This window comes from Pectinophora gossypiella, chromosome 11, assembly GCF_024362695.1.
Source record: "Pectinophora gossypiella chromosome 11, ilPecGoss1.1, whole genome shotgun sequence".
Taxonomy (NCBI): Eukaryota; Metazoa; Arthropoda; class Insecta; order Lepidoptera; family Gelechiidae; genus Pectinophora; species Pectinophora gossypiella.
Genome location: NC_065414.1, coordinates 29,001 through 101,089, shown reverse-complemented (window position 1 = coordinate 101,089; position 72,089 = coordinate 29,001). Strand labels below are relative to the sequence as shown.

At 41.7% G+C, this 72,089-nt stretch overlaps 3 protein-coding genes and 1 long non-coding RNA gene across 9 annotated transcripts in view; 2 read left to right on the top strand and 2 right to left on the bottom strand.

Annotated features, from left to right (window-relative positions):
- Window positions 1–16,109: 16,109 nt before the first annotated feature.
- On the bottom strand, window positions 16,110–18,125 carry LOC126370712 (mucin-2-like). Of its 2 annotated transcripts, XM_050015735.1 has the most exons (4): window positions 17,432–18,125; window positions 17,149–17,350; window positions 16,298–16,876; window positions 16,110–16,193 (listed from the first exon to the last, which is right to left on the bottom strand). In XM_050015735.1, the coding sequence occupies exons 1-4, from the start codon at window positions 17,612–17,614 to the stop codon at window positions 16,174–16,176; spliced, it is 984 nt and encodes a 327-aa protein (XP_049871692.1). In that variant the 5' UTR covers window positions 17,615–18,125; the 3' UTR covers window positions 16,110–16,173. The 2 variants fall into 2 exon arrangements, with proteins under 2 accessions (XP_049871692.1, XP_049871691.1); XM_050015734.1 differs by having other exon boundaries at window positions 16,166–16,876.
- A 3,835-nt stretch (window positions 18,126–21,960) lies between these two features.
- On the top strand, window positions 21,961–25,611 carry LOC126370768 (uncharacterized). Its single transcript, XR_007566913.1, has 3 exons — window positions 21,961–22,104; window positions 23,353–24,714; window positions 25,120–25,611. It is a non-coding gene; the product is annotated as an uncharacterized LOC126370768 (long non-coding RNA).
- Window positions 25,612–59,129: 33,518 nt separating this feature from the next.
- On the bottom strand, window positions 59,130–61,581 carry LOC126370779 (obscurin-like). The gene is made up of 5 exons (XM_050015803.1): window positions 61,501–61,581; window positions 60,247–60,454; window positions 59,765–59,982; window positions 59,511–59,658; window positions 59,130–59,350 (listed from the first exon to the last, which is right to left on the bottom strand). Exons 1-5 carry the CDS (start codon window positions 61,579–61,581, stop codon window positions 59,220–59,222), a joined length of 786 nt encoding a protein of 261 aa, XP_049871760.1. The 3' UTR covers window positions 59,130–59,219.
- A 5,351-nt stretch (window positions 61,582–66,932) lies between these two features.
- Window positions 66,933–72,089, top strand: part of LOC126370673 (poly(U)-binding-splicing factor half pint) — an 8,245-nt gene continuing 3,088 nt past the window's right edge. The window contains exons 1-6 of one of the 5 annotated variants that reach the window (XM_050015666.1): window positions 66,933–67,057; window positions 69,304–69,394; window positions 70,229–70,282; window positions 70,841–71,060; window positions 71,407–71,751; window positions 71,832–72,089. The exon at window positions 71,832–72,089 is cut by the window's right edge and continues 280 nt beyond it. In XM_050015666.1, the coding sequence (XP_049871623.1) occupies window positions 67,049–67,057; window positions 69,304–69,394; window positions 70,229–70,282; window positions 70,841–71,060; window positions 71,407–71,751; window positions 71,832–72,089 (977 nt within the window). In that variant the 5' untranslated portion in view covers window positions 66,933–67,048. Of the gene's footprint in view, window positions 67,058–69,303; window positions 69,395–69,425; window positions 70,283–70,825; window positions 71,061–71,406; window positions 71,752–71,831 lie in introns of those variants that run through there. The other 4 variants (XM_050015667.1, XM_050015668.1, XM_050015664.1 and 1 more) reach the window with 4 other exon arrangements.

Genomic DNA, 72,089 nt, shown 5'->3' with positions numbered 1-72,089 from the left:
ATTGTATAGGGAAAAGCGGTCATACTTCGAACATTATATCAACTCCACAGAAAATGACTCGCGCACTCTGTGGAAGCATATTAAAAAAAATGTTAGAATAAAAAGTAGACCAGAATTTCCAGCAAATGTTTTTAAAGACCCAGACGAGATAAATAATTATTTTTTAAATGTTCCCGGCAACATAAATGTCAAGATCTCACAGTTAACTTTCTTTGAATGTCATCGGTGTATATCCAACACATTTACTTTAAGCAGGGTCTCAGAAAGTGATATTATGAAGATAGTTCGCACCATTAAAACAAAAGCTGTCGGAGTTGATGGTATTTCGCTTGACATGCTTCTGCTTGTCCTGCCTGAAACCCTGCCTATAATTACTGATATAATCAATTGCTCCATTCGTACAAATACTTATCCAGCTATGTGGCAGAAAGCATTGGTTAGGCCAATACCAAAAACTTTAAATGCTACCGAACTGAAAGACTTGCGCCCGATTAGCATCCTACCCTGTATATCCAAAATATTAGAAAAAGCTGTTGCCTCACAGCTTATAACATTCTTAGAAAAAAATGACATACTGCCGGGTGTGCAATCAGGTTTCAGGAAGGGGTACAGCACCACAACTGCCTTGCTGCAGGTTGTTGATGACATACTGGCTGCGCGTGACGATGGCCAAGGGACTTTATTAGCATTACTAGACTTCTCCAGGGCTTTTGATTGCATAAATGTGCCAATACTACTATCAAAGTTACATTATTACGGATTTAGCGTGGATAGCATAAACTGGTTTAGCAGCTATTTTGATCATCGAGCGCAGTTTGTTGAACTATGCAACGAGGACGGTTCCTCAGTTAGGTCTATCACTAAAACCGTTAGTAGGGGAGTTCCTCAAGGGTCAATATTGGGTCCTCTTCTGTTCATCATCTACAGCGCCGATGTGATGAAAGAAATAAAAAATTGCAAATTTCACGTTTACGCCGACGATATACAGGTTTATACTTCGTGTAAGCCATGTGATACCCGTCTGGCAGTAAAGCGACTAGAAGAGGACTTGGACCGTGTAGCAGCTTGGGCAGAAGCGAACACCCTAATGCTTAACGGAAATAAAACAAAGTATATGGTCTTGGGTTCTAGACAACAGATAGAGAGTATTACACGTCAAGGGTTGAACATTAGTATTCGAGGCGAGGTAGTACAGCGAGTGTCTGAATCGCGAAACCTAGGGTTGCTAATGGACGAGGAGTTACTTTTTGAAAAACACATTACGAACACTGCTAGCAACTGTTTTTATAGATTAAAAGTAATGTACCAAATTCGAGAACATTTAAGCACGCCCATTCGAATTAAACTATGCGACTCTTTAGTTCTCTCTAAGTTCAATTATATGGACGCAGTGTATGGGCCTCGGCTGCTGGCGCGCTCACAAAAACTAGTTCAAAGAATACAGAATGCTTGCGCTAGATTCTGCTTCAAAATACCTCCCCGCACACACGTAACACCTTACATAAACAAGGCTAAAATATTAAAAATGAAATATCGCAGACAGTATCATTTTGCAACGCTGATGTTCGGAGTAGTTAAATTTAAATTACCGCCATATCTTGCGGACAAACTAGTATGGTCCCGCGACGTGACTGCTGCCAGGACCCGTGCGTCGTACTACTCACTCGCAATCCCTCGTCACCGCACCACCGCTTTTCGTGGCAGTTTCAGTTTCGCCGCATCCAAGTGCTGGAACGATTTGCCGCCGCCGTTTCGTAGTCTGAAAACAATTCACAGCTTTAAATCAAAGTACAAATGCTATCTCCTAGATATGCAACTACTAAACTAATAAAAAAATCATCAAATACCAATAAAGTTTGTTTACCTCATTGGTTTCAACACGGTAGCGCGGCGGAGTCCTCCCAGCGGGCTGGATGCGGCGCCGAAACCATTGTCATAATATGTAATAATTATGCTTTCCGTCGGGTGATATTTGCGTGATCTGGAAAATAATCGCACACATAGGCTTCATTATACTGTACCTCAACAAACAAAAAAAAAAAGTAGGTAGGTACGTATACCCATACAAGTTAGGTAATGTTGTGGGTAGGTACTTTAAGGAGAAAACACTTACCTCGTGGAAGGTTTATCGGGGTTTTCAATTTAACCTTGAATGCGATGACGGCTCGTTACTTATACCCGTTGCACTTTTTGTTTTGTATAATGTTTATGGGCTGTTGTTCAGCATTTGACGAAATTTGTTGTCTCCTATTTAAATAATATATGTATTTTTGCTTTACTACTATTCACTATTATTTGATTTAATGTGCAATTTTATTACAATTTATTATAATTTCGTTTTTTTTTTCTTTAGAATGCGTCGTGCCTGTTCGGAGGCGCGACGGTCGAATGGGAAAAATATCATATCAATGAGTATTATACTGGCAGAAATTGGACTAGGTACTTTGCCGACCGAGCTGACTCGAGGAGCTGCGCGCGCGATAGATACTAACACAAACAGACTACACAATACACATACTTACACAATATAATTCCTATATATTATGTTCTATGCATTCGTATTTGTTTATATCAGGTGCGTACTATGTCCGCTTGCATTAATTATTATTATAATACTAACATTAAGTATTTATGTATACGTTTTTGTGATAAATATGTAAAATATATTATATGTACACCTACATTCTATTTTAAGTAATTTCATATTTAATCTATGTATGTACGAATATTAACGTATATTTATGAAGCACGACGTTCGTGCCTCACCCAACAGGGTCCACATAATACCAGCGTCGTGGTTCACGCCGCGACTTGTGCTGAGTGAGGCCCTTTTATCTCAGGACGTCCACCACCACCTTATGATCATTGTAATGAACATCCTTCTATGCTTTTTGTAATTGTTTTGTAAAAAAAAATGATGTTATTGTCTCGTATTTGTGTGTGGCGTCCTTTTATAATAAACAATTTCTATTCTATTCTATTCTATATTCGCTTGCGACGTAAAGTGGCGAATATGTTTTTGTGAATAACGCTGTTCCATTATTGTGGGGATATGAACGTGGCACGCATCGCGGGTTGTCTCCGCCTCCGCGTCGATCGTGGCGCGCCTATCGTAATGGGATCACGGGACTTGACCGAGAAGTTTGCACGGTACATTTGCCGGGACATTACTGCAGCCGTGCCGGAATACTCACCACACAACGACCAGCTTCTGGGGCTGGAAAATGTAAAACTAAATAAACTTTTTTATTATTATTATTGTATGTCTTTTTCATATCTCGGGCCTATGGAGGCCCGGACTTTTGGAAGGCGTGCGTGGGGCCGAAGCCAACACGTAGAGGCCCCTTAAGACAGTTTAATCTAAATGTGGTGTGACACCAACCGGCGATTATCCCTGTATGCACTATGGGAGTGCACCCAAAGACAATCCCCGGTTCGTGTAGGACTATTGCAAATTTTGGGAACAAAGGGAACTGGGCTATTGGGTTGGGTGTTAGTGGACCGGGATACTGGAGCTATGAGGACTATGGCGCCTGCTCGACCAATGTTGGTAAACATGGATAAATGAGCAGGCGGTGACTCGCCACTCACTGGATGGGCCACCTATCTAGCCGACGCGACTGGACGGCAAGGCAGCAACATGGTTGTGAGCAGCTCAGGGTGTCGAGAGGTGTACACCGCTTTCTGCGAGGCGGTTTACCCGCCTCACCAACTCGCGACTTATGCATCTTTCACTTCCACCCTGCGAGCGTATAGCTCTAACGCCCCACTCTGGCCGGCCAATGAAGGCAAGCCAGAGGTGAGAGTCCTGCGGCCCCCGCTGGTGTCCACTCCGGCCGGCCAGTGAAGGCAAGCCGGAGACGGAGGGCCTGACCGACTCTCGGGGGATCTCAGCTCCGTGGTGTCGTCACTCACCAACAGCTCGCCACAAACTGGCCTGCGGAGACTGACTGCACTGTTGAATTCACCAGGTTCGCTGATGAATTCACCAGGGGGCGATGGGGTCGTCACATCCCGACGCCTTATTATTATTATTATTATTAAAATATTACGAATTATAAGTAAACGGTACAATCAAACCTGGTCATTGAAATACCACTAATTATTCAGACTGAGCGATCAGGATTAAATCTCAGTTATGATAATTATGTTTAGGTTTCTCAAGTAATCTAGGCACCTTTTAGGGTAATCAATATTTTCACGTATTTAAGACATTATTGTTAACCACAAATCTAACGTATACTACACAGTAGGTAACACACGTCACTCCCCGCCGCCGCCGCCGCCGCCCCGCGTGTCACCGCGCCGTCATTCCAATCCTCTCTGACGTTAGCGAAAATGACACCTATATTTTTTCATAATATCCCTTTTTTCGCTTGAATATCATTTTGGTTTGTTTATGGATCGCGTTTGTACTCGATCGACTTATTTCGAGCTTGAGTTGTCAACGTTTCATACCCGATCGACCGCCAGTCGCTTAGCAGGTTGTGATAGTGGATTGCTCGCTGCGACACATGCCTGTAACTTTTGTGTTACAACACTTCTTCACAGACAACCGGAATTTTGAAAAAACAATATTGATGAGATTGTAGTTATTATAATTCTATTTCAACTACGACATCTATAATACTCTACAAACTGGCAACAAGAAACTAAAATCGTTTAAGTACCTATTCGCGGATGACGCTGCCATTTATTCTTCGTGTCGCGGTCGAGTTATGATGACCGGAATTCTCCAACGCCTCCAAGACGACGCCCTTAGCCGAGGTTCGCGCCCAACTGGGCACCCTCAGGCCTGTTGTCTTAAAGTCACGTAAAAAAATATAAATCTGTACGATTAAGTAGCAGACGCTCCAGAAGGGCAAGATACGAGCGTTATAAGCGTATGTACAAACGCTTATAAAAAGCAAATGTCTACAAATACCTTTAGCCCTTATCCAATCCCAAGATGTGCAGAACGGCATATCGATACGTTTATTTATTTGTAATGTGTGATCGCGAATCAATTTACAGCAAGTTGGTTCACTGCGGGGCTACAGTGCCGCGGGGCGGGGGGTTGATCTCGTTGATTTGGCTGAGAGTTGAGACGCCATAGGGCTACAACACTTCTCAGGGGTGCCTACTCGCCGAGGGGAAGGGAAAGAATGCCAAATAACTTTTTAAACCATTTAAGCGACAACTCAGCTGGATTGCGCGCACGTCTGCCGAGATTCGCGGAAACTATCGCAATCCGCTGCTTTATTCTTATTTACTTATCAATAACAGTTCGGATCTCGAATGCCATGTCGCGTATCTGTAGGCTCTTCGAAACTTTGGCAACTGACGTTACAACAAAACTATTACTTCATGACGTAAGTACTTACCTACGTTCGTCAAATCTCCATGGACACAGTTCAATGTTATCTGGTGGGCTTGTGGTCCAAAACGCCTTTAAATAAAAAGTCTCAAGGTAAATCAATCAAAGTCGCCATTTTATAATGCGAGCCAAATGCCAAAGGATATCGACGCGACATGCGAGTTCCTTCTGTCGCCAACACCCAGTGGGCCGGCATATACCGCGACGCGAGCCATATCGCGCGCACGCAGCGGCAATTACCCGCTGAGTTATCGCACTAGCCGTAATGAGATCAGCTCCAAATTAGCTGTTTTGGTTTCACACTGAATTATTGTACGCACACCCATTAGGAATAATGAGCGGGAATTAACGAGCCGCCGATATCCGCACTCGCCGCCGATGCCGGGAACGACCCGGAACAACCGGGAACAACGCTAATGTACTCACGCGAGCCAATCGCGGCTGTTACTGTGTCCACACTCCAATGCTGGCAATGTTGATCAAACTCCGCAAGTTATGAGGTTTGCTTTGCTGTTCAATTGTCATAATTACGATAATATACTTCGCATCTGTATTGTGTACTAATTTATATATCGCAACAATAAGCAAGATTTATACAAATCTTCATTTCCAAGGGTTTAAAAAAACTGAACTTGTATTGTGAAACTTCACTATTATTGTCTTAGTGTATTATTTTATTATTACAAGCTTTTATTTAACTTGCAATGTATGTATGTATGTATGTATGTTTGTGTGTTCGGGTGGAATTTTATAACTCAATTTTAAGGCACTTGCCCTCAACCGATTGAGCTGAAATTTTGCATGCACGTGTATATCCGATGACAATGCAATATTATTATGACATGGAGCTGATCTGATGATGAAGTCGGAAGATAGCCATAGCAACTCAGTAATTAAATAACATAACCACATCGAGTTTGGGCTCATTTCATTCGACTAGATGAGTACTTTGGTGCTAGATAGTAACCAAGGTCTGATGATGGAGCCGGAAGACAGCCAAAGGAACTCAGTACTTAAACGACACAACCAAATCGAGTTTGGGCTCGTTTGATTCGCCTAGATGAGTACTTAGATGCTAGATGGTAACCAGGGTCTGATGATGGAGCCGGAAGACAGCCAAAGGAACTCAGTACTTAAACGACACAACCCCATCGAGTTTGGGCTCGTTTGATTCGCCTAGATGAGTACTTAGATGCTAGATGGTAACCAGGGTCTGATGATGGAGCCGGAAGACAGCCAAAGGAACTCAGTACTTAAACGACACAACCCCATCGAGTTTGGGCTCGTTTGATTCGCCTAGATGAGTACTTTGGAGCTAGATGGTAACCAGGGTTCGATGGTGGAGCCGGAAGATAGCCAAACGAACTCAGTACTTAAACGACACAACCCCATCGAGTTTGGGCTCGTTTAATTCGACTTGATGAGCACTTTGGTTCTAGATGGTCACCAGGGTCTGATGATGGAGCCGGAAGACAGCCAAACGAACTCAGTATTTAAACAACACAACCCCTTCGAGTATGGGCTCGTTTGATACTTACAAGCTTTTATTTAAATTGCATTGTATGTAGATATGTTTATATGTTCGGGTGAAATCTTACAACTCAATTTTGAGCATTTGCCCTCAACTCATTGAGCTGAAATTTTGTATACACGTTTAGTTTGGATGACAATGCATGATTAACTGTATAATGTCATTCTAAATCCAACATGGCGACGTACCCTAGATGGCGGACCAATTATTTTTAATGCGCTCCTACAATATGGATATCTAATAAAAAGACTAGCCAAGAATAACTAGAAATAATGTGACGTCACTCTTAATCCAATATGGCGGAACACCGAAAATGGCGGATAATTTTGCTTGCTGGCTTTTGGAGTGGTGGAGCTATTACACAGTGTAACAAAAAATGGATTTTTTTTTTCACTAGCAAGTGGTACATGGTTTCCCGTAGATTTTTCAACGCTGAAACCGAATCCGGCCAGAATTTCAGCGTTAAAAAGTCTACGGGAAACCATATATCACTTGCTTGTGAAAAAATCTTGTTGTGCTGTGTTATCAAATGGGCTAGCTCGACCGGGGAAGTACCACCCTCTCACAGAATATCGACGTTAAGCAGCAATGTGTTTCGATCGGTGAGTGAGAGATCCGGAAGCCCAACTCCTTTCCTATCCCACTTTTCCCTTCCTTCCTTCCCTTCCTTCAACCTTGGTAGACAACATGTCTAACTCAAAGGCGGGCAACGGCTCAGTAACTCTCCTGTTGTCTCTGTAGTCCATGGGCGGCGGTGATCACTTACCATCAGGGGACCCGCTTGCTCGTTTGCCAACCTCTTACATAAAAAATAATATTAATAATAATTTTCTTTTATTCGTACCTACAATATGGGTATGATGTGTGTATGTATGTATGTATGTATGTATGTACATGTTGGTTTAGTTAGGGTTGTAGCATGAACCGGTTGATATTCTTTTGGCGAGATAGGCGTCAGCAGCATTGGTTTGCAACCTGTCTAGGAGAAGGACAACTCCAAAATTAAACCCGGAACGGCGTTTCGTCAGGCACAAGTAAGCTTCTAGCTGAAATAAGTGGCGCATTACTTTAAACACCCAAGTCAAGGTGAGGCTGTGCCGAGGACTGAGTGGCATCAGGGTGTAATATGATGTCGTGAACGTACCACCTCAGGGCACCGGGGCGAACCCTGTTGTATATTAGCTCTTACTCTTCTACACGGAGCTCTGGAAGGGTCGACGAATATTTCTTCGATACTCGTGGGAACAATATGGGAAAATCTGAAACATCAACACAAAGAAAGAGAAGGCTAGAGAAAAAGAAATTAAAACGGCAACAAAAACTTGCCAATGAAAGTGATGAAGAGAAACGCCAACGATTGAGCAAAAGGCGTGAGCAGGACAAAAACGAAATACTTACTCAACGGCAGTTAAAACTTGATAAGGCCAAGGAACGCATGCAACGGTTAAGAGCATCAGAATCAAAGAAAGAACACGATGCACGTATTGCTAAAAATCGGCAACATACATCCGAGGTTCGAGCTACAGAATCAGTTGAACAACGTGAGATTCGATTAAGCTCTTCACGAGAGTATGAATCTCAAGTAAGAGCAAATGAAACACCTTATCAGCGAGAGGATCGCTTGAGCGCTTTACGTGAGCATAGCGCTCAAGTTAGAGCATGCGAAACTCCTGATCAGCGAGAGGTTCGCTTGAGCGCTTTACGTGAACATAGCGCTCAAGTTAGAGCATGCGAAACTCCTGATCAGCGAGTGGTTCGCTTGAGTGTTTTACGTGAGCATAGCGCTCAAGTTAGAGCATGCGAAACTCCTGATCAGCGAGAGGTTCGTTTGACGGCTTTACGAGAGCATAGCTCTCAAGTACGAACAGCAGAAAAGGCACAAATGGAAACTTTTAACAAAACTATAAATATATTCTGTGATCGGGTGTGCGAGATTTGTACTAAAAGGTGTTATCCAAATCAAGTCACAAATTACAATGTAAGTGCCTCTTCGTACTTACCTGCAGAATTGACAAATAAAGGAACGATATTGCTGTGTCATCGTTGTAAAAACCACCTAACAAGCAAAAAAACATGCGGCCCAGCTAAAGCTTACTGGAATAATTTAGAGCCTGGTAAAGTGCCTGATATAATTAAGCAACTAACTCAACCCGAACAGCGCTTATTATCAAGAATTATACCATTTGTTAAAATTGTTAAATATGATGGTCTATTTGGGCAATATGGGTTTAGGGGGCAGGCTGTATTATTTGCACAAGACATATTTGAACTTACTGAAACACTGCCTAACATTTTACCTAGATCTACTGACAGGATAGGCATGGTTGTCATTACAGAACATTTAGAAAATTTAAATGTGTCACGAGAGTATAACATATCGCGCCCACGTGTATACGCAGCTTTGAGGTGGCTCGTAAATAACAATCCCCTATATCATGACGTTATAATAGATAACAGTGCACAAATATTACAAGAAGATCTGTTACGAGTAACTCAACATAATGGTGATGAAAATGCTCAAAATAATCAAGAATTGTTGGAGCCTGTGTCTGATATGGCAGAAACAACCAACGCTAATGATGCGTACACCATGATTACGGATTCAATGCGTATCCTACGAGCTTCTTGGAATCAAGATAACAACCAAGTTTTCAATGCAAACTATACAGGCCGCCAATGCTTTGCTATGGTTTTGGCAAATATTACAAGAGCAGCCATACTCTTGCCACATTTATGGACCAACAATATACTTAATACAAATATGCTCGAGGGTGACGCATTATATGCCAAAATCAGACAGCTATCAGTAGATAACCCTCTCGTACCTTCTATTGATGCGACAGGCTATTTAGAAATACGCCACTTTAGAGTCATAAAGGAGAGTTTTATGATGTTTGGACGTTCTTTTAAAATAGAATTTGTCGAGGAAACTGATTTAGTCGGATGTTTGCGGGATTCAGTAAACAATCAAGATTTTGGTTTAACCTTAAAAGAAGCTTTGGCAACAATGTTTACAAGCCACAAAGCCGGAGTTCTAATTGCCTCAAGTAAATCGCTGGGAGTTATGTACTACAACAATAAATATTATTTCACTGATTCACATGCGTGTGGCCCTAAAGGTGCCAAAGCCTCAATAACGCATGGCAAAGCATGTATAATTGAATGTGGTTCTCTAGACGATCTTGTCCAAATTTGCAAACGAGCAACGGGTTCAAGTAACGTTCAGTATACCCTCAATTACATAGATATTTATATGACAGACAGTTTGACAGGCAATGAATGTTTTATAACGGATCATAATATTCAACAATCAAACCAAATTATGTCTTCAATCAGACAAGACCATCAAAATGTAATCACGTCCCCAAATATTATATCCCAATCTCATAATGAAAGATACTGTCAAACTGAAACCATTCCTGTTCATACATCAGTTATGGCTCTTATTGACAGCACACAGCCTTCGGAAGAACAGGTATTAGATGTGTCGAATGATATTAATAAAATTACCAGAAAAACCACAGATAATATTGTAAATGTCGCTCATGAGAAGGAAGCAGAGGAATTCGCATGGTTCTTTCTGCTACCTTACGGGAAAAATGGATTAAACGAGCCGAGAAATGTTAAAATTTCACCCCTAGACTATTTTCAATTTAGAATTCTAGGCAACGATTCTAGGTTTCAACGTAATGACTATTTGTTTTACGCTCTATCGATGTTCGAGTACCATAGAGTAAAATCTACAATTTCTGCTTGTTGTAAAAAAGTCGAAGGTCAAGATGGTAAAGTCGAAGATGTCCATCTTTACCTTAAAAACCTACGAGGCTCAGCTGCATATTGGCGCACTGCATTGAACGAACTTTTGGCTCAAATTCGATGTCTAGGACCACCAACTTACTTTTTAACATTAAGTTGTAATGATTTAAACTGGTTGGATATGCGTAAAGCTCTCCTTATTGCCGATGGAAGACCAACAGATAATCCGCAAGATTTGGACATAACAGCTACACAGCGGTTGATTGAACAGTATCCCGTTGTTGTAAGCAGACATTTTATGTACCGATTTTATGCTCTGATGAAGTTCATGACAAACAATCATGAAGTTTTAAATGGTCCTATAAAAGACTATTGGTGGAGGATTGAGTTCCAGAATCGTGGGAGCCCTCATGTTCACATGGTGGTTTGGGTGGAAGGGCACGCATCCTTTGATACGGAAGAGGGGCTGCATCAATTAAATCAAGTATGTAGTTGTGACCTACCACCTGAGACGTCTGAATTGCATGAACTAGTAAAAAGAAATCAGTTACATAAACACACGCATACCTGCTACAAAAACAATTCAGAATCATCAACATGTAGGTTTGGATTTCCACGAAAAGAATGCGCTGAAACTCATTTAGTGTCTCACTCATCTGAAGAATTTATTCGTAATGGTGGCAGAATCTGCATTCTGAAGCGAAAACCAGAAGATGGATGGGTTAATAATTATAACCCAACTATCTTAAAAATCTGGAATGCTAACATGGACATACAGCCATGTGGTACAAATGAGGCAATAGCATTTTATATAGCCAAATATGTTTCCAAATCTGAGCCGACTCAACTAGATAGTAGCGTAGCGCAAGCAATACGCGATATACAACGAGAGGAAACTGATATATCTCGTAAATTGTTTAAGGTTTGTATGCGTATCTTAAAAGAAAGGCAAGTGTCTGCATGCGAATGTGCTTTTCGCCTTTGTCATTTAAATTTTAGGGATAGTTCGAGAAAATGTACTTTTTTGAATACAAGGAAACCAGAACAGAGATACAGAGTCCTAAAATTTGATTCAAATGGTACAGCTACTGGATACTGCACCAATATATTTGCACGCTACGAAAAACGGCCTACAGAGCATCCAAATTACGATTTTCATAATATGTGCCTTCTGGAATTTGCAATGCTGTTTGAACCTTGTTATGAGAAATCAAACCAGGAACCCGAAGAATGTATTGATATATACGAATCAGAAAACAGACAAACTAGACGGCGACTAATTACACTTACAGATAATAGTAAAATGGTAATCAGGAATATTGCTGCTGTAATACGCGTACCGTATTTTGTGGCTTCTAGTGATCCAGAAAACTATTACTATAGCTTGCTTCTTCAATATGTTCCGTATAGAAATGAGAGTGAATTAATTGTTGACTATGATACAGCCAGAGAAGCGTTTCTGGCAAAAGAATCTGATCTACGCGCAACTAACGCTCGTTTGGAGATATTTAGAGAGCGTGATAGACAGCTGGAAAACGCTTTCAATCAAATTCATGCCTTTGAAGTCTTGAATCAAGAAGCTCAACAGGAAAATATTGAAGAAGAGGTGGAAATGCCAGAACAGCACATGACTGATGACGAATTTCTTAATGCTAGAAGAGCAATGAATGATGGACAAATGGACGCATTTTTATTCATAACTAGGAGTATTTCAGAACAGCTAAATAATCATAGCAATGAACGTCTAAGATTGTTCATAACGGGTAACGCTGGGACTGGAAAGACTTTCCTCTTTAATTTATTAAAAAATCAAGTAAATCGGTGTTACGGCAAGCAAGTTGTTAAAGTTTGTGCGCTTACAGGAGTAGCAGCGCGTTTAGTGAGCGGATCTACATTACATTCTACTCTAAAATTGCCTGTACAAAAGGATGGTAGAATAGTGCAAATGCCTATTCTTACTGGCAACTACTTGCGGTTGATGCGACAACAGTGGCAACACATAGAATTTTTATTTATAGATGAAATCTCTATGGTTCCATATGAAATGCTATGTATGGTAGATTCCCGACTTAGACAACTCAAAAACAACGAATTACTCTTTGGTGGTATAAATATTTGTGTGTTTGGGGACTTAATGCAGTTACCTCCTGTGAGAGGAAATCAAGTGTTTGATCAACCCGCTAGGTTTATCCCAGCAACACACTTATGGCGCTCTTTCTCGTTAATTGAATTAACCGAAAATATGCGACAACAAGGTAGCACAACTTTTAAAGACCTCTTAAACGCCTTAAGGGTTGGTGAACTTCAATCTGAACATTTTGCTATTTTAATGAATCGATTAAACAAAGAACCGACAGGTGAATTTGCAATTGAAAAGGCCCTACGAATTTATCCCACTAACCAACAAGTGTATGACCATAACAAAAGTGTTCTCGAACATTTCCGGGCTCAAGGTATAACTATCAACAAAATAAGAGCACAGGATAGTCTAGTAGATAGTTCTCGAAATAATGACAACGTGGATTTAAATAATATTATACCATCTGATATAAATAAGACTGGAGGGCTCCCTAAGGAGTTAGAAATATTTGTTGGGGCCAAGGTAATGTTACGGTACAATGTAGATATATCCAAGGGTCTTGTGAATGGTGCAATCGGATACATAACGGAAATATTATGGCCTTGCTTCCGGAGAGCTCAAATGTATGATACTGACATACCTTCCGTCCGTATAGACTTCGGTAAAGACGGTGTTCATCTCATTCAACCCAAGACTGTGCAATTTCCAGCAAAATTTAGTCGCGGCACTGCAGAAAGGAGAATGTTACCAATTATATTATGTTGGGCTTGTACGGTACACAAAATGCAGGGTAGTACTGTTGACCATGCCGTTGTATACTTGGGCTCGAAGCTCTTTGCCGCTGGTCAAGCATATGTGGCCTTAAGTAGGGTGAAATCGTTAGAAGGGCTCCTAATTGAAGAGTTGGATTGTTCAAAATTAACTGGCAAACGACCTTGCAATAATGATGCGTTGAATGAGATGAACAGACTTAGGAACTTACAAGGTGAAAACTAAAAAGTATAAAATAAATTAAGGTAAAAAAATCTTTAAAAACAAGCTTTTATTTAAATGCGCTAAAAAGAAAAAAATAAACTTTTACACTATAACTTTACTGTCAACTTATAACATTTCAAATTCAACATATTTGACACAATTTATATGTTTTAAAAGCTTGTCGCGAGATTTAAGTACTCGTATTTACTTTCTTAGTTTAAAATTTTTAATAGGCAGGTATTTTAAAACTTGCTTTTAAAATTACGAGTAGGTACTTAAATCTCGCGACAAGCTTTTTTTTTTTTTCCCAATAACAGCCGAAAATAAACTTTATATTTACTAAGGTATGCATGCATGCTAGATTGAATCAATTGATTGAATTGATTTTTTTTTAATTGATTGTTCATTGAGTTTTAATTTTAATACACACTTCCTCTCTTCCCTTCAACGCTGCTGTGCCCTACAGGGTCCATGTTTTAGTTCTTATGCCTATGTAACACCCCATTGCCCTACATGGAATGCAATAAATAATTTAATTGAATTGAATTGAAAACATCTATCTTACGCGGTTTCGATGTTTTCATACAAATTTTTTTTTTCCCGCTAACTCCCGTTTCCGTGGGAATTTTGCAATATCCTGTTGCAACTAAGCTTTAAGTTTACTAAAGTACCTGCATGCCAAATTTCAAACGTCTAACTTGAGTGGTTTAGATTTTTCATACAAAAGGATTTTCCCGCTAATTCCCGTTCCCGTGGGAATTTCGGGAATTCCTTTCTTAGGCCCGTATTTATAAACCGCTCTTATCTCTGAGATCTATCTTGAGTGAGCTCTTAAGATGACGTCCTTATTAATAAACGGAACTTAAGTGCGCGTTTAGGGTTACGATATCAACTGAGTGACGCCGTATTAATAAACGAAACTCGGCTCTCAAGAGTGCTCTCAAGATGTTACTTAAGATCGTGTTTGCTGAGTGCCGTCAAACCGTGACTTGAGTGCGGGTTTTGTGATCTCGCGATAATGGAATTAGAAAATATTTTACAAGAAATCAATTATTACGACGATTTAGATCATTACGACGATTTGTTATGGCAAGATGCGTATCGTTTGCCAAAAGTTTATATCAGGGACGCCGAAAATCCCTTTGAAATGCGAGCGGATCGGTTCCAGAAAAGATACAGATTCTGCCAAGAATCTGTATTGTTTATAACATCGTTACTGAGAAGTGACTTAGAAAAACAGGACAACAGAGGTCTACCGATTGCTCCGGAAATAGCAGTTTTATTAACTCTGAGATTTTATGCTACAGCGTCATTTCAGGTAAGCTAGAATTTATTCAATACTAATTATTCTACTTTTGTCTTTAAAAAGTGTAAAAATGTGAAATTACTATGTATCTGAACATCTTGAGGTCTGGATACAGTAGAGCAATGCACCATATCCTTCTGAACGAGTAAATGAAAGAAAGCCTGTGTCCAGGACAGGAATAAGTTAGTAATAGGAAGTAATTTAATTTTACATAAATGACTTACACAAACCTTGCCTTTTCAGATAGTCTGTGGAGACTTACTGCACATATCACAGCCTACCGCCTCAAATATTATTACGAAGGTTTCAAAGTTGCTAGCTCAATTGCATACACACTACATAAAGTTTCCCCGAGGAGCAGAGGCTAACAGAAACAGAGAATTGTTTAAAGAGATGGGTAGACATGGACAGTGGCCTGGACTTCCCGGGATCGATGGAGCTATTGACTGTACCCATGTTACAATTGTATCAACACCAGGGTGCCAGCACCATGAAGTCTTTAGAAATAGGAAATCAGATTTTTCTATTAATGTCCAGGTTGTTGCAGGGCCCCGCAGGGAAATATTAGACATAGTAGCCAGATGGGCAGGCAGCATGCACGATTCTAGGATATTTCAAATGTCATCAGTTTACATAAAATACACGCAGGGTATTTTAAATGGAAGACTTGTCGGAGACAATGGGTATCCTACACTACCTTTTGTTCTCACACCTATAAGACCTGCCCCCGAAGATGCTCCCTCAGTACAGTACAATAGAGCTCAAATAAAAACCAGAAATGTTGTGGAAAGAACATTCGGCATTTGGAAGCGGAGGTTTCCCTGTTTATCTAGAGGCCTAGGTAACAAACTGTCAACTGTTTCTCATATAATTGTATCATGTGCGGTATTACACAACTTGTCATTAATTTTAAATGATGTCATGGTTTTTGATGAGAATCAGAATGATGAACAAGAAGAAACAGATAGTTTAATACCAAGCACTAGCACTGGATTTTTAATTAGAAATTCAATTGTTGAAAATTATTACCAATAATCTTTATGAGCAGTGCTTTGTGATTGAATAGTATTTGAAATTATTTAATAAAACATATTTTATATATTGACTTATATGCTTTTATTTAATAAATTAACAATATTCCATTTATTATATTATGCCACATCCCCTCTTCAGGCATCAGTTGCAGTATCTGAAACAAATTAGATGAAAAGTGTTATTAATTATCCCAGGACTTAACAAAGCTATACTAGTTTTTAAAATAGTATGATGAGCAAGTAGATAATACTGATGTACCTGACGAACACTGCTGCTGCAGTTGAAGTTCTGCGAGGTCTGCTCTCGCCTTTGCTTCTCTTATTCTTTCTCTTAACAATAAAACCTCCAACTCATGAATCTCATTAGCCCGTCTCTGTCTGTCTTTATATTCCTTATCCAGAATAGAACTTTTATGCCTTTGAAAAGTTTGGGTAGCTGTATTTGATGGGTTAATAAGAGGTGGAGTAGGAAAACGTGGAGGTGGGGTAGGAAGACGTGGTGGTGGAGTGGATGTAGGAAGAGGTGGTGGTGGAGTGGAAGCAGTAAGAGGTGGTGGTGGTGGAGTGGATGTAGGGAGAGGTGGTGGTGGAGTGGTTGTAGGGAGAGCTGGTGGTGGAGTGGTTGCAGTGAGAGACAGTAGTGGACCTACTCCAGGTGGAGGTGGTGTCAATGTTGTCCGGGTTGGGGCAAGGGCAAGTGGTGCTTGTGTAACAACAGCGCATGGGAATGGTGATGAAGAAAATGCACTGGTGGATGGTATTTGGGAAGAAGTTGAGGGAAGACAAGAGACGGGCTGCAAGTCCATATTTACTTCTTGGACGGCAAGGTCAGCAGTTACTGGAACAAAGTAATTTAAACAGAGAAATATAAAAAAGATCTAATTTACATATTTAAAAATGATAGAATTGATGATAGCTGTTTTTGGAGAATGTGTGGCTTACAACATACTGCCAGGTTTGAATCCCAGCTCTGGCTCTAGACCATTGGCCATAGGCTCACCCCTCAGACTTAAACATAGCTGGCAAGTAGTGATTTTGTATTTACTATATACTTCTGCCTACCCCTTCGGCGATATAGGCGTGATGCTATATTAGAAGAAAATTACTTACCTGGAATTGTATCAGAGTCAACAGCATCATCGATACCAACTATTAGAGCAGGGGCCACCTCAGACACATCTGGGTCTACAACTGCATCACTGGTTGCAGGCCCTCCTCCAGTAGCTAGCCGATGTTGACGTTCTTTTGTCAGTGCTTCCCTTTGCCGCTGCTTGAGGTTCATCCACAATCTCCTAAGTTGTTTATTTGTAACCTAAAATCAAGGATGCAATTATAAAAAACTAGCAAAAAGCTAGAGGAAATCGCGCACCAAAGGTTAAATAACTTTGTTTACCTGATTGGTAGCATGAGGGCTTGCGTTGTATTCTCTGGTTACAATATCCCAAGCTTCATTTTTTGCGCGTAATGAAGCGCCATCGGTATCCTTATTCTCTATCACCGAGGAGTATCTTTTCAATATATCCAAAAAAGTTTTCTTCTCGAGGGGAGTAAAAATATGCTTCTTAATTGTTGACATCGTTATGGACAGTAATTACTTTACGTTTATTATTGATAACTAAAGTCTAAACTATACAAAAACAAAACAAGTGGTTGCGAAGGACGCGTCTTTTTTTTTGAGAATGATGTTTGTTGCGTTTTGTTTTCACTACGCATTGCGTTTTGAAATCATAACAAATTATTTTTAAAACGTTAAATGACCGTTTTTATAATTAATTTAAATAACCTACGTTTGAATTATAATAATTTTAACATTTTAGTAAAGAATTGAACAATTTTTAATATGTTTGAAGCCCTAAACCGAAATATTTTTTTAAAGCAGGAACGAAACGTTGATTCGTTCGGTCTATAGTTCACTCAATTAGGACGTTTACTTGAGATCCTGAACTTGAGATCGATATCATGTGATACGCGCTCAATATTCGTCTATTAATTAACGTCGCACTTAAGACGCTGTTTACATCTTGAGAGTGACTCAGTTGATATCGCTCTTGAGAGCGGTATTGAGATCGGTTTATAAATACGGGCCTTAGTGCACCTCTACGGTATCTAAGGTACCTGCATACCAAATTTCAAACGTCTAACTTGAGTGGTTTAGATTTTTCATACAAAAGGATTTTCCCGCTAATTCCCGTTCCCGTGGGAATTTCGGGAATTCCTTTCTTAGTGCACCTCTACGATATCTAACGTACCTGCGAGCCAAATTTCAAACGTCTAACTTGAGTGGTTTAGATTTTTCATACAAAAGGATTTTCCCGCTAATTCCCGTTCCCGTGAGAATTTTGGGAATTCCTTTCTTAGTGCACCTCTACGGTACCTATGGTACCTGCATGCCAAATTTCAAACGTCTAACTTGAGTGGTTTAGATTTTTCATACAAAAGGATTTTCCCGCTAATTCCCGTTCCCGTGGGAATTTCGGAAATTCCTTTCTTAGTACACCTCTACGGTATTTAAGGTACCTGCATGACAAATTTCAAACATCTACCTTGAATGGTTTAGATTTTTCATACAAAAGGATTTTCCCGCTAATTCCCGTTTCCGTGGGAATTTTGCAATATCCTGTTGCAACTAAGCTTTAAGTTTACTAAAGTACCTGCATGCCAAATTTCAAACGTCTAACTTGAGTGGTTTAGATTTTTCATACAAAAGGATTTTCCCGCTAATTCCCGTTCCCGTGGGAATTTCGGGAATTCCTTTCTTAGTGCACCTCTACGGTATCTAAGGTACCTGCATACCAAATTTCAAACGTCTAACTTGAGTGGTTTAGATTTTTCATACAAAAGGATTTTCCCGCTAATTCCCGTTCCCGTGGGAATTTCGGGAATTCCTTTCTTAGTGCACCTCTACGATATCTAACGTACTTGCGAGCCAAATTTCAAACGTCTAACCTGAGTGGTTTAGATTTTTCATACAAAAGGATTTTCCCGCTAATTCCCGTTCCCGTGAGAATTTTGGGAATTCCTTTCTTAGTGCACCTCTACGGTACCTATGGTACCTGCATGCCAAATTTCAAACGTCTAACTTGAGTGGTTTAGATTTTTCATACAAAAGGATTTTCCCGCTAATTCCCGTTCCCGTGGGAATTTCGGAAATTCCTTTCTTAGTACACCTCTACGGTATTTAAGGTACCTGCATGACAAATTTCAAACATCTACCTTGAATGGTTTAGATTTTTCATACAAAAGGATTTTCCCGCTAATTCCTGTTCTCGTGGGAATTTCGGGAATTCCTTTCTTAATGCACCTCTACGGTACCTAAGATACCTGAATGACAAATTTCAAACGTCTAACTTGAGTAGTTTAGATTTTTCATACAAATGATTTTTCCGGTAATTCCCGTTCCCGTGAGAATTTTGGGAATTCCTTTCTTAGTGCACCTCTATGGTACCTAAGGTATCTGCATGCCAAATTTCAAACGTCTAACTTGAGTGGTTTAGATTTTTCATACAAAAGGATTTTCCCGCTAATTCCCGTTCCCGTGGGAATTTCGGGAATTCCTTTCTTAGTGTACCTCTATGGTATCTAAGGTACCTGCATGCCAAATTTCAAACGTATAACTTGAGTGGTTTAGATTTTTCATACAAAAGGATTTTCGCGCTAATTCCGTTCCCGTGGGAATTTCGGGAATTCCTTTCTTAGTGCACCTCTACGGTATCTAAGGTACCTGCGAGCCAAATTTCAAACATCTAACTTGAATGGTTTAGATTTTTCATACAAAAGGATTTTCCCGTTAATTCCTGTTCTCGTGGGAATTTCGGGAATTCCTTTCTTAATGCACCTCTACGGTACCTAAGATACCTGAATGACAAATTTCAAACGTCTAACTTGAGTGGTTTAGATTTTTCATACAAAATGATTTTCCCGCTAATTCCCGTTCCCGTGGGAATTTTGGGAATTCCTTTCTTAGTGCACCTCTACGGTACCTAAGGTATCTGCATGCCAAATTTCAAACGTCTAACTTGAGTGGTTTAGATTTTTCATACAAAAGGATTTTCCCGCTAATTCCCGTTCCCGTAGGAATTTCGGGAATTCCTTTCTTAGTGTACCTCTACGGTATCTAAGGTACCTGCATGCCAAATTTCAAACGTCTAACTTGAGTGGTTTAGATTTTTCATACAAAAGGATTTTCCCGCTAATTCCCGTTCCCGTAGGAATTTCGGGAATTCCTTTCTTAGTGCACCTCTACGGTATCTAAGGTACCTGCATGCCAAATTTCAAACGTCTAACTTGAGTGGTTTAGATTTTTCATACAAAAGGATTTCCCTTCACTACTCTGCTCCTATTGATTGTAGCGTGATGAAAAGTATACTATAACCTGTCCAGGAGTGTGAAGAATAATTGTACCAAGTTTCATTAAAATCCGTCCAGTAGTTTTTGTTTCTATAAGGAACATACATACAGACAGACAGACAGACAGACAGACAGACAGACAGACAGACAGACAGACAGACAAAAATTTTACTGATTGCATTTTTGGCATCAGTATCGACCACTTATCAAAAAAAATATTTAATGTACAGAATTGACCTCTCTACAGATTTATTATAAGTATAGATTTTTTAGAATTAACTTTCTTTTATAATAATTTAATAGTTTCTAGGTTCCTCCGATGTTGGCTTCCACAATCATATTTTTATCCTCTTGACAACATATTTTATTGGAAAACAGCAAATTGAATATTTTATATCAATTTCAAGTTATCGCTCTCGTATTCTGGTCCCACCCGGCAACACAGGTACTACAGGTACATGTTTGTTCATAATTGTGTAGTAACAGCATCGAGTGGGTGGCTAAAGGAGTACAATGCGAGTGGAGACCTTTAGACGTACTTATACGTGATGATAAGATTTCACAACAATCTCAGAACGTTAATTGTTATGCTTTGACACGTTTTAGTCATCGACCTCGCCGCTCACACACGACTATAGAAGAATAACACATATTATTTATTCCAAATAGTTTCACGTGACGATACGGGGCCGACGCGGACGCCTAACAAATGTCAACTCACAGTATTTTTGCGCGCCTAAACATATCAAGATTACAAAGTTACTGTATGTGTACACGAGAACGATGCGTACCTGGAAACGGAATAAACTCTTGCGTCTTCTCATTTAAACTACATGTATTATATTTTGTACTTAAAATATGTCAGCTAAGAAATATTAAACATACGAATCTGAATCTGTTTTTTAAATACTTCTATATATAAACAGCGAAAGATAGACAGTGTAAAATAATTATATAGAGAGAGAAGTAACAATATCATCAATCTATATACATTGTAGACGCATAGAAAAATCACCTACAAATGTATCTATAGTATACGACCAGAGACTCGATTACACTTACGAGGATTGTACAGGCTCAGTCCAATATCGGGCACCACAAGGAAGGTCCCTTTTGAAATTTAACCTTCGTCTTAAGTTGAACACAAAGCCAATGTGTACATTGGCGGGGAGAGGTGTGAGCCTCGGGGGAGGGTGATAAATCAGGGGGGAGGCATCGACACTAGTCGCGCGGAAACCAATCCCATTCGATTACTGCCGACGACAGGCACACACCTGGCTGCTGTCATGTCGCGCGCCGGCCGCTTGATGCTGGCTCGCACCGCCGTTTTTCATGAAGTCATCGGAATGGATATATTATGTTTCATTATCAACATGCGTCTATCTTATAATGAATAAATAAACAAGATGTAAAGTAATAACTTTATATATTACCCGAAAGATACGTAAATCAACACAGCAAGGAATTTTCGCTGCACGTTTGTGAAGCGGATGTGTATTTAAAAATATAAAATAATAAAGATTTAAAAACTATTCAATTTCCCCGTGTCTCACAGAAACCACTACTTTGGAGGCTGTCGTGACGAAGGCTGGTTGACGCCGTCACGATGTCCCTCAAATTCTTCGTTCGTCGGGAGTGTCGTGACGATGAGTCACGATTCTAAATATGGAATGTCACAAGTAGCAACACCGAAACGGAAGCCCGCTAATTTTTCTATCAGTAAGTGAATCTTGTCTATGTCTTAAATCTTGTCTTGACAAGCTAGTTTTCTAAGAAAGTAGTTAAAGTGAGTTTAACTTTTATATGAGTGAAAAAGTGCAGAAAGTCCCGCTGATGCTGTTACCAAAGCTACGTAGTGGTGATATAACTCCCTTTTATTATTCTGACTATAATTTTACTAACGATGATGCCAAATTCTGTTTGATAACTTGTGTTTAAAATGGCCGGCCGGCAATGCGACTTTTGAAGATAGATGAGTACACTTTAGGGGCATCAATAAGTTAATGCCCACAATTAGAGACGTTGTCTGTATGCATAGCTTGCAATTGTAGAAGCCTTCCTTGGCTACCGTTGTCCAAATGAGTAGCCCGCAATCGAAGAAGTATTTCTTGGCCAGGTTGCATCTAAGAGTATGGTGCACCAATGTAGAGGCCTTCTTGGCCACGTAAGTGCTGGCGTGCACAATGTTATGAGAGGCTTTCTTGGCCACGTAAGTGCTGGCGTGCACACTGTTATGAGAGGCTTTCTTGGCCATGTAAGTGCTGGCGTGCACACTGTTATGAGAGGCTTTCTTGGCCATGTAAGTGCTGGCGTGCACAATGTTATGAGAGGCTTTCTTGGCCACGTAAGTGCTGGCGTGCACAATGTTATGAGAGGCTTTCTTGGCCACGTAAGTGCTGGCGTGCACAACGTTGAAGAGGTCTTCCTTGACCACCTAAGTGCTGGCGGGCACACCGTTGAATAGGTCTTCCTTGACCACCTAAGTGCTGGCGGGCACACCGTTGAATAGGTCTTCCTTGACCACCTAAGTGCTGGCGTGCACACTGTTGTAGAGGCTTTATTGGCCACGTAAGTGCTGGCGTGCACACCGTTGAAGAGGTCTTCCTTGACCACCTAAGTGCTGGCGTGCACACTGTTGAAGAGATCTTCCTTGATCACCTAAGTGCTGGCGGGCACACTGATGAATAGGGCCTTTCTTGGCCACCCAAGTGCTGGCATGCACACTAATGAATAAGTCTTACTTAGTTACCTAAGTGCTGATAAGCACACCAATGAAAGGGTCATGTATAAAAGGCCAATTAACTGTCATAAAGTAAAACCTGAGAGTAATGAATAAGATCACATACGCTGGTGTTCAGCCAGTGTTATTAAGAGAGATAAGCTTACATTCTGCAGGGTGATGTGTCACCAAGTAGGTGGTAGTTGTATCACCAATCAGTAGTTCATTTATGTTTCTTAAACTTACAGATGGAGAAGTAATCCGTATCCATGAGGTGAAAGGAAAGGTGTAAGGAAAGCCATATTGAGGATCTGATCACTGACATAGGAACCTATGAGTGAGTAAGAGTTACATCCTATCTACACATACTGACTGGTATTCGCGACGTCAGTCTAGTATGTGTGCATTCACATCCCTACAATAGATTCATAATTCTTTGATTATATACATAATTATAGATAGATATACACAAGTGTAAAAGAGTCGTCGCGACATGGAGATGCTGGGATATTAATGTCAGTCAGATCTAAGAGTGGTAAATGTGGCTTTCCTTCTCCTTTATTTATTCTGTTATGATGATGTTTACAATTCATATGTGATAGCATTATAATTGGCATTTGCTTGGTTATAAATAAGAATATCCATGTGTAAATGAGGCTGTAAGCTACCTAAATAAAATGAGTAGAAAATAATATACATGACAAGAGTTGTAAAGGCATATAAGACAAGTTTTATGATGAAAATGAATAAATGTTCAAAATTGGTCATCTGACAGTAATACTGTAAAAGGGCACTAGATGGCGGCACTGGTCTATATTCGTGGTTATTACGAACGAAAATAAAAAGAAATCTGAGGTGAAACCATAATTCTAGACACGATGACATTCTAGAATGATTACGAAGATTCATATTTTGGTTAAATATGTGCTGTCTGACAGAAAAGGTACGTAAAAGAGTTCTGTTGTAGAAAAATTATACGAAAATTTGATGAATGAAACGACGCCATTGTGGTAGAAAGCGGCGAAACAAGTTATGATCAAATGATGTTTTATTTACGAGATATTGTGTTTGTTTGTGTTGAAATTCATTATAGAAAATGATTTTATGATTTATAATGTTGTTTACATTTATTTGTGTTCCCAAATGACGTGAATTTATGATTATTGGTGTGTAAACAAACTACACCGGAAATACTATTTCTGTTTCGCGAGAACGAGAGAGAAAGAACCTCAGTGTTGCTGTTTAATAAAATGATCCCGATTGTGGGTAAAATATTTACGAGTGGGTAAATAATATTAAGTTGAAGTTCATAATTTTGTATGAAATTCTTGGTTGTTGTAAATTGAATTACGTATAAATAAGAAGAAAAAATTGTGTGTATTATTTAATGGTATACGCTATTAATGGAGAGTTAAGAAATCAACATAATATTTTTTAAGGTATATTCACGAGAGAGGAATATTTCAACGTGATGTTGGCAACATTACTTTGCTCGTTTTCTTCAGAAAAGTTTGACATAGAGAGATTGAAAAGTTCTTATTTTAAATAAAATACCTTGTGATAAGAGTTAAATAGTGAATAGTTTCATAGTTTGTGATTGGATTTACTTGGTGAGTAAAAGAATTTGTTGAGATATCGTTATATTTCGAGATTTTCGTAAGATAAACTGTGAGATTGTAATCATGGCTGATGCAGTAAGTTTGTGTATCTAAATATCGTATAACCAGTTTTCATGAGTGATATTGAAGTTGTTTTACATTGTAAACGCAAGTAATGAGCTTGTTTTATGATGGAATATGGTCGGTACATACATACGTACTTACGATAATTATTTTTGTCGAGTTTTCTCTGTTATGGACCGACGCCATTATATTTTGAATTTTCTAGCTAAAAAGAATAATAAGTTTATGAATGTACGTGTCGTAAAGAGCAATAATAGAATACTTACCTGATTACGATTAGAGAAGATCTAAATGTTTGACGTTTGAATACTTACTGTGCGTAAATATTTTCAGCTAAGAATCTTGTTGGCATATACCGGTCTACTTACGAATGATGGAGTCATTGCTAATTTCTAGACTCCAAGATATAATAAATCATATCGAGATTGTGACGAAACAGTGCGAAACATTCTTACAAAAGGAAATAAGTGATATTGACAAACAGCAAGCAGAAATTGCTACCAAGAAATTGGAAAATCTTCATTCTCGTTTTTCAACTGAATTAAACAATTATTTTCGGTTGAGTATCGAACCATCTGCTGATGACATCTCAATGTTTAGTGCTATTCAATTAAATTCCGAGGAAATTCTCATAGAGTTGACCATAAAGTTAAAAGATTTGCGTGTAGACCGAAGTGAACGGTCAAATAAAGCTACTTATAGTGAATTACCAAAATTGAACTTACCTGAGTTTAGTGGTGATGTGTTGCAATGGCAACAGTTCTGGGACCATTTCACATCAAATATTGATAGTAGACACTTACCAGACGTGGACAAATTATTGTACTTGAAGGCTTCATTATCTGGAGATGCAAAGAGAGCTGTTGAAGGATTGCTACTGAATTGAATTTAGCTGTAATAGAAGAACATCTTTCCGTCTTCACCTTCGGAACTGATCAACCATTGGAATATGATAGTCCATTAGTGAAATTAAATATACTTACCAGAACTAAAGAAGAAGTCGTACTGTACGCCAATGTTGTACCAACCATTGCACAGCATGTTAGTTATCCCGAAGAAGAACTTTATCATTGGAAGAATGAATGCATCTTGGCAGACGATGGTTCACTTGGTGACCAAGTGGACATCCTCATCGGCAATGACTATTATTTCACGGTTATAGACACAACAAAGAAACGGATAAGTAAGAACTTATTTTTAGTGGATTCTAAATTTGGATGGGTGTTGACAGGGAAAACAGAAAAGAAAACTATAGATAATTTATCAGTTATTACTTACTTTCAGTCGAACAAAGAAACAAAATTGAATAAACCGGACTTACCTTTAGACAACATGCACCTGAAGAACTTATGGGACCTTGAATGTATTGGAATTACTGACTGTCCCAACACTACTAAAGAGGAAGAAGCTATGAAGAACTTTAATGATAACACAAAATACAAGGACAAGAGATATTTTGTATGCTGGCCATGGAATAATAATGTTTCTACTCTACCTACTAATCTTGGACTAGTGACAGGAAGATTAATCAATTTATTAAGACGAATGGATAAAGACACATTGAAGTTATATGATGAGACAATTAGAAACCAACTTAAAGATGGAATCATTGAAGCTGTTCCCTCTGATGAAATAGATCACAGTATACATACCATATCCTGCCACATCATGGAGTAAAGACACCTGGAAAAGCTGTTCGTATTGTATATGATGCGTCAGCAAAACTGAAACAAGGAGTTAGTCTCAATGAATGTCTTCGAGCTGGACCAGTATTACTAGAAGATTTAACAGGATTATTGATAAGATTCAGATCTCATAAAACAGCGATAACAGCAGACGTTGAAAAGGCATTTTTACAAATTGGACTTCAAGATGACAGTAAAGATGTTACTAGATTTCTATGGCTCAAAGATATAACGAAAGCAGCTACTGATGACAATATTATACACCTTCGCTTTTGTCGAGTACCGTTTGGGGTCATATCTAGTCCATTCTTGTTAAACGCTACTATCAAATACCATTTAATGCAGTCGGCTAATAAGGCTGTACAGCAAGTTTCTGGCGACATATATGTAGACAATTTGGTTACTGGGACGAAGACGACATTACAAGCGATTACATTATACAACAATTTAAAAAGGGAATTTGAGAAGATATCTATGAATCTAAGAGAGTGGAGTTCCAACTCGAAAGAATTTAAAGAGAAGACACCAGATGTACTTGGCAAAGAAGTTGTCAAGGTTCTCGGCTTAGACTGGAATACAAACAAAGATACAATCCAATTGAGACCAAACAATATTGACTTACAAACTACTAAACGAGGAGTCTTAAGGACAATTGCTTCTACTTACGATCCATGTGGATTTGTTGCACCATCATTGTTGTCACCAAAATTGTTCATGCAAGATCTATGGAAAAGCAAAATTAAATGGGATTCAAAGTTACCAAAAGAATTATTTGAAGAGTGGAGAAACATATATAATAATTTAGAAACTGAACAGGAAGAAATACCAAGATATTATACAAAGGACTTTGAAAGTAAAGAAAATCAGTTACATTGTTTCACAGATGCATCAACGAAGGCTTATGCAGCTGTAGTATATATAGTAAATGAAAATGGCAAAGGATTTGTAATAGGTAAATCACGGTTAACACCTATCAAGGACCAAGATAATTTGAAAATACCTCGTCTAGAATTATTAGGCGTGCTGATTGGCAGTAGACTATTGAAGTATGTTGAAAAATCTTTGCAAATTAAAATAAGAAAACAATTCTTATGGACAGACAGTCAGATTGTCATCGATTGGTATAATTCAAACAAGTTGTTAACACCTTTTGTCTCTAGAAGAATTGGAGAGATAAAACAAAACAAGAATCTTACTGTACGATATGTTCCAACAGAGTTGAATCCTGCAGATGTTGCAACACGCCCTAATAAAACTAAACAAGAGAAGACATACTGGCTTAAGGGTCCAGATTTCCTTCTACAGAATGCAAATACATGGCCTACAAACTTATTAAAAGAAGTTTCACTTCTGACATCAGAAGAGCCTTTGAAGATGGGTGAACATTTGGAGAATGTTCATGAAGCTACAAAGTCATCAATTAATAATAAAGAAGAAAGTAAAACTAGTAAACACGATAGTAAGTCAAAAGAAATAGAAGAAATGAAAAGAATACAAGAAACTTATTTTCCTGATGAGGTTAATATGAAAGAAACTGCTTTAAGTCGAAATCTACGATTATTTAAAGATGATGATGGTTTGTTAAGAAGCAAAGGAAGATTTGAAAATACGGAATGGTCGTTTGACATGAAATACCCAATTTTATTGCCCAAGAACTGTGACTTCACAAATAGTTTAATAAAGAGAATACATGAAGACAACTACCATGTTGGAGCCAATCATACATTGAGTTTAATTCGGAAGTTGTACTGGATACCACAGGGTAAAGCCCAAGTGCAAAAGATTATAAGACAGTGTTCGAGCTGTATCAAGCATAGAGGCGGTCCATTCAAACTTCCGCCTACTCCTGCACTTCCTGCTGAAAGAGTGAACTATAGTTCACCTTTTACATTTACTGGACTTGATTATTTAGGACCAATATTAGTAATGACTGAAAATGGAGTTTCCAAGAGGTGGATTTGTTTATTCACTTGTTTAGCTGTAAGAGCTATACATCTAGAAATGGTACAAGATTTATCTGCTAAAGAAGGGCTACTTGCTCTAAGACGAATGATTTCTACAAGAGGGACTCCTGGTTTAATAATTTCAGACAATGCTTCACAATTCAAACTTATATCAGAGCTTCTAACCAATCCATACTGTAAAGAGAATAAAATTACATGGAAATTTATACCACAGTTATCACCATGGTTTGGTGGTTTTTATGAGAGACTAGTGAGTCTAGTAAAGCATTGTATGAAGAGAACATTGCATAAACATTTGTTAAATGACAGTGAAATCAATACAGTTATTAAAGAAATTGAAGCTATTTTAAATACAAGACCACTTACCTGTGTCGATTCGGAAATGGTGCATACACTGAAACCAGCTGATTTTTTGATGATGGGTAAATGTATCGGGACAGAGATAACAAATAATAAAGACATTCTTATTGAAGGTACAACAACGAAACAAGATTTGATTCAAGGCTGGAAAAGAGCTTTAGTAATTCTAGATGAGTTTAAAGACATGTTTATGAACCGATATCTTTCTAGTCTTCGGGAAAGATTTCAAAATTCATTAAAAGAGCCAAGAATTAAGTCTCAGTTAATACCTAAAGAAGGACAGGTAGTACAGATAAAAGGAGATACAAAAAATAGAGAAGATTGGAAAGTGGGTAGAGTAGTCTCACTTACTACAAGCAAAGATGGATTTTGTAGAGTAGCTAATGTTAAAGTTGGAAACAAGATATATACGAGATCAATCACTCAGTTGTATCCGCTTGAAGTTGAGGATTTTGATAATGAGAATATTGAGAATAGTTCTGAAAATATTGGTCAAACTCTAAAGAGAACAAGAATAGTTGGTTCTGTGAATGATGCAAGGCCTATAGACATTCCTGAAGAGGTAATTACTAATATATAAAATAAAGATAATAATATAGAAATGGAAACTGTAAGAGACAGCACTAAACGAATAATTGATGGGGTTACTGAAGTTGTCAGTGAACCAGAAAATGATATTACTGAAGTTGTTAATGAATCAGAAAATGATGTTAATGAACAAGAGAATGATAATGAGTCTAGACCGGTGCGTGCCGCTGCCACGAGAGCCCTGGAAAAGATAAGGGAATGGACGGCCAACTTGGTCGCCCTACTATGACAAGTTCTTCGTTCGTCGGGAGTGTCGTGACGAAGGCTGGTTGACGCCGTCACGATGTCCCTCAAATTCTTCGTTCGTCGGGAGTGTCGTGACGAAGGCTGGTTGACGCCGTCACGATGTCCCTCAAATTCTTCGTTCGTCGGGAGTGTCGTGACGATGAGTCACGATTCTAAATATGGAATGTCACAAGTAGCAACACCGAAACGGAAGCCCGCTAATTTTTCTATCAGTAAGTGAATCTTGTCTATGTCTTAAATCTTGTCTTGACAAGCTAGTTTTCTAAGAAAGTAGTTAAAGTGAGTTTAACTTTTATATGAGTGAAAAAGTGCAGAAAGTCCCGCTGATGCTGTTACCAAAGCTACGTAGTGGTGATATAACTCCCTTTTATTATTCTGACTATAATTTTACTAACGATGATGCCAAATTCTGTTTGATAACTTGTGTTTAAAATGCCCGGCCGGCAATGCGACTTTTGAAGATAGATGAGTACACTTTAGGGGCATCAATAAGTTAATGCCCACAATTAGAGACGTTGTCTGTATGCATAGCTTGCAATTGTAGAAGCCTTCCTTGGCTACCGTTGTCCAAATGAGTAGCCCGCAATCGAAGAAGTATTTCTTGGCCAGGTTGCATCTAAGAGTATGGTGCACCAATGTAGAGGCCTTCTTGGCCACGTAAGTGCTGGCGTGCACAATGTTATGAGAGGCTTTCTTGGCCACGTAAGTGCTGGCGTGCACACTGTTATGAGAGGCTTTCTTGGCCATGTAAGTGCTGGCGTGCACACTGTTATGAGAGGCTTTCTTGGCCATGTAAGTGCTGGCGTGCACACTGTTATGAGAGGCTTTCTTGGCCATGTAAGTGCTGGCGTGCACACTGTTATGAGAGGCTTTCTTGGCCATGTAAGTGCTGGCGTGCACACTGTTATGAGAGGCTTTCTTGGCCATGTAAGTGCTGGCGTGCACAATGTTATGAGAGGCTTTCTTGGCCACGTAAGTGCTGGCGTGCACAATGTTATGAGAGGCTTTCTTGGCCACGTAAGTGCTGGCGTGCACAACGTTGAAGAGGTCTTCCTTGACCACCTAAGTGCTGGCGGGCACACCGTTGAATAGGTCTTCCTTGACCACCTAAGTGCTGGCGGGCACACCGTTGAATAGGTCTTCCTTGACCACCTAAGTGCTGGCGTGCACACTGTTGTAGAGGCTTTATTGGCCACGTAAGTGCTGGCGTGCACACCGTTGAAGAGGTCTTCCTTGACCACCTAAGTGCTGGCGTGCACACTGTTGAAGAGATCTTCCTTGATCACCTAAGTGCTGGCGGGCACACTGATGAATAGGGCCTTTCTTGGCCACCCAAGTGCTGGCATGCACACTAATGAATAAGTCTTACTTAGTTACCTAAGTGCTGATAAGCACACCAATGAAAGGGTCATGTATAAAAGGCCAATTAACTGTCATAAAGTAAAACCTGAGAGTAATGAATAAGATCACATACGCTGGTGTTCAGCCAGTGTTATTAAGAGAGATAAGCTTACATTCTGCAGGGTGATGTGTCACCAAGTAGGTGGTAGTTGTATCACCAATCAGTAGTTCATTTATGTTTCTTAAACTTACAGATGGAGAAGTAATCCGTATCCATGAGGTGAAAGGAAAGGTGTAAGGAAAGCCATATTGAGGATCTGATCACTGACATAGGAACCTATGAGTGAGTAAGAGTTACATCCTATCTACACATACTGACTGGTATTCGCGACGTCAGTCTAGTATGTGTGCATTCACATCCCTACAATAGATTCATAATTCTTTGATTATATACATAATTATAGATAGATATACACAAGTGTAAAAGAGTCGTCGCGACAGAGGCTGAATTCGTTTACTGATCTGAATACTGCCATTTACACATTCAATGAATAAGGCGTACTTATTATCAGTCAATCTATTTTTTTCTCAATTAGTAGAGTAGCCGGTGCCGTCTTTAGGTTAAAATAATAATCATTAGCAATCACGATACGCCAAGTGTATTGTAGAATCGCATATTTAAACTTGTTTAATCGACTGTTATTCTTGATTATCTTGGAGTAGGCAGAATGTCACGTGTTATTACAAGACAAACATTCAATTTGTGACCAAAGCTAGCGCATCCAGATCACCCAACTAAGCCACGGCCACGTGGTTCCAGGATACTGAACACTGAAAAGGAAGAAGGAAGGCATTGATGTTGCTAATCTGTGACAACTGATCTGCGAGCGGATGCGGCTTCGGAAGGAAGCGGGAAATGGCTTCAGTAAATGTGTATATCAAAGAGTAGAGAGTAGAAAGTGTCCTACGCTACAATTGTAACATAATTGTGAGGTAGATGAGAAAACCACACGATCAGATTTATGTCCACTTATATCCCTACATAAGCATGCTCGTATCGTCGCGGCATGGTGTGTGTCGCGGTGGCACCTCATCGCATAGTCGCGACACGTGCTTCTTTTGTTTTTATGGCGCCAATAAACGATCGCCCCGCTCTAAATAAACCGTTTACTTTAACCTGTAAGTGTGACCCGTCACCCCGCCGCCCCCGCCAACCCCCACGGGACCACGGGGGCCTGTTTGTAAAGATTTCTCTTAATCTAATGGACACCAACATTCATGCTTTAACTATTCACACTTAGTTCACACTTAGTGTCTCGATCCAGTTGGATATCTATGAAATTTATATGACTCGAGAACAGTAATATACCGGCTTGATTAACTTAACAACGGGAGAGATAAACGAGAAAATGTTTCGTTCTCTTAACTGTCTAATTAATGAAGCTAAAAACACAGTATAAATAATATTTTTTATTTTCCTCTCCAGTCGGCAAAACTGACAGGTCGATAAGACGAACAATCGTCAGGTCAGCAGTTCGAAAAATTTAGTATCGGCGCGTGTTTATAGCGGGACAAAATATCGTTTAATTGCGACGTGTATAATTCGGACGCTGACGGACAGTGCGCGCTGATGGCCTCAATGGACGTAAATTGGCGCGTAATGAGTGCACCCGCGGCGTGCGAGCTGCGACGCGCCGCCTCATTAGCGTCACATATTTTTACATCTGACACCCGCGATATCGAACCTCTCGCTTTTTCACTTAATTCGACTACCAAATGGTTACTTGTCACTTAATTTAACATATTAGTACGTACGTGTTAGTTTATTGTATGGGTAGTTTTTTTATAAGTAACTAAAGGGTTAGGGACCATTATGTGATACCTTATCAATGTTAACTACTATACATATGGTGTCCCATAGTATAATTTCGCGTTTCGAAGCACCCAATGCATAATGTCATCATGGTCCCGCGTCGCGACAAAGATTATAATATTATTAAAAATATTCTGAAATACAGGGTGTTAGTGACATCGTAACGAAAACTTTGAGGGATGATTCAGACCATGATTCTGAATCGATATCAAGTGGATTTTTCCGTCGCAAAAATCATGTATTTTTTTTAGTTTTTTTAAATTATTTTCAATTCTATACTTTTGCGATGGAAAATTCCACTTGATATTAACTCAGAATAATCATCTGAATCATCCCTCTCAGTATTCGTTACGATGTCACTTACATCCCGTACAAGTACATACGGTAGCCATACAAGTAGGTATGGGTGTTAGTGACACCGTAACGAATATTGAGGGGGATGATTCAGACCATGATTCTGAGTTGATATCAAGTGGATTTTCCTGTCAAATATTCATATTTTTTTGTGTTTTTTTTTAATTATTTTCTTATCCATACTTTTGCGACGGAAAATTCCACTTGATATCAACTCAGAATCATGGTCTGAATGATCCCTCAAAGTTTTCGTTACGATGTCACTAACACCCTGTATAAACATGACAACATTAACTAATGAATACATCTTTATGGAATTTTAATCAACAGAAAGAGTCAGAAATAATTACTCGGAGAGAAATAGCATCTCACTAAAGTAGTAGAATAATCTCGGTAATAGAAATAATTCAGGACATTAGCAGCGCGCACTTCAGACGACTGCTGGAAGTAATTCTGTAAAAAGCGGAGCGTCAAAGCCTCGCCGAGGGAAGAGTTCTCTCCTGTATAATTTATTTCTTTGTACGATATTATGAAAACAAGTCGCACGGCGTATTACCTGCCCTGCGCCCTACACTTATTATTTCAGATAAAATGCTACAACACAACATATTTTTTTACTCTGTGAAAAAAATCTTGTCAATTGTTATTATTTTCTCCCAAGAATGTGCATGAAATAAACGTCGTCATTGGTGAGTGCAGACAATAAAACTTGGAATAAATTCACTAGAACGTGGCGAAGTTGGAGGAGTGTCGCAATGCTTTGAAGAGTGCTGCTGCTGGGTGCCACTTAATATACGCGGGTATAATAAACGTCTGAGTTGCTAAGTAGCGGACTATAACTTGCCTCCGACCGACACTATGGCCCAAGTCTTGCGAACTTCTGTTATAGGCTAGAAGGGATCGGAAATTATAGGTGAAACTTATGCAATGCGGGGCTCTGCGGAGCGGCCATATCTCGGTTTACGAGGGCCGAGGGGTGGCGGGGCGGGGCGCGGGGGCGGCGCTAAGCCTCCAGTGTCACGTGACGATCAATTTGGAGTTACTGCTCCAAATCGAGAGAACTGAACCTATCTACTGCTCGTATATTTTTATAGGAACTCCGTTCCCGCCGCCGCTGAACTGTTACTTCGACATTTGACTCGAAACTGTTGGCGAGCTGAAATTTTGGGTTCGTTAAACTGCTGAATATTATCAATATACTGAACAAAACGTAACCAGAGCCTATGCCACGTTAGCATAACCTCTCCAAAGACGAATTTTTAATTACTATTTAATTAAATTTTAGGCTTACACAAACTTCTAAATCGTCCCTTAGCTTACAACACCGCTCAAGTCGGTTTTTACATTTTAATGCCATTGGATGAAGAAAATAAAGGTTAAAATAAAGTAAATCGTCAAAATAAGTAAAAATAATTATTTATTAACCGCTAACTAGAGTATGAATTAAGTAGCAATAAAAAAATCTACAGATATTTTAAATAAGACATTTTTTTTCGTCTCCTGTAAAGTTGGTAAAAATGACTTAAGCGGTGTTGTAAGCTAAGGGACGAAATGCTTCCCCAATCCCGTAGCGTACAGCTACGCATTCGTAGCAAGTGCTACGCAGCTACGATATGTTTTCAATTCCTAATAACTTACATTATTGTAGGTACTAATTGTGATTATTACTTATTATATAAGATTTCAGGTGCATTATTACTGTCATATCGGGCAGTTGTATATGGTTAAAAATAGGATTAAAGTAGAAGAAAGTAGTAGTGGAGTAGAAGTGTCCTCTGATAATCCTACATTGAAAATAATGTGTTTTTTATTTTAGTCTTTGTAATTGCCGTTGGATTGGAGCCTACTAAAATAAACCTTTTCTTCTTCTTCTAATATCCTCGGCTCGAATAACAGATTTCCACTTCTCGTGACCTATTGCAGCACATGCCGTGAATTAAAAAAAGTCCTTTAGTGTGTGCAAATAGATGTTTCTTGTCTACCGCGTACATACGTATATATTATATTTATTTATGTCCGCCAACCGTCAGCCATCCGTGTGGAGGGCATGCGCCTCCGGCGGACACCCCTTCCCTCATTCCCATGCAAATTGCTATTTTTTTTCTAAATCGCTTTATTAAATCAAAACGTGTTCTCCAATAATTGGAGAAACCGACACCGCTCCACCTGCAAAACGACGCAAATTTACTGTTTTATTACGCGACATTTAATTAATTCTGCGCACTAGAGGGGTTTTTGGAACGTTCAATACATGCTCGTACACCGTGACCGGTGCCCACGTGCTAAGCTCATTTGTGGGACTAAAATATGACGGTACCCTTTTCCAGCAGTGGATGAAGTGATAAATAATAATTGGAAATGTCTCATGAAATATAAATCAGAAATAAACGTTTTCTCAAATACCAGCAATCGTCGGAGTATAGTAAGTCGTAAGGCTTTGACCGTGTTTCCGAAATCAGAGCTCGTATTTGCATTGACCTGAACATTATTTTTCATTACGAAATGTATTGAAAGGATTGAACCAATATTTTGAAAAAATACATTAAATATCAGTAAACTGCGATCGGCCGGCTCAAACTGTTTCGCTTCACGCATGAGGCATGGCCTTTCATCGCAGGCGCGGTAAAAAGTTCACGCTGCATGTAATCTAGATTTATGTGCGAAAATGCGGGTGCAGCGCGGGTGTCGCGCGGCAGCGGCGCGGGGCGGCGAGACAAATAGTGCATTCTGTTAACGGCACGGCGCGAATCGTTCGCTGAATTTCTTGCCGCACTTAATTACACCCCTCGTGGGTAGTGTCGTAGCGGCGCGTGACGCGATGTTATCGCGGCGGCCGCGTCCACTGCCGCGGGCACGGCCCCACCCGCGCGGTTGCCGCACCCGCCGCGACATGTATACCGCGCCCAGCGACACCCTCGCTCGCAGTCTCCGCCGCTGACTGACGTCCACGGAAACTTTTATGTCCCTTGTTTATGGAGCTTGATGTAGTTTTACTCGTTCCCCTGTCGTGTAGACCCGCGCCCTGATTTATATTCTTATTGTGTGCCATTTGAAAACACAAATGAATTCGCATAGTTTAAACGAATTACAATTATACTTTGTATCCCCGAGTCCGGGTGTGATTTTAATGAAGTAAACTGCTATTTTGTGTCGCACACACCGTGGATACAAATACGTATAAGTACTTTAATTGAAAGAAAAAAAATCATGAGTAAAAACACTGCTGTAAAATAAACTTTATGCATGATTCTCACTCTGAGGTCACAGGTTTAAACCCCGCACGGAGCTAAACGATTGTCCTGATTTTTGATTTAGTTTTCGAATTCATGTTTGAATCATAAATGATTATCACGTACTCAGCGGTGAAGGAAAATATCATGAGGAAACCCATAATCCCGAGAAATGCGTATCACATAGTAGTAGTATATATCAAAAATAATTTAATAAAAAAAATTGAAGTTGCGACACAATTTGTTCGTGACAGAGTTAAGCGAGGTGTGCACCCGCCGACGTAGCAGCTGCGAGTATGACCAGCAGCGGCACAATGTGCGGCTGGGGTCGCCTCTGTCCACAATGAGACCCTGAGCGGTCGTGGTCCAGCGTGCTCTGCGCGCCTGTGTGCTGTGTTGTGTGCGTGCCGCGCCGTAACTTGCAGATTAGCAGCCAATAACAACACAATTCCCACGGTAGCACACGCTGCACGCGCCCCGGCAGCGGCACAGTGCCGACAGCGAGGATATTACAATATTATTACATCAAAAAGTTCACCAGCATCATGAAATATTAGTTCGCAAATTTTGTAAAATTCCATGGAAATTTATGACTTATTACAATAACAGAATGTGAAATGAAGCCACCACGTTTCTTAGGAAATGAGCGCTACCGTAAATAATAAACTAGCCGAAGCTTACGCAGCAGGCGGTGTTATTGTTTATTATTTTTGTTGGATACTTCCACTCGGCAAGTTTTACACAATCTCGCTGAATTACTTATTTTGCATTTCACCCGGCGACCGGCCCGGCAACTCCTACAATTAATGAGTCGTTTCTCCTCTTGCGTTAGTTCCATTAAACTTTAATAGAAAATTTGCAATTTTGCATATAATTTGGGTCCTTAGTTGCTTCGTAAATAGGAGTCGAATGCAAATAAGTAGGTACATCAGAGCGTGAGCAGTGTGGCACACACATCGCCTCGATAACAACGTCGAGAACACGATTTCCCGCGAGAACGAGGACCGCAAAAACAACAAGTCACATAAAATTAACCGAGGTGCTTACATGTCCATTCCCAGAGCACGCGTGTGTCGGACCTTGCGGCGGCCGGCCGCGGCGACCGGCGGCTAACCGCGGCTGACCGCGGTTGGCGCGCCGCCAGCGAGTGATGAACGAGTCGACCCCGAGATATGCAGATCACAGAAACACGCCGATAGCGACGGTAATGGCGCCGTCACATCCGCCTCAGACACTTACACACAGACCAAGCAGCCGATTACAACTTAATATAAATAAGTAAATACAGGCTTTTAGATATAACGCCGCCCTTTCTTATGTTTTAGTGGTAAGTCCTTTCTGTAAAATTATTCTTGTATCTTGTAAGCTTGTATCTCGCGTACTATTGTTGGCGAAGAGTAGATACACCTCTGGCTACCTCTTGGTGGGATACCGGCGTGATGCTGGGATATGTTATCTTGTAAACAATAAAGTGTTTTTTCTACCTTGGTTTTGGTAGTGGGAAATTAAAAATAATTAATGTAGTTATCTAAAATTGTTTATTAAATACTTTCGTAAATTGTAGTAAAGTCATGTGTAGTCATGTGTGTGCGTGTGTGTGTGTGTGTATGTGTGTCATGTGTGTGTGTGTGTGCATCGTATCAACAGTGGCTGCAAGTTGTCTTTGATTATTTGTGGCTCTGCCCACCCCATTAGGGATTACGGGCGTGAGTTTATGTATGTGTATGTGTACGGTGTTCCAGTACAGACTTTAAATGATAGATTTGATTTGATTTACGATGATTTATTGATAGAAATTAAGTATAAAAATGATAATGAGTACACGCGATGATTGCTGATTGTGAACTGAATTGCGTTGACCTAAATTGCATACAAATGATGAAGAGTGCTGAGGTGACAATGTACGGTCGTTGCCTTTGTACCGTACAGTATGTGTCATGTGCGCTAGATTAACATTTGAAATCATTGATTCTGTTATTTGATCACTGACACCAGATAAACACTTGTTATAAGTAGTGCTGTGGTAACTTCATCGTACTGTCATGCCTATAGTGCCCAGCACTGGAAGAGTCACATCCACGACTCTCCAGTGCATTGTCTTTTATAGAAAATCAATACTAGATAGGTTAATATTACCACCAAAATCTGTATAACACCAAGTATATATTATATTGTAACATTTTTTCGTGTTACTGCGTAGAAACGCTTCCGACCGAGTTGACATGGCAACGGCCTCGGGGATGATCTAAATCTCGCCTCGTTCCCAAGTCTATATACAAACTACTTTGTTTAGCAATTAAACTAAAATATTGAATATATTGATAAAATAGTGTGCAAACAAAGGACCAATAATTAAGATCGCCTAAGGCGCCTGAAACGCAACCATTCAAAGGTAACCTTGTAATCTTCTTTATGAAATCCCGCGAAATGCGGCTTATGTAGTGTGTACTTAAAATTGACAATGCATCAACTGGGCCTCGTCCGTAAAGAATCTAAACAACCTAAATAACTAATCGTCGTCCATGCTTTTCCGCATAGACAGCGTGTCTTTTTTCTCAATCATGTACAAGCAAACATTATATAAGTAGATTTCCTTATTTACAATTTAAACCGTCTATTTACCGAGTACATGATGTTGTCGAGTATACAGCGCCGTCGCTGTTCAACACGCTCGACGCTGGTTATTTATGTATTTGTTCGGATCCTCCGTTAATTTGTCACGCGACATGTTCGCCGGGAGAGTAATGGCCGCTGCTAGATAAAGCCGCGCATTAAAGGAATATTCTAAGGAATTTATAACTGGAGCCCGAAAATAAAAACATAAGCCCGGGGCTCGCGGTCGCATAATTAAGCAGTTAGTCCGCGGTCGCGGATTACCGCCGGCCCAGCTAGCGGTGCGGGCACGGCGGCGCGCGGCCCACTCGCGCCCCGCACGCGCCCTGCTCGGCTCGCTGTCTCGCCCTCCATTATAATTTTTCACGTTGTCCGGCGATTGCCCGGCTTTCTGCATTGTGCGCCCGGAGCCCGGATCACGGTTATAGCCGCGCGCCGGACGACCACACGCCCAATACCGGCTCGCGCTACCGTAAACTTGTCGGCTCTATTTAACGAGGACAAAAATTGCGAGTTCAACACACACGTTACAACACCGTGACATAAAACTTGTCTGAAACTAACGTCGACCACCGTACACAGTTGTCGCGTCATAAACCTCAACAATGCTGGAAAATACGAAACCGAAACACATTATATACCGCACATATGTTTGGCTATTTTAAAAGCAGATCCTTAAATAATGACCATTTGAAGCGGAATTACCGAATGATGAAACTATTTGCTTTTTTTATTGGGTTGCTGGAGTCTAAACAATCGCGGCGGGCGCAGGCGACGCGAAGTCGCGGAACGAAATAAAGCAACCACTTCCTCGGAGTTAGTGAGTTAGTCGTTTTTGCGTAACACTTTGAGGAACTAATCGGCGAGGTAAAAAGTTGGCTGGCGACGACTGGCCGCGAGCCAGTGAGAGCCGCCGCCACTGCTGCCAACAGCCACACTGACACAAGAAATTAGGACACGACTCAGGAACTATTGTAAATCTGCATGTGAAGGACCGAACAACTTGAGACAAAAAAAAGAAATTCCACAGTAGCTGTTTGCTGGAAACAAAATTACATTGGCATCAAACAAAGTTTCCAAAGAAAATCTTTTAGGAAGAGATCTGTAAATTATATTTGTAACGATAATACAGGATACGCACACGGCAAATGCATTCTCTTCATTCATTACATGTAGTGACTGTTACTTTAAGCTAAGTTTGAAATCTTGTGGACAAGATGCAAGCGAGGCGTAGTGAGTGCGGCGAGTTGTGACTACAAATCTAATTCTCTAGTTACCGTTTCCATGACAACGCCAATTTATAACTCATGCCCGATATAATGGTCACATACAAGTTGGAACTAATTTGAAACGTGTCTCCGATTCTGTTCGACTGAATTCAGTCACGTAGATCGAATGAGTTAACGCTAACTTCCATTACACAAACACACACACTCACAGCTACCTGCGCCCACATCCACAGACGTGGAGAGTGGCGATACCATACTGGGTGGTGTGATACACCTCGCTGTGGTGGTTTCTTGTTGCGGACGGAAAGGAAGGTAAAAGTTGACAATGAATAGATCATCTAACATTCAGACAACAATTTGAAATCTTTGACATCTAGTTTGAACAGCGATCACCGGGGCTCCACACTTGCATTACATAACACTATATACGTCACACTGCTGCTCAATCAACCGGAGCGGGTATGAAGCGTACTTTTATGGAGGTACTTTTATGGTTTTATGGTTTACAGAAATTGACATAAAACCAAAAAAGTACCTCTATAATAATACACATAAGCGTCAAACTTGGTGTAAATGTAGAGTAAACTGCAAGGTAAATTAAAACTGCTGTAGGATATCTTATGAATAAAAATAAAATAAATAACAACTAGTAAAAATAATAAAAGTTCACAAATTATATAATCACCCGTAAAAAGGAAGGACAAGAAGAGGAATAAATCCCAGATTCGATTTTTTTTTGACAAAGGCTAAAAAATTTTTGCGAAGACAAAATTGCTTGCAATTAGTAATCACGACCTATGTCAAAATACACACAATCGTTTTTCAACGGCCGTGCGCGAGTCAGAATCGCACTTGACCTTCGAAATGACCATGTGGCCAATGACTGTAAGTATAATGAATAACTATACAACAAGCTGTAGGTCCAGTGTGCGCGGGGCGCGGCGGCGGCCCCCCGCAGCTGCGATCACAGCGCGCGAACACAAACACGTGATTGTTTGTTTGTTTGCGTTCCATTAACGCCCCGCCGCCGCCACGCACGGATTCTCTTCTTTCCTAAAATGTAATGGAAAACTCAATTTTGCGTAAACAGGCTTGAAATTTCCGGTCTGTCCTTTGAAAACATCATTCCATTTGATGTAATTGCCATGGCAAATTGAGAATAACATGTCTTTAGATTGCATTTTCATAGCAATTCTCTCTTCAAGTTTATTATTATCATGAATAGACCTAAGTACGACGATCCGAAAATAGGATGGGTAGTTTAATATGTTATATCAAGGAAAGTGTCAGTAAAGTGGTGGTGAGATCATGATTGAAGATATGAGTGTTTGCTAGGGGTATTGCTAGCATGGCGGCGATAATTCGCCTCCCCCCTCCTCGCCCGCGCCCCGCCCGCGCCCCGCGTTGCACCTGCCGATACTCTCCGGATCACGCATGACACCAGTGAGTAGAGTAGTCCCTGTTCGCTGCTGTAACTACGCTTCTGGTGGTCGCTCCTCGTGTCCAACTACAACCACCACGACACTCCCACAACGCTCTTGTAATCGAAGTAAGTAGGTCAGCTCGGGCATTTCACGATTTATCAATAAATTACTTAATTTGTGCAATGTTCTCATTAACCTTTTAAACTCAAAACTTTAGACTCTCACTTGTTCTCATTTGGTTAGACACGAGGCAGGCAGAGGCTGAACCGCAAATTACGACAAGATCTAAATTAGATCCCGCGAAAATAAGAAAATATTTGAATAAAAACTGCCGTAATGTAATAATACAAATGCTATGCATAGAATTTGAAATGAGAATTACAGTGGTGCCTAATATAAAAACATTTACACAATGAGACAAAGAACGAATACTACGTATGTACTTCCCAGCGCTGTATTCCAGATAATAGTGAGCTTATTAGTGTCGTGTCACACGAGCGGGCTGCCCGCCACCAGCCTCCACGCGTGACCTTGGCTACAATATTATCGTTACGTAACAGCTTCTAGGATAATGGATAAATGTGAGTACTCAGGGGACTTCCCAAGCAAGTGACAAAAGTAAGTGGTGGTATTTAATTACTTATTTTAGGAGATACAGTCATTCAGTCAGATACAGATTGCGCCTAAGCAACCATATTACAAGAAATAACTAATACCAAAAGGGACATTGGAGACCATTACTATGCTTGAGAGATTGTGGCAAACGTTACATGGCTGCGATTAAGATCGACCATAATGACTGAGATATGTTCGCTAAAAACATGGATAAATAGCGAAAATGTGTAAAGAATAAAATACGCGGCAATGCTTGGTTGAAATTTTGAAGCATCAGACGACAAGGAGACATCAGGGCGGTCTAATTCTTGCAACCGCATTTTTTTTCGGTCGAGTGTACGGTAGACCTTTCCGCTCCCATATCGCCTACCGAACAAACATGCCTCGCAAAGACTATTAAATCGTCTTCAGTAGATAGGTGAGGCTCACGATGACGTTTTTAGTAGTAAAATTGTAGTTAAAATCATGACCTTCATTGTGGTAAGCTAGATTTTAAGGAAATTGTCGTCCACCTGCGGTGTGTGTCGTTCGTCTGATGTGTGCTAGCTGGTGAACGACATGCAGGCGACGGACACATAGGCGGCTTATTTAAAATTATAAGAAAAATGTTTTAACTTAATATTTTCCTGTTCATACACAAGAAAATAAACTCATAATTACATAATATAATCAAATATCACTGCTAGCTATAACATGCTTAACAAGATATGGAAGACAGAATAAAGACTCAATACCCATTACAAACTCCCGATTCCAATATGTTTTTGTTTCTGGTGCCGCCCACGAAACAGATGACGCGTGCCACTGTAAACGTGTATTAGCCGACCCCTGACCACGTCGGTTCACGTGGAATGATACGGGGGAGGCGCACTAGTATTGACACTGTAGTGGTGTTCACCTCGTGACACATAAACGACAAATATCACCGTGGACAAACTTTAACAGCAAATAACTTTTAAAATTAATAGGCAATGCTATTTTTCTAATCTTGTAAATACGCATAGTCAAATAGTATTGAATATTTGATTGTAGTTGTGATGCCGGCTTCAATTTTTTTCCTACTCTTAACATTGGTTTGCCCTTGGTTTTGGTTTCATACAAGACCATCATACAGAGTCATCCTGTCCTCCACTGGGACAGAGAAGATGACTGTTTGGCGCGTCACAATCAGAATCAGAATCATTTATTCACCGTAATTGTCATGGATAAACTTATTGAAGGCCAATTTAACATTTCTGAGTCTACGTCATTTCACATGGCTGAGAAGAAGAAATGACAAGAAACTGCAACAGCAACACATCTTTTAAATCAATGTAGGTATACATTACAAGTTATTTAATAACTAGAGGAACACATTAAATACCAGACATTTTTATCATTTAGGTAAGTAATCATTAATCTTATCTTCGTGTGGGTTGTAAGGTAAAGTACCAACCTCATCAACCCTGGTGTCATGGTTAGTATTGAGCTGCCGAAGGCCTGACATGGTTCATGTAATGACTACTTACTTACATCAGTAAGTAGTAAGTGGGACTATCGGTTTAACGTGCCCTACGAAGCACGTATCATCTCACTTTTGGACAATCAGGTGTCAATTAATCTTATAATAAGCTTTTTTACATAAAGTAAGCTACTAGTGATGTTCCGAATATCCATATCCGTATCCGTATCCGCGGATATCCGAGATAAAAGAAAAATCCGTATCCGTATCCGTGTCCGTTACTTTCACGCGGATCTTTTACGGATCTTTTTCAGGTGATTAAGTAGAATTATTAAATAAAAAACTATAAAATTCCATTCAGATTATTTTTATTTCTTAAAATCAAATATTTGGCACCTTTATATTGCAAACATTTAGACAGATAGATCTTTATAATGAAAGCAAGATAAAATATCACTTTTATAACAATGAAACAACTAGAACTTTAATCTGTTTTTTTTTTAAGAAAATAAAGATCCGTATCCGTATCCGCGGATATACATTTTTAACGATCCGGCACATCACTATAAGCTACACAGGAGCTTTAATTTTTTTTTCTGACAAATTTAAAATATTAAGTTGTATTTTATTGTAAAAACGTATACATAACCCCAAAAAAGATAAATTGATGTATTTTACTTAATCTAGAAATTTGAATAGCAATTTTATTCTTATTCTAAAGACCTCAACACTTGCAAAGACGGAGATTGGAGCCATCGGCAACGCAGGACGGAAGGGGCAAGTCACAGGGACTGGAACCTGGAAGCTGATGGAGGGCAGCAGTGACTGTCAGTACTATTCAGACGCGGAGGACAGAAGTTCTAGTACGGCTTTGGGCGCCATCTCACTCGCGTCAGACAGTGCGGGGCGGAAGGTAAGAGGGAAGGAACCACTGCCTTATTTTTCCTTAAAAGTAGCATGGAGAATGCTACACCGACAAGAGCGTGGGTCTTAAACTAGTGATGTAATGAAACATTGGTACCTCGCGTTGGGACAGGTCAAGTGAACGACAAAATGTAGATACGTTCAATTTACTTTAAACCACTATGCCTCCATTAAAACAGTGACTTTTAATATGTTGTCATAATTTAGTTGTCAGAGAGAATAAGTTTTAACATAAACCCGTTGACAGGTTGCGGTGCCACTTTTCCGAGCATCAACTTTAGACAAAACATAATTATTACAAAAAAGCACGGCGGAAATGTATGAAAATGACCGCCATAATCACAAACAATCGCAAGAAATCGAAAAGCTTATAGACGATTTGGAGGAAAACTTTTATTCGTTTCTTTATTCGCGGCCGCAACCGGCTTTTAATCCGGGTGTACTTAATTGCCTGTACTTTAGCACAAAAAATTCAATCCGCCGATGGTGGCCGATTCCATAAAGTTGGTTAATCTCTTAATGCGGGAATATGCGAGGAGAGTTCGGAGGTAACGTCTTCCCGGGCCTTTTGCATAATATCGGGCGGCATTACCGGAAGCGGGGCGCGGGGGCCGCGGGGGAGGCTCACATTGTTTGAGGATTTCCATTTTATTTTATCATGTTATATTAAATATCCAATTGATTTAGCATCAAAATATCTAAGTTCAGTTCCACCCACCTATTTTCTCATTACTCGGATACACAATTATTCAAAAATACAATGTAATGGCAGAATTTAAGCATATATAAAAGTAATTGTTGCTTGATTTTTGGATCACATTATGTATAGTGCTACCTATATTGCTTCTCTTTATTTTGGTCAAAATAATAATGACTGGAAGATGTAATTGTGCTGGGGTGTAATAAAAAGGGTCATCATTTATAGGCACCCAGAAACAAAGATAAAAGATGCATATGCCTTGTAAACGTCCATTTCTTGTTTGTGATGTAACTAGTTGTTAAGTGCAATAAAGTATAAAGTATGTCTGTTCTCCATGGAATTTGAAGTTTGTGGGAAAATCTTTACAGAGCCATCTACGAGTATATTGTTTTTGAGGAACGTAGCCTGGAAAGTACCTCATTAAGTGGCTTTCTGTTGTAAGTCTTAGTAGGTACTTTTCATCAGTACGGCATTGTATATTAAATAGAAGCTTGGGCAGGTGTCGCGGGTGTCTGGTGCATGATGTGGCCGGCCGCACCTTGTGCCAGCCGCGCTCCACCGGGCGCGGTGCGCCAGCTCCCCCGGCCTCCCGCGTCTGACCGCTCAACTCTCCAACTAATATCATTAACAGTAAGCCCCTCAGCCGCATAATCCGCCGCCATCGGGAGTTCACTCCAACTTGCCCTTCATTGCGGGAAATTGAATCTCTAGTTTTGCATAAGATGCATACAAGGAAAACGGACGTGATTTAGAGTTGTAAGAAATTGGCACTCCGTTGTACGACCAAGCTTATATTTGTAAGACACATATTATACCACGTAGGTGTTGTAAGTTAACATTCTAATATATTTCACAAATCTCTTTGTTAGGTAATACTTAGACATGTCTCCATTTAGCATGATTTCTACCGGTGATTCATCTAAGTGAGCTAGATACTTGCATGGCTGATAGACTATGAAGCTGTTATGCAGTTAACAGGACGTCAGATTCACGGAATGTAAAATTCATTTTGTAAATTCAAAACCTGTTCTAAGCTCCTCCAGCTCGTCTAGAGAAAAGAAAAATGATTTAGTGTCACTTGCACAAACCTCAAACTCCACAAAGCTGCAATGCATTCCGCGAAAGAATCCATCAGGCTAAATTCTTACTGTGCGCTCACAGTGACAATTTGAGTTTGTTCGCAAGGATATCGTCGGGGGTCGGCGGGATAATGAACGTGGATAGGGACGCGGAGTGATTTTTTTCGGACACGGAATGTTTTAAATGGTGTGTTAAATGTCATTTAGAGGGTACAAACATGGAGGGCGGGGCTGGAATCTGTCCTCCGGTCGCCGGGTGCCGGTCGCCAGTCGCCGGATACCGGGCGCTAGCCAGCGGTGCCTGACACGCCGGTCACCAGGAATCCTAATTTAAACTTTACCAGCCTTCGTTACAAAAACAATTAAACTAATGCTTTGTAAAATTCGAAGTAGATACATGTAATGAGTGGAACGTAGGGCTACATTCAGAAAGACACCGCCTGTATAATTCAGGGAAAAGGGGAATTCAAAGTTAAACTGAGATAGGATGGGACTATAACATAGCTGGCGAGGAGCGGGTGTATATACTCACTGTGCACCTCGCCTGCGGGGACGCACGCGTGATGCTATGCTATGCTATCATCACATCACTAATTTAAGAGCCGCGATTTTGTCGGTGTAGCATTCTCCATGCTACTTTTTACTCCATGTTGATTTTTTTGTGCTGAAATAGGAATTCGAAGTATCCAAACTATAAGTAGTGTACACTGTAGTGTGTTCGATCGATTAATATACTCTACTTTCATAATGCGAACAAATTTTATTGAGAGTTTTCGTAAAAGACAATTCAATAAAATTATAGAGCAAACAACAAAACAAGAAAAAAAGTATATTTCTCTGAAATTCTTCCGAATAGTGATAATTAGAAGATGGCCGTGGACGTATACCAGTCCGACCTAAAAGTTTGCTTATCACGCCATACAACTACGGCTATTTACTAAACATCACTATTTTATTGTTTCATATTTTTTAGAATTAGTTTTGAAACTTTTTTTTTTGACGTGACTTATTGTAGATTTACCGCCTACGGCATTCACTAATTGGCAGTTGTATCTGAGCTTCTAATTTAACTAGTATTGTCTCCTCCCTTTCATCTACCTGTATGTGTTTATTTTTACACCACAGACACATGTTTTATTATGTATCGTTGTGCTGTAAGGCACACAGTACGTTACACGAACGTTATATACGATAGTTGCTGGTCGTGCGGCCGAGCGCGCCCTCGTATTTTTGTAGCGAGAGAAACAAAACTCACACTGTGAGACTATCCTTTGTTTGGTCTTTGCAGGCTTGAAGGCGCCTGTGCCCAGCAGTGGGACGTTATATAGGCTGTTTATGTGATGTTGTGACGCCTTTGTACCGCAGTAGCGGGCCCTCCGCGTGCCGCCGCCGCGCCGGCCGCGTTCCTGCACATATCTTGCGGCACGCTACCACACAAACTTATTTGGGTTTAGCCTGAATACATAAATGAACACACACACTTTAAATCAATGATAAAATAGAATTTTGCCCTAGTTTTCCATTTGAGAAGGATTGAACAGTCAACCGGAAAATAATAAGGAAAAGCAGAACTTACCTTAATCCGATCTGGTACATACATAAACTCACGCCTATTTCCCACCGGGGTAAACAGAGTCTGTGGAATTCCATTTGTTTCGATCCTGATACACTGATAAAGAGAAAACTGAATCGAATAATTCTATTCGCACAAAATATGAACCCACAGTTCTTGACTATGAGCATGACAACAATTACACCACCAGGCCCTCGTGCTGTCCCTGCGAATTATCCGAACTACATCGTCATTACACCGACGTCGCCGTCGGTGCCATCTACCGGAAACGATTATCAAAAAATACATATTATGATTCAAACAAGATGTCCACATCATTCCGTGTACTGAGCTAATGAGCGAACGTTTAAAACTTCCAAAATGCAAATTCTGATTATTGTGCATTACGAGGCACGGAGCGGGCGCGGGGGGGGGGTTGAGCAGTAAATTTGAACTGTTATTGATATAGAACAAGTTAGACGCTCACTGATGTAACAGCCTCATTTGGCCGCTTCAATAAACGTTTATTGTTTTTCTTCGCAGTTGAATCAGGCCCCGTCCGCCTGCACTCGCCAACAGTTATTATGATTGCCTTATCAATACTAGTTACTTTTGTGTCAAATACGCTTCGTGCCGGGCACAGGCTGCCCCGGGGTGTACCAGCTCCATCACTCTGTGAAATGTTACATAGCTGCGATACGCGCTTGGTTTTCTACTCTACCTGCCTATTAATTAGTATAATATTAGTAAATTATGAGTACTGCAGTGGAAAGAGCGACCTAGGCCGGCCCAGCCCGCATGTTGTCTGCCTCACCTGTAAAACACGCGAGAGTGAACACAGATGAGCGGGCCGCGGGCCCCGGCAGTCCCCGGCCAATAAATACAAACACGCCACACAGCAGCCTCAGCCGCTATCAGCCCCGCAGCGGCTAGCCGGCATGAAACATTCATGGCCATTTCTAATGAAGTCGTTTAAATTTCCATGAGCAAGGGTTATTTTGTCCCCCGGGCGGAGGAGCAGGAAAAAAGTAAAAAAGCAATTAATGTAATGGCAGGCAGATATCCGCTAATCACAGCCGCCCCCAATTATGGAGATCGCTTGTAGTACGTACGTAATGGACTCCGAGTAGATTGTAACTGATAGTAGGGTTACATTACAACGCGCAATGGAGATAATACGGTTCCTGAAACGTTCTTCCAGCGTGATGAAACGGACAGGTTTGTGCAGACATCGCAGAGTATCATCTGTGCATCAAGTGCAGCGAGCTAGTAGCGGGTAGTGTACCGGGGGCCGCGCGCAGCCCGGGCCGCCGGTGGTAATTGTTTCCGCGCGGTGACCAACTACAATGCATTTGCATTGTCGCTCTGAACACGGTGACGGCTGCACCCCCGCGCCCGCACCGCCACGTACACCTCGCATACACAAAGCAATTATGTGACTCTCATCATCTAACGCTTCAGTAGCATGGTGATACGGCCCACCATCTATCACGTTAGACCAACAGAAAGTCCGGTAAGGCGTAGTTACGAGTATCCAGTTCACCTCGTGATGGATTTACACCTGTGACTAAACCAATTGGGTATGTAGACGTGAACTGTCCAATAGTCAGAAATCAAGGATCTATGCGTTTAGAGAATATAATTCTATTCAGATCTAATTTTTATTCGCCCTTAATAGTTTCAAAGATCTAATGAACCAATGATTGTGAATATTTGTGAAAAACATATAGTCCAAGAAACCATAAGTCAAATTAAAACACATAATACCGGGTTCTTATCGCGTTATTATCAGGAATATGAGACTCCCGATATTTCAACACTGTTGCAAGGCCATGATCACGGGACAAACGTTAAATTAATAGAGGTGAACAAATACTTAACAGCTCCGGTAGATGGTAATGATTGGAGGATTTTTCGAGTATTTACTGAATTATTATGCCGCAGCTTCTATCACCTTCTTCAAAACTCTTTATTTTTTTACTTGCTACAAACTTTCCGTCATACTAAAGTCAACAAAATACAAACATATTCTTACATATATTGCGAACTGAACATAATTAAGATTTGTCTGGGCAAACAGATCCGGCCCTGACCGTGACCGGACGGCGCCCGGACCGGACGCGGTGTCCGTTGCGGATTTAGTCTCGCTGCAGGCGCTACTTGTTAACTCACTCACACCGACACCATGTACTCTCCTTCACCTCTATAACCACAGATACAAAGTCCACAATCACTGCGCGAGCTCCTCGTTACCCTTGTAAGGATTATCTTGAGTGGCGTCATCCGCAGTCGGTTTAATTTTATTTGTCGCGAGTCGCAGCGACGCGCGATGCGGTCCAGCTCTTGTGGCCGCTGGCATGTTGTACGACTGGCGACCGGTCACCTGTTGGGGAGTGCCGCCCACTTGGACACTGGCACTCGAGAGCATCATGGATTATGCCTACTGTCTCATCGGACGACATATGACACAAGGATTAAAATTTCTGCTAATTACAAGCGGACGCTGAATGTTCCCTCTAAAAAAATATTTGTAAAAGAAACAATAAGTCCAGTGTTGTTGGTATTATAATGAAAGGCGCCGTGTTTGCAGGGAGCAGATACTGGTTTTCAATTACGGAGGAACAAACATAAATTAAGTTCGTTCCTTAGGCCGGCGCAAAATAAAAAAGTTAATAAATCACTTTATTCGTTGCGCTAAGCTTTACGAGCAGCCCTAATGAATTACATAGCCCCCCCCCCCCCCCCCCGCATCCCGCGGCCCGCGGCCCGCGCCCCTGCGACTCACTCAAACATCAATTTCATATAATTACTTGGAATTCTAAATTAACATTTTATGTTCCCATCTCGCCAGCGGCGACTTATAAAACCTCTCCTTAGCAAAACAGATACATAGACATACTCGTATCCAGTGGATACGGCGTTCAACTTTGTCAATAGGGACTTAGAAACATTTTTATTATTTACTATAAATTGCCTGCGTAAGTACCTCTGCAGGATATATATGTATACTTATTATTATGCTGCGTCCCACTCATACACCCACACGTTCAGGTGACATCACACTACCGAGCGTCGGAAGGATTTAATTTGCGCGTTTTATAAGTGATATAATATAAGTGGTAAGTAAGAGTACCCATACGCAATTTATTACGAATAATTTACAATGCCACAAGAACTCTAGCAGTTTCTTTACATATTATGTGGCTTCTACGTTGACTATATCTTGTCATTTTATATATAATCCTGGCGGGCGGGCCAGCGTGGTTTTATTGCCAACCGCTGATGTATGGTGTCATGTAACGCGCTTGCGATGCGACATTAGCGGCGTCAAGTGTCGCCGGCGACGCGTCTCTCCCCGCGCGTGCCTCCAACGCACCTAAGTACCTATAAATAATAATAATAAAAAAGTTTATTTAGGTAAAATCTACGACAAACATATACATTTACAACATTAAAATATACACACATTAACATTACAATATCGGGTTATTTTACTTTCTCTGAAAAGGCTGCGTGTGAACATTCCCCGCTACGCTTATATTTACTGTGCTTCTACTGACCACTACGGGCACGAGCGAGGTAAATTGAAAGAGAAAGGAGACTCCTTTCCACAATGACGTTTTTCTTAATGCTACATTCGGATAGATTAGTTCAAGTTGTATATTTACAAGCCCACGCACACATAGGGCCGCGCGCACAACTGAGTTGAACTATCTGAATACTTATTTATAAAAAATAATTACGGAAATGAACGGTTCAGTAAGAATAATGCAAAATGCAACAGTCATGTAAAAGACATCCAACGAGCATCAAAATGCTTGTTCATACCTTGTCGTTATCGTGTATTAGCATTTTTATACACAGATAGAACTAATGACATCCATACAATGTACTTATCTTAATTAAGTACATAAAACACTCAAATTTGTGATACTTAGTGTTACAAACTGTTAATATTCTATTCTTACCGCTTGCCCTAAAAAGTATAATGTAAGCCCTGATTCCCTCTCTTTATCTCTATGATAAAATTACCAACATCACTCCGTCGCCTTATTACCCTTAATCAGAGTGGAAGCTCAGTAAGGTGCTGGTAAGAGGAGGAATGGAAGCAATAAACACGATGGCTGGCGATCCTAGCGCGGCGGTAACAGAGCGGCTAGTAATGAGCGGCGGCGCGGCGCGGGGATTTGCATTAGAGAGGGCGGGGCGCGGGGGAGCGAATTTTTCCTATTCCCGGTAATTCCAGCGCCTTTTTAAATCCCACCTTGATCCGCGCAATGAGCTCGCAAATTACGCGGATATTCCATGCATACGAATTACTCGTTGGGCCTCATCGGATATTCACAGGCGATGAGCGGCATCTATCCGCCGCCCGTCGACTTCGTGGCTTCCGTAATGTGCGCGTGCTTGCGCCTGCACCGACCTACACACACCTATCACATTCACCTGACCTGATATTACTCCCACGATTCCTTAAACGCTTTTATCACAACTTCATAAGTCTAGTGTATATTACATGTATGAAAATGAAAAGTTCTTACAATAACTTAGTATAATTACTAATACCATCATCATCAATTTAAGAGCCACGCTCTTGTCAGTGTAGCATTTTCCATTCCAGTCTATCAAAGGCCAATTCCTTGACTTCCCTATAAGACACGACGTACCTAATAAAACATGTTGATGTGCCGCACTCCTGCTACCCTCGTGTACAATGTTTACTTACTTACTTTGTTATTTGCCAAAACCACAGCACGAAACAGGGCGCAATAGAAATTCATTTCGGCTGTGAGCGCGGGCGGGCGGGCGGCGGCGGGCCGGGCGGGCCGTCTTAGAATTTGCGAAATGAATTGCCGACGAGCGGGATCGCAGTTGTTTACCAGATTGTATAGCTTCGTAGTTTAATTTCATTAAAAAACTTAATTCAATCCCGGCGCATAATGAAAGTCCGCGAAATGAATTTTTGCCGAGAAAATTGTTTTATCCCCATTTTGTGAAGTTGTTATACGTTACGGTCGAGGGATGATGAGCCGCGCCGTCTCGCTCGTGCTAATTGGCAGGCAATCGCGGCTGATGGTGTTGGGGCACACGGCGCGCGGCGGCCGGGCACACGGCGGTGACAGCCGGACCCACAGCACGCTCGCTCGCTGCACGCACCGAATTCTAACAAAACCTATCCTAGGTATCCTAGGTTTAGGAATTGGGTGCGTCTTGTCGACCAGGAACTGCGAGCCACCATAACAAACAAACAAAGACAAAGTTAGAATCTACACGAATTTATGCAACTGATTGGAGAACCATCATTAACGCTTCCGCTAGTAGCGGTAGGTTTGCTAATGTGATTGGTTCACACAATATGTGATTGCGGGGCGCGGGGGGCGGTGAGTGCGTTTGTGTTCCTTCATATTGTTAGCTCTGTAATGTTCCTCGAACCTCATCCATTTTGCAAATTTTACGCCACAGTACTTAAATTCATAAAAATATCATCCCTTTGATATTTTTATATGAGTAAGAAACTCATATATAAACGTTACCTCCTTTCAGCGATGGGTCAACCTATTTCAATAACTAACATCTTCACACAGACCCTAGCCGCTGATATAATATACAAATAGCTTAAAATTTAATTCACAAACTCGATTAATTCTAGGCTTGAGAAACAACAAAAAGTGATTCATTCCCGTGATAGCTTGAGATATTCCAAGTGGTGGCTGCCGTGTCTTGCCGCCAGCTGTACTGTAGGTAGAGCCGTGCCGCCGGGGCCGGCGGTGGCGGCGGCGGCGGTATAAATCACGCCACTTTATCGTCTTATATTTTTATGATATTTCGCCACAAACAAAGCCACTTCACATTTGTCTTCCGGCGTATCTCCTCCGGTTATTTTTCGCTCACCGCGAACAATACAGCGGAATCAAATGATAATTTTAAATTTGAGTAAGACGCGGCCCTAAATAAATTGTTTGAGATACGAGCCCGGCCTGGTGAGTTACGAGGTCGCACATTGTTCACCGGCGCATGCGCTCCGATGCGCCTGCACCGACTAGGACTGACGCCACTGGAGGCATCTCTGAAGATACAACGCCTGCAGTGCTGCCATAGGGCAGCACAGCACGAGGTACTCACTCTCTTTATATAGTAATGTATGCACCTTACAGCTATATTTATGTTATTTTTTTGTAGACTTGCCGGATGATATTCACTGCTTGTCCGGACATAATGTTACTGTGGATGTTGCAAAAATTGCTATGTTTGCTGGAAACGGGTCTTTTACTTCCGCATTGTTAACATAACATTACAATACATAGTTACGTTGAAAATCTGTAGCATAATTTCATCATGAGTATCGCTGCACAATATAAAGGGCATATTATCAGAGTGGTGCGGGCCCGCACGTGGCGGCGTGCTGACGTCACGCGTCATTTGCCCGCGATTGTTGCATGGAGTTGAGCGCCACGCGCTTCCGATTGGATGCTGATGTACCCGAGTGGCGTCCCGCACGCCGGGCAATCGACCTGAAACAAACTCAATATAAGTTCGCAATCCGTTCACGCTCTCTACTGCCGCCTGTGTGAATCAACGCCCGGGCTTACCTGCTGCGTATTGAATTAGCAGTAAAGTACCTATTGGGATCACTAACGGAGTCAACTTCGCAAGAACAGAACAGTAAGGAGGAGTGTTGTTGCATAATGACATCATTATCCTATCCTTACCTATACTTACCGAACGGAGTTTGCTTTGTAGGATTGTGAAACAACTTGTGTCGCCTATTAGTTGTGAGTGGCAGCGGTGGTGTGGAAACATTTGGTGATACAGGCAACTTAATTTTTTGTGTAGATCACAAGATCAATCTGTTTGCTGCGAATAATGAGCCCCGAGTTTGCACAACCGAAGATAGATAATTTTCCTCATAAATTAATATTAATCCTTTTTGGAGAAATTAATTCGGGAGTCCTTGATTCTTATCATCTGCCGTATTCCTGAATTACTTTTCCAATTTGCACGGGTCATCGAGTCTGATGGGACAATCTAAAATAACGTACCTGCCTACTTCAGCAACATTCTACTCTTAATACCTGAACAAAAGCGCGCTCTGGATTGGTGTAGTTTGTTTTAAAAAAATAAAAATATCATAAATCATCCAATCCATCAGTTTTCTAATAAATAGTATATAAAATGAAATCTGTCCTCTATGTATGCCTGCATTTTCCCGTTTGTTCTCACTAATTCGATTCATTAGTTTGGAATTTTTCCCATTTGTATGACTGTCGAACTAGTGATAGTAAGTCGATAGTCATACTTCATTTACGTGAATTTCAATCAATCAATCAAATATTCTTTATTGCACATAAAAAAAAATAATATACTTACACAGAAAATAACACATTACTAATTTCTGCTTTGGCTTCGGCTAAAGTGCGCGGCAGGTTTTTTTACCCTGGATTGTTCTGTACACCCCTGACGGCGTGCACTTATGCACAATTTCGCCAATGAATTAAATGAATGAGAACAAATGCATTTCTCTAAGATAGTGCAAAAATGGGACGACGAAGACGAATGGGGTCCCCATACATTACAACTTGAAACAATCGGTAATACCGAAAGCCTCAGGACTACGCTGTAAGCGTCGCGTTCAGTTAATTAATATGTAAGAGTGCGCGTAATGAAGCGCACTCCGCACTCATCGGCACATCAATATTAATTAACGTTACGTCACATCGGGCCGCCAGTTACCTCCTCCGTTCACTCAGGCGAGGACAATGCTCGCCGTTAAGGTATCGTCCTTGTTAATAACGTAATTAGTGTTATTTGGTGTGATTTAAATAATTGGTATCGCGGCGACGCTTTGTGGCGTTATCTCGAGAGGCGAATGTTCCGCCGGCGTCGGCGCTGCGGCACCGATCATTTGTCCACGAGGTATCTTCCAATTAGAGGTCGGCATTGGACACACTAATGAACACAGCGGCCGCAGTCAGCCCTCCCGGTGTCCCGTGTCCGGTGGCTCCACTCGCCACACTCTTTGTATCTCCGCTGTCAAAGGCTCGTAACATCTTGCGCCGCACGCCGGCGGTAATGTGCCGCCATTAATAGCAGCTATCAGTGCGCTACACACCACAAACCTCTCCAATTCTATTCTACTTAAACGTCTCAGGGCAGTAATGGCGTAATTTCCAACGCAGCTGTGCGAGTAGTGCGAGGAGGGCCCTGATGACGTCATCATCCGCGAATCAGCCGCCGCCGGTACGTAATGTCGCCTCATTACCGCTAGCTGCCATACGTGCTGCGCGTAGATACCACTAAAAACGACTTACGAATCACTTTCTTATCTGGTTACATCTATTCTGATTCAAACGAATATCAACCAGACCCCTCCACATCAAATCTTCGCGCTCACTTATACTTGGTAGTCACCTGAACTTACTTAGGTAGGTATAATGATTAACACACAACTAAACACAAAAGTACCTATAAACTTGGGAATATGATAAAATTTAATGTCAGGTTGAAAACCTCTTCCAGTGTATCGTACTGTCTCGTCGCGCAGTCGCGCACTCTGCGGCACGGATGGCACGCGTCGGTGCCCCCGAGGCGTCACCCTGCACCCCCGCCGCACCGTCGCACTGCAATTACGACCCTCATTATTTGGTACAAATCACTCGCTATTCCAAATTACATATTAATAACAATAGTTATGTAGGTAACTTCTTGTCAATTTTTACACTTAGGTAGGTACTGACCACCATTCTTCAGATTACACACAGGTAGGAAATACTCAAGTTGGTTAAGCTCTCTCGAATATTTCACTGGAAATAAGAAATAAAATACTTTTTGATCATTTATTACTTCCGCGATCTCGATAGAGTTGGCCACTATAAATTTTCCACGTCACGTCAAATAAGTTGCTAAGCTTGTTTAGTGTTCAAAGCTCACATAACAAGCTTATCGAGCGGCGAGCGGGGCGGAGGCGGGCGTCACAAGAGTTTGCGAGCGCAGAATACAATATATAGGTATGCGGTGCGACAAGCGACGCGGGCGCTGGCGCGGGAGCGAGCAAGCGAGGACAGGTGACGGCCATAAATACTGCGAGCAATAAAAGTTGGTCCGCGCTCCGACCACTGCAGGGCGGTAAAAACTACCATTCCCACGGCTACGTATGCGATATAATGCTGCCGGCACTCCAGCATATGTAAACACCCCGCCAGCGCCATGCGTCTTCCTCAGATATGTTTACAAAGAAAACAGATTCATTAATTATGTATCAGGAATATAAATTTAGGTTGCATAATGATTGTACTATTAAAAAAATATATACATATAATGTTACCTAACTTACTTTTCAAATCAGTCTGCGTCATTGTTGACGTGGTACCTGTGGCCCTAGGTAATTAATGCATCAACGTCTTTGAGTGTATCTCTGTTCTTAAAGCAGTCACATCTACTGCATGTGTACGACATAATATTATCATCAACAATGTAACCCTGTCTGCTCGAAGTAGTGCTTGTAACAAAGTTGCGCGGTGATTTCGCGCCGTGACTGGTTTCGCAATTCAGCGCTTTTACAGTTTATGTGCATTTATTTCATTCGACGACAAGTAAAATAAAACTAGGGGAATACTTTAGGGATGACTTGTGTTGTACCTATAAGTCATATACTTAGATGCATGTGTACAGATTAATATTTATCTAAGTACCTACATTTTAAAGTCGCTTATTGCAGATTTTTGCCTGACCGAACTTTCGGGGAGCGCTGTGGGTGCCCAGGAGTACAGCGAACTTAGGGCATAGTCTGGGAGGATTATGTTTTCGGGAAGCGGCCCGGAGTAAGTCAATAGCAATAACACTGATGGACGGAAAGCGTCGACCACGTCGGCGGGGTCATTATAACTAGGTACATCGGTATCGGAGAAGTTGTTACTCACTTATTGTTTGAGATAGTCTTACGTAAGTACAACAGTATCGCAAATTTATACCTACGAAGTTTCAGAAGTCAACTTACTAACACACTTGCTACTGCAGCCCCGTGACCGTCCCCCAGACAGCAGCCTGCAGTCACTGCATCACGACAATGAGGACGTGGCCCCTCGGGTGCACTTCCACGACATGATCGGGATGATAAATACAACGGCACATTTTTCAATACTGAAACGACATTTCAGGATGTTTGAAGGGCGCCATCTATAAGTTAATAGGAGCACCACAGACATTGGTGCCACAGCTATGACTAACGAAGAGTTGCAAACATGTCCATCGTACACTCAGTTCTGCCTGTCATTCATAGATGGCGTGCTAAGAAATATAAGAAAAGCTACCGACAGTTGAAGGTATCATTGCGCAGAATATATCATAGCTGGTAATTTAAGATGATGGCTAGCAAATACCAGCAATCAGGTAGCTATCCTTCCATAAACTCTCACTGCCGTACTCAACAGGTAACCAGAAAAACATACACACCCGCAGTCTATACCGCGGTAGGCAGGAGGTAGCAATTCACAGCCCGAAATTGTATTCCTAATTACGTAAGTAGTCGTTACATGAGCCATGTCAGGGGCCTTTGGCGGCTTCATAGTAACCCTAACACCAGGGTTGATGAGGTTGGTACTCCACCTCACAACCTACACGATAGAAGATTACGTAAGTAGGTAATATAGATAATTAGATCCTACGATAGATGGGCTGTCATCAGGGGATCAATCGGTTTCCTATGTGAGTATAATATACATACATCCATCATTAAAGGGAACATGGAACTTTGAATTAAATATTTTGAACTGTTTTGATTGGCGCCGCGGATATTTGTATAATTCTGACTAAGAATAACACATTGAGAGCGGAGAGCTTTTGTATTCCTTGCCAGCGATAATAAACGGCGCGAGCCACGAGTGGAGTACGGCGCGACACACTTGGGCGTCCGCCGCCGCTCCGCGCGGCTCGGCAGCGCGGCCCCGCGCGGCACGCGACGCGCTATTTGCGTCGCACTCTAAACAAACAATCTCGCTAATAGTTGCGCCGCTAATAGCGCGCTTATTCCGGCGCGGTATATCCGGCGACATAGTGCCACGCGCCATGCTGATGATTTATTAGAGAAAAACACTACATACGATAACGTCGGTATTTAGTACATCATTGATTAATTAAATAACTATATATTAATAGGATGAATATGTACAATATTTACAGTAGCAAAATATACAGAACGTAAGAGCGGGGTTCAGGGGTATCAAAGGGCCACGAGGGCGACCCTCGGCAGCATGACAGCAGCGAGCGCCGCGGCCCACGCCGGCCGCGCCGCGCCTGCGCCGCCGCCCGCGGACTGGTCGCGCTGCATCGCCTCCATCTCTCCCATATTTTCTAAAAATCAACATATTTTATTCAGTTTGAATATAAGAATAATAACATAGCATCATCCCGCATCTGGGCTGCCACGCCTGCTTCTGGCCGTGGTAGCCCAGCTGGTAGAACGCATGCCTCTCGCTAGCACAGGTCTAAACCAATGATTATCGAAAGCTACCTTCGTCGCGAAGATGCAGCCGCAGCGTGGCGCGGTGGCCGGCGGCCACGCAGGTGTACTCGCCCTCGTCCCGCGGCCGCGGCGCCGCCAGCCGCAGCCGGGACGTCGCGCGCGCCCGCTCCACGGACCGCTCCATCGAGTCCCCGTCCTGCGAGCGAGCGCACGTGGTCACTACTGTGTACAACTACAACTTACGTAGATAACAGACTGGCTGGAATGACCGGTTAGCCAACTCGGCCCACGGCGCAGCGCACCTGCAGCACGAGCGGCTGCCCGCCGCGCAGCCAGCGGATGTCGAGCGGCGGCGCCCGCGGCGGCGCCGGCCCCGCCCGCGTGGCCGCGCACGCCAGCAGCGCCGCCGCGCCCCGCGCCGCCCACACGTCGCCGCCGCCCAGCGCCCACAGCGCTACCGCCGCCTCCGCGGGCTCCCACGCCGCCTCCGTCGTGGTCTCCACCGCCGCCTCCGCTTCGTCTGAAAGCGTCAAATGTTGCAAGTTAGAAGCTTCTGCATCGTTATGCGAATCCACGCATGAGTCGAGTCAACTTAAACCATCTTAAACTGGAGAATGGTACAAACTTGTTCGTCGCCTAAGCTGCTTTGTTGTGTTGAACCGCACGCGGTTAGATAATCTACTTTGGATGGACGCTACGAGTGTATGGAACTTTCCATGATCTGTGCCGCCCTAAGTCGGTGTAACCGGTAGGAACTTTGGGCTTCGTGTGTGACCGCACTCACCGAGCACGGTGAGGTCGAAGAAGAGGTTGGACTTGGGCTCGGTGTTGAGCTGGCACTCGTAGCGGCCGGCGTCGGCGGCCCGCAGCCGCGCGATGGTCAGCCCGTGCAGGCGCGGCGCCAGCGCCGGCACGGACACGCGGCCGTCCGCCGTGAACACCGCGCCGCCGTGCACCAGGATCTGCAGGTCGCTCGACCGCACCCACGACACCTGCACACACGCGCCAATTATCTGCACTAACATCATAGTAGTCGCAGCACGCTGCCACCATATCATGCCGCGACTTGTGCTGAGTGAGGCCCTTTTATCAGGACGTCCACCACCACCTTATGATCATTTCGACAAACATCCTGCTTTTTTGTAATTGTTTTAGTGGAAAGATATGATGTTGTTGTCTTTTTTTTTTGTATGTGGCGTCCTTTTATAATAAACTTTTTCTATTCTATTCTATTCTATGCGCGAGATGGGAATTAGAACAATTTATTGAACGTAAATACTTATCATGGCACTTGATGAAGGTCAATAAAAAGATAGAACTCTATCGGGTGTAAGACGTCGCTCGCAATATACGTGCGACATGCTATAGCTACTTACTGAAAATATACAATATAATTTACGACCAACGGCCAAATTTATATTTTATACATCCCTTTTCAGTCATATCATAACGTAATACCAATACTTATCCCCCAATACACAGCGTGTGTGTGTTTTGTTACGCTGAAAAGCTAAGTTGGGCGTTGGAACGGTGATATACATTTATATAAAGGTGAACGTGTTTTTTCAATCATAATATATGGATTAGACAAGAAAAATAGGCCATATACCTTTCACATTTATCGATATTTACAAATAGCCCGGGCACTGCGCGCGCGCCGCCGCGGTGTCGCCACCGCCACGCTCACCTCACCCACTTCTGGCTCCGGTTCCAAACATAAAAATAGATGACGATGGGCTGGCCCTCGTTGGGACTAAATAAATGTCACATTAAACTGCTCTAATTCCTAAACAAAAGTATTATTATAGCAGCTGAGAAGCATTAGCACCCACTCCAGTTGTTTAACCGATAACTTACGATCTAGATTAGCGAGGAAGGACAGCGTACGGCACGCGCGGCCGGGTCGCTAAATTTTACTATTATTTGGCAGTGAGCACAGCTTCCGGGAAGCGTAGTGCGCGTGCCGCTATATCGGGAGCCAGTCGACGACCCGCATCGCCGGAATTGTTCACGATCACTGTCAGGTGGACACTTGTACCTCCTCCCCTGGTGACGTCACCCAGCCACCGCTCGCTGCCAGCAGCGTCCCGCCCGAGCGCCCGCGCCGCGTCACCGGCATATCGCGCGTTCCAATACAAATATTCGCGGCCTCAACCTATTATGTGTCGGTTATTTCCCATGCGTTGATTCATCCGTATGATATTTCGGCCACATCACATGCCACATCGAACTTTAACAAAATGGATATTTTGTATTTTTTGATCTGGAAGCTTCCCGGTGTAGTATTGAACCACGTATAATTTCTATACAAACACCGTTAGTACAAGAACATTTCAAGGACTCTGAACATACAACTGCGGAGGATGTTGCTATAATAATAACCATAACCACTCGAGTATTATTGGCATTGAAACCGCAATGAGAATAAATACGAAGATGACTCGTTACATATAAAACGTGGGTACACGACGAATTTAGGAAGACTAAGAAGAGCTTAGAACTAATAAAGAGAATTCGAACGTCGTGTGTTATAAAGAAGCCAAAGAATTGGTCTTTGATAAAAAAAATGGAGAATGCTACACCGACAAAAGCGTGAGTCTTAAATTTAATTAATAATGATGAGAAACTTAGACCAATACAGGTTCGAAGGGGATGCTTACGGTCTTATCTCCCAATCGCAGCACGTGACATTGCAGGGTGACACTTTGACCGAGCACCCCGCGCACCTTCGTCACCTGTCGCGGCGCAAACACCACCGACGCCTGCGCACTGTCACCCGCGCTGACCACGCTGCCTGGAACCAACCGACACCCACATCAATGAGCGTGACGTCACGCGCCGTACACAGGCCCACGTGGCGCCACCGATGCACTAAAATTAGTTTACTAATTCGCAACATAATTTCCGAGAGCGAGTTGAGATGCTATGTTTACTTGGATGCATTCCCAGCGCTTGTAACGCGCTATGACTGATACAATGTTCCAAACCGAAACTGCGATCAGATTATATAAAATAGTGATTTACGTTACGATCTCCTCTCGCCTACTTTTTCTGTGCACTCCAGTGTCACATTGTAGAATGGTAATAATGTTATTGAGTAGGCATTGAGAATTTGGAACACAACACCGAAGCACAGATACTCTTGTAACCTCGCTCATACTTAAAAGGATGTCGTAATGCTTGCTAAACAGATTGGCAGCATCAAAGATTTTAAAGCTAACTCCAATCTACTTAAGCACATAAATCGCCTCGCATAAACATTGCAACATTTGGAAAGGTGCCTACCAACAAACACATCTATGGCACTGGCGTGTCTACCTATCGCTCTACTGGTGCAAAACAATGATCATGTTCTTCGTCTCAGTCATATAAGAGTTACCATGTCAAAGTCTTCTGAATCTTAGTATACTCACACTATTTACAATACAATTATTATGTTTACAAATGCGCAAGATTACGCGAGGTAAATCCATGCGGCGCTAGAGCGCGCGTGTTGCGTGTGGTGCGCGCTGTGTGTTGTGTGGGCTGAGTCAGCCGGATGCGGGCTGCACGTGCGCCGGCGCCGCGGGACGCACTGTGCTGCGAATTCCCTGTATTCCCTTGCATCTGATACTCGTCATACTCGCACCAAGTACAAGTGAATCTAGTTTACGTAGTAATTAAATATTTCGTCTAACAAAATTTCAATAGAAATTGTTTATAATTTTTACAGATTATGTTCAACTCGCTTTTTGGTGAGACAAAATTAAAATGCTATTTCGGTATGATGGGTTGGTGACATGTCAAGCGAACGCACCGCGCGCCGCCCGCGCCTTCTCTCCGGCACACGGCGCTCGCTGGAACATATCTCAGCCGATTGTGTTCGTCGCCGAGTGAAGATGAAAGGGCCTAATTAAAATTGTTTACAGATGGAAGCCATCGTATATCCAGCCGCGGACGAACATCTAAACACACCCGCGCGCCGCGTGCGACCACGGAGAAATATGGCGTATCCTTGAAGCTGGTGCGCTTTGTGAAGTTATAACATGATGAATGTACACCATTTTAAATGCCCTCATCCCCCGACAATTATCACCGGTGACAGGCGTGTTGACAAGCTGTAAGTCATCGCACCACGTGGGGCCCGCGACTGACGGCTCATGGGATTATGGTGATTGGTAGTACCCAGTAGTATAGCTGTGACTAGAGTTAGGTCATGGAGTGTACGAGCGAGGCCGCGGCGAAGGAATGCTTATTTATAGGAGTCGTAAAGATTGAGCGAGTGACCGACCTCTCCCGGCATCTGTGCAACTGCAGCGGGGTTTTTTTTTTTTCACTGAACACACCTGCTGCTGCAGCCCATTGTCACATATAATTTGTCTATTTATTTTTTCAACTATTATTTTTAGAATACCTACTACTGTTTTAATATCCATTAAAATGGAATCGTTCTTGTAGATTCACTCTATTGGTATTACGCGCTGGTTTATTATGCGACATCTTTTGCTATAACATTTATTTCTGTACACTGGACCTGATGCTTGGGTCACGCGCATAAGCCAAGCTTGTATGGCTGACGTGATTTGTCAGAAGATATTCTTGATTATTTTCACTACGTAAGTAGAAGTTTAAAAACGTCGAAATGGTATCTACTTATTGTGCCACCCATGACAATTTCCAGCAGTAAAATAACGATGGATAAATGGAATACTACTTCTCATAAGAAGTGTGATGTTGACCGCCTGGTCTTATCTGAGTGAGATGTAGTGGGTATTGTTGATGGTGAGATGTGGTATACCGAAGTTCGACAGTGCGACCGCCAGCAGCCACCACCAGCCGCGACCCCGCGCCATGATGTCACCCCGCTGTGACGTCACCGCTGCCACTCACCACCGTCTATCAGTCCCTGGAAATAATAATCACAACATGTATTTGGTACCTAACCTATTCACTGACAGTAAACAATTAATGTTATCGAAGTATAGAAAATAAATGCAATTTTCCACATATCAGATATACCTATCTTATTTACAAACATTGATCGTCTGTACATTGTTTTAAGTTTACGCGGTTATTATGTCGGGAGTCTCATATCCCTGCTTTAAACGCGGTAAGAACCCGTTATTACCTATGTGTTTTAATTATTGATCGTCTGATTGACCCACACAGAGTTTCTACTTAGCATACCTAAAGGAACCCCTCGAATAAAACTGACAAATACAGTATGCCTTACGGAGCACCTTTATTATACCTATATCTGCATAATTTAAATAAAGGTGAGCCGCAATTATATTAATTAACACTAAAAATGCCGGTCAAGTGCGAGTCCGACTCACTCATCGAAGGGTTCCGAGGCCTTGACTTTGCTGTTAAAAACTAAAATAGGTCGCGATTAGTTTACCAACTGCAAATAAGTTTGTAATCGCAAAAACATAATTATGTGATAGGACAACAAATTATCAATTTTCGTTTTTTTTTCCTTTAGATTGTGAAGACTAAGAAGCTTGATTATTGATACCGCAGACATAAGTATTAGATGAGAAAAAGGGTCTTGACAGACAGACAGATATCAAATAATATAAAAGTTCTGTTCTTCCTTTAGAAAATTGGAACCCTAAAAACAAAAAAGCCGCATGCGACGGCCCGCGCCTCAGGCGCAAACGCAGCGCGCGGGGGTACTCCACTCCTCGGTGCGGCGGCCGCACACGCAACCCTTATCGGCTACCCAGTTTATGTTAAACATCTGTTACTTATTTATTGATCTATAAAAGCCGTTCCCAGACGTATCATGTCAAAACATTACTTAGATATCGTTTTATTATGCTATTTACAGTAATTATGCCGTATGGGTTCGACGAGGACGGACACGGATCGGATGGTGAGAAAACTTAAACATTGTAGAAAATGAAAAATGAAATGAAGTATTTTATTTCGGATATTTATCAATATTTTGTTAGTAACAGAATATTATATTTAGTAAAATTTATAATTTTCATTGAAACTGAAATATAAAATGATTAATATCTAAGATACCTATTTGTTGCGGAACTTGGCATTGTTATATAGGTAGGTACTACACTACATTAAAAACGTTCTAAACTTATCTTTAAAATATACGCAACATCAGGACTAAAGCTTTCCTAAACATTGCATACCGTCCTTGATTTTATAGGTAGTCGGCAGTATTGTATGTGTAATTATCGGATTAACTTATCCAGTACTGTTATAAGTATCTGCCCACCTACTATACCGTAAAAGTTCAAAGTGGGTATAGAACGGAACGATCTATTCTTCAAATTCAGCAAACTCGTACTTCTAAACAACAGAATGTAGTAGATACCCATTAGGAGATCAAGGAATGTGGATCTTTTTTGTAAGTTATATTTTTGTTTTTTTTAAATTCACGGTAGGTAGGTATTTTGAGATCATAATGTTACTGGCCGTTGTTGGTTAATGGGGATATGGTTGTATTTTGCCACCTAGCGCTGAAAAAGTCTGTTTTTCACGCAACCCTTCACGACAGCGACCTGGGTCTGGGTCGACTTACCGCGCTTTAATCCAATGTATTGCTCCACTGTATCACAACACACAACAGTTAATTTGAAGCATTGTAATAGGTAATCGCATAATCCACAGAATTGTAAAATATGCCGCAGTTATAACGTTAATTGCCACACGCTGAATTCTCGCTGGTGCGTGTATCGCGACGTGTCTCAAGCGGCGAGCGAGCACAGGCGCACGCGCACCCGGCACACACGGGACTGCGGCCGTGCTACATACACTCCGCGTAAACAACCACCAATAGCGTATTGTCCACTCCAACATGATGAACAATTAATTAGTGGCTGCAAGTTATTTTGCTAGGTAATTATTAACCTACTAGTTGCTCTACCCCGTTTGGGATAACAAACTTATTTCACATCAATCAATCAAATCATCAATAATCATCTTGCCATTAGTGTCATACCTACCTGCTGCATTATATTCATTACGTTTACGTAGTAAACTATCGTCGTGATTAGATGACCGCTCGTCATCTGTTTACATCTTCAAGTTACTTAAGATTATCTACAAATTATGCCTAAAAAATAATTCACCATTTGTTATAGATGTGTACCTACATAATATATATTATAACACAATGAACATCAGTTTAGTTTCGTTCTGTCTACCCCAATACAATGTATGCATGAGTTTCCACTGTGTAACATTGCGCCATCTATTGATATATTTCCGATACACTATTACAAATTATGAGTCGCGTAAAATATCACTAGATGACGCTACGTGTACAGTTATGAATCAAAATTAAATATTAATTAATTATCATATTCTTATATTGTTTAAAAATAGACAATAAATTCATTCATTAAATTAAAATAAAATGTACACTTTTTTATTTGAAATTCACCTGTGCTGCTGGCATAGAATAGGAAATCACTGCATTACACCACCTAGCATCTTATAAAAAAAAAGAAGTGTCATATTGACTTTAATGGCTGCTGTGAGCGTTCGCTTGGTTGCTCGTGTAATTTTTATCGAGGATTCACTTTATTTCTAGAAAATTCATAGTGCTCAAGATTGAACACACTTGGGAAAACAATATCATGGAATTGGTAAGTGTCTAGGACGCTAGCTCCACAACTCATATTAATAACCTCTACGTCTAAATTACTTGCATACAAAACAAAGTAGGTAGTGGTGTTAAATTATTACTTGATATTATTTAGACACCATAACTGTTGATTAACTTCGGAACATTTAACACAATATGTAAATCATAATTTATATTATAAATTGTAAACGGAACTTTTTTGTAATAGTTTGCAATAGAAGTGAACTTTAATAATGGAGAAGGTATATGAAAATAACACATGACATGAGACATTCTCTTTTACTTTCTAACCATACTTTCTCATTAGCTGACAAATAATTGCCCTCATATTGGTGCTGATCCCAGCAAATACCTTATTTGGACTTTAACTAGGTTTAATTAGAAATGTACCTTTCCACGGAGAGGTCAAACTGAAATGAATGTATTTTTTTGTTTGAGTGATTCTCTTCTTGGTTATAACAGATATAATTGAGCAATATTAATCCATATTGCTATTATCCATATTGCTACTATTATGTATTATTAAAAGATTTTTTTTGTACCTAATTGAAAATGAAAATTTTAGGAAAATTTGTACTTGGAATGTTTTTGCAATATTATTTATATGTAATATATAAATTAAAATAAAAAAAAATATTATTATTTATATTTATAAAATACTTTAATTACCAGTTACATGTTTCTTAACAATAAATATATAAAATTAAGGAAGTAGGACTTATTAGTGTATTCTATTTATTTAACTTTTTTGCTGACACAGGTTTTTTTTTGTTTAGTAGCCAGTGTGACACATAGGCCTCTTGTAGCTGCTTCTATTCATTCCTGTTCTTCACTTGTTTTTCCCAGATTGTACCTCCAATTTTCTCAATATCATTTCAGCTCCATTCCATTGTTGTATTTTCTTTATTATGTCCACTTTTGTTATAGCTCTTATTTCTTCTGCTCTTTTGATGAATCTATCATACTTTTTCCTTAACCCTACACAATTCATTTATTAAAATTAGGGCTATTTTATGTTAAATTAATGTTTAAATATATTGGCCCCGATTCCTGCAGACACCAGCTAATTTTACTTTAAGTAATACCTGTCATTTTCTTGTCCGTCTAAAAAAAAAGGCAGATGATTGACAGCTCTTAATTTTAGGAAGAATGAATAACCCGGGCGAATCAAAAAGGTATCTTGCTGGTATGCAAACCATTTAACATGTGCTGTCAACTTAATTCTGTCAGGTTATTAGCCAATGCAAAATTTTTATAGGGTTGTTTTAGATTGACGAGTGTTCCATAAATTTCTGTCTTTCCTTTTCAACAGATAAGAAAATGACAAATATAACTTAAAATAAAATTAGATGATGTTTACAGGAATTCGCACCATTACCTACCAAACCTAGTCCAAAACTTCATTTAAAGGAAGAATTTTTCCTAATGTTTTCCTAAAGGGCCTTGACAATCATACATCACTGTATTCTGCCAAAGGAGCAAACTGCCTGTACCTACTGAACAATGTATACATAGTAACTTACTAGTATCTGGATCCCTCTCCTAAACTGCTTGCTTCATTTGACAAATCAGTTTGACCATTAAGTTAATTTAATTACTTAATGGCCAATTAGTTAATTTTGTTTGTGTGGTATGTATTTATTTGCATGTATTTATTGGTAAGTTGTACTTATATTTTGTACCTGCAATCTTTTAATTTCTTTTTTACATTTATCTTCGCCTTATGGTTGTCTGGAAGAAATCACTTTAAGCGATAAAGCCGCCGTTTGCCATGCACCTAGTTAAGAGTCTTTTGTAATTATTTCTTTTTATTCTGGTGGAATAAAGTATATTTGTATTTTTAATTAAGCTAATTAGGTGGTCAAACAGCCTTCGTGGTCTAGTGGTTAGAGCGTTAGGCTCACGATCTGGAGGTACGGGTTCGATTCCCGATGGGGACATTGTCGAAATCACTTTGTGAGATTGTCCTTTGTTTGGTAAGGACTTTACAGGCTTGAATCACCTGATTGTCTGCAAAAATAAGTTGATTCCGTGCTTCGAAGGGCACGTTAAGCCTTGGGTCTCGGCTATTAGCCGTAAAAATACCTCCACCAACCCGCAGCGAAGCAGCGTGGTGGAGTATGCTCCAAACCCCCTCCGGTTGATTGAGGGGAGGCTTGTGTCCAGCAGTGGGACGTATGTAGGCTAAGCCACCCTTAGGTAGAGTAAGATAGGATGTTATGTGTAATAATGTGTGTGTCCGTGCAGTTGCAGGCGGGCGACACGAGCGTGCTGCAGCCGCCGGGGCTCGCGGCGCCGCCGGGGCCGGCCGGGCCGGCGGCCGCGGCCACAGACGCGGGTGAGTATAGGGCCCGTAGGGGGGCGCGGCGCAGACTGCTGGAGTGCCACTATATAACGGCGATGGCTGTATGCTCGCTGTTGCAGGCGCCGGAGCGGCGGCGGCGGCGGCGGCGGCGGCAGCGGACCCGGCGCACTCGAGCCCGGCTCAGTGATCAGTTCTGCTTTCTGTTGCAGGCTAGATATATAAGTTAGGTTGTTCTCGCTGCGGCGGCGGCGGCGCGGCGCGGCGGCGGCGACACAATGTACTACCTCCTGCTTCCTGCGTCACTCGCTGTCACCCGCGCGCCCGCCTCGCCCGGCACTCTGCCTTGTCGCGGGCCAGTAGCGAAGCACCTCTTCGCCGACGTTCGAACCGATGGTCTCCGTCGAAATAGAAAAACCATCTAACAGATCTCACTACCGTATCGACTGATTCGGATTCTTTGTACTATTGTTCGAACGTTCTCAGTCGTCAGTATGTATTATGTAAAGCCCCTATGATTCGAGCTCATAGAAAACATTCTCGATGTGGATACTAAGCCTCGTCCCTACTAGGGCACATTCGTCGGGCGACATCGGGTGATATCGCCCCTCATCGCGCAACACCTTTCCCGTGACTTTGCCATATAGTTGGAGGAGAAGATTCGTCGGGTGAAGTCTGGCTGTTCGATATTGCCCGATGTCTCCGGAGACACATATCGCTCGATAGATGTCCCTATGTGGGGACGAGACTTTAAGCTCAGAACCGTGGCAAGGCTATCGCGAAGGATGTCCTCGTCCTTCGAGCGTGAGTTCGGGCTGGCGCGGGCTCGCGGGTGCGGCGCCGCTGACCGGCTGTGTGTGACTGTTGCAGGCTTCCTGGCCGCGCCGCTCTACGACCTGCAGCAGCTGGGAGACGTCTACACGGGTGCGTACCTCACACACCATGCCAAACATTATTTTAGTATTTACACCATTCATCATAATTTACAGTGTGGGATTCACTCACTCGATACCTCTTTCACACATCCCCCGCCTAGGTCAATCACTAAGAGTCAGGTTACACGTACTTATCTCGTATCAATCCAGTCCATCAGTCAATTCAGAGTGGCTGTTGTAACCCACTGACTGTCGAATTACGGCGTGTAATAAAAAAAATACTGCGTATAGAAAGTAACTCTCCGCCCCGCACCAATTCGTATCGGGCGCCGACATCACCACCTCTGGATCTTACTTTAATCTTAAATGGCGGTAAGCCACTCAGGAGTAAGGGATTCGCGACAAGTTAGGTTAACACAAGCCACAGCAAGAATGAGATTTTTGTATGGGGTGTCCGGGGTGTGGTGATGACGTAGACTCATGATAATGTTAACACAAATGATATTGAGGTTGGTGTAACTCTGAATGCTGAGTGTGGAATTAGTGAATGTAGCGTAGTAGACGTATGGCTGTATCGCTGTCCGTGACGTAGCGGCTGCCGGCGCAGGTCCGGGCGCCCGCTGCCCCACGCTGCCCGCCATCCTGGGCGGCTCGCTGCCGCGCCTGGCCAGCGACCAGGCCGACGCCGTGGCGCGGGCGAAGAAGTACGCCATGGAGCAGAGCATCAAGATGGTGCTCATGAAGCAGACGCTGGCGCACCAGCAGCAGCAGATGGCCACGCAGCGCACGCAGGTGCAGCGCCAGCAGGCGCTCGCGCTCATGTGCAGGTACGCAACACACGCCCGGGCCAAGCACACGTGCCACGCGGGCCGGGCGGCGGTGATGACAGCGATACGGTGGGAGGCTCGGCCCGTGACCGCCGCTACTACACACTACACTGCGAGCTGAAAAGATCTGAGCTGCTCCGGCCCGCCTGTCAATCCCACTTTCTGACTACTTTTTTTGGAAAGCCTTTTTCCATACTTATTTATGATCGATACTGCCGTTTTGATGGATATAATAAATGATGCGTATAATCTTAAAGTGGAGAAACTACTTTTATCTGTAAAAATAACTGCATTCATTCGTCCGTCAGCGAGACTGTTTGTTCGGTACATTTGCGTCTCCTTCCAGGGTATACGTGGGCTCGATCTCGTTCGAGCTGAAGGAGGACACGATCAGGCAGGCGTTCCTGCCGTTCGGCCCGATCAAGTCGATCAACATGTCGTGGGACCCGGTGACGCAGAAGCACAAAGGTTTTGCGTTCGTGGAGTATGAAATACCAGAAGCGGCGCAGCTGTCACTCGAGCAGATGAACGGCGTGATGCTGGGCGGCCGCAACATCAAGGTGGTGGGCAGGCCGTCCAACATGCCACAGGCGCAGGCCGTGATCGACGAGATACAGGAGGAGGCCAAGCAGTACAACCGCATCTACGTCGCTTCCATACACCCCGAGCTCACCGAGGATGACATCAAGAAGTGAGTACTGTCTGCGACCTCGTCGTAGCGCCGTTTAACGTTTCCGTTCCCGACCGACGACCCTCTCCGTCGTATTGCAGCGTGTTCGAGGCGTTCGGGCCGATCACGTACTGCAAGCTGGCGTACGGGGCGTCGGCGCACAAGCACAAGGGCTACGGGTTCATCGAGTACGCGACGCTGCCGGCCGCGCTGGAGGCCATCGCGTCCATGAACCTGTTCGACCTGGGCGGCCAGTACCTGCGAGTGGGCCGCGCCATCACGCCGCCCAACGCGCTGGCCGGCCCGCCGCAGCCGCACGCCATGCCCACGGCCGCGGCCGTGGCCGCCGCCGCCGCCAC

Bases quoted from the DNA above. Each gene is read 5' to 3' on its own strand.
- LOC126370712 (XM_050015734.1), bottom strand. From the start codon at position 17,614: ATGTCAACAATTAAGAAGCATATTTTTACTCCCCTCGAGAAGAAAACT. The intron at 17,351-17,431 runs GTAAACAAAGTT...CCTTGATTTTAG, and splicing joins GCCCTCATGCTACCAATCAG to GTTACAAATAAACAACTTAG. The intron at 16,877-17,148 runs GTAAGTAATTTT...ACTTTGTTCCAG, and splicing joins TGACTCTGATACAATTCCAG to TAACTGCTGACCTTGCCGTC.
- LOC126370779 (XM_050015803.1), bottom strand. From the start codon at position 61,581: ATGCCGGTGACGCGGCGCGGGCGCTCGGGCGGGACGCTGCTGGCAGCG. The intron at 60,455-61,500 runs GTACAAGTGTCC...GCGTGTGTGCAG, and splicing joins TGACGTCACCAGGGGAGGAG to GTGTCGTGGGTGCGGTCGAG. The intron at 59,659-59,764 runs GTGCGCTGCGCC...GCTCGCTCGCAG, and splicing joins GGCAGCCGCTCGTGCTGCAG to GACGGGGACTCGATGGAGCG.